The following is a 72,089-nucleotide window of genomic DNA, read 5'->3' as shown; positions in this document are numbered from 1 at the left end:
CACTAGGAACATCCGTTACATGATCTCGGCAATGAAAAATGTGTTACGCATTTCTGACATGAACCCAAGTACCACATAAAAGGGGTTTTATTTTTGGGGAGAAAAAGCAGCCAGTGTTTTGTTCCCCCATCAGATGAATGAATGAAGTGTGTAAAGTAGCGTGGGTTCCCCCGATAAGAAACTGGTAATTTCTAAAAAGTTACTGATGGCGTACCCTTTCCGGCCAGAGGATAGGTCACGTTGGGAGATATCCCTTAGGGTGGATAAGGCGCTCACACGTTTGTCAAAAAAGGTGGCACTGCCGTCTTAGGATACGGCCACCTTGAAGGAGCCTGCTGATAAAAAGCAGGAGGCTATCCTGAAGTCTGTATATACACACTCAGGTTATATACTGAGACCTGCAATTGCCTCAGCATAAATAGTGCTGCTGCAGCGTGGTCTGATACCCAGTCAGATAATATTAATACTCTAAGACAGGGATAATAGTTTGCTAACATAGAGCATATTAAAGACGTCGTCTTAGATATAAAGGATGCACAGAGGGATATTTGCCGGCTGGCATCCAGAATTAATGCAATGTCCATTCTGCCAGGAGGGTATTAGAAACCCGGCAGTGGACAGGTGATGCTGCCTATAAAAGGCACATGGAGATTCTGCCTTATAAGGGTGAGGAATTGTTTGGGGATGGTCTCTGGGACCTCGTATCCACAGCAACAGCTGGGAAGAAAAAATTTTACCTCAGGTTTCCTCACAGCCTAAGAAAGCACTGTATTTTCAGGTACAGTCCTTTCGGCTTCAGAAAAGCAAGCGGGTCAAAGGCGCTTCCTTTCTGCACAGAGACAAGGGAAGAAGGAAAAAGCTGCACCAGCAGCCAGTTCCCAGGATCAAAAATCTTCCCCCGCTTCCTCTGAGTCCACCGCATGACGTTGGGGCTCCACAGGTGGAGACAGGTGCGGTAGGGGCGCGTCTCGGGAACTTCAGGGACCAGTGGGCTTGCCCACAGGTGGATCCCTAGGTTCTGCAAATAGTATCACAGAGATACAGGCTGGAGTTCGAGGCGACTCCCCTCGCCGTTACCTCACATCAGCCTTGCCTGCTGCCCTCGGAGAAAGGTAGTACTGGCGGCAATTCACAAGCTGTACTTCCAGCAGGTGATATCAAGGTACCCCTCCTTCAACAAGGCCGGGGTTACTATTCCAAAATGTTGTGGTACCGAAACCAGACGGTTCGGTGAGACCCATTCTAAAATTGAAAGCCTTGAACACTTATATACGAAGGTTCAAGTTCAAAATGGAATCGCTCAGGGCGATTATTGCAAGCCTGGAGAATTTCATGGTATCACTGGACATCAAGGATGCTTACCTGCATGTCCCTATTTACCCTCTTCACCAGGAGTACCTCAAAATTGTGGTACAGGATTGTCATTACCAATTCCAGACGTTGCCGTTGGTCTGTCCCCGGCACCGAGGTATTTACCAAGGTAATGGCCGAAATAATTATCCCGTACTTGGACGATCTCCTTATAAAGGCGAGGTCCAGGGAGCAGTTGTTCGGCGGAGTAGCACTATCTCGGGAAGTGCTACAACAGCACGGCTGGATTCTGAATATTCCAAAGTCGCAGCTGGTTCCTACGACGCGTGTACTGTTCCTGGGTATGGTTCTGGACACAGAACAGGATAAAAAGGGTTTCTCCCGGAGGAGAAGTCCAAGGAGTTGTCGTCTCTAGACAGAGACCTCCTAATACGTATACAGGTGTCGGTGCATCAATGCACGCGAGCCCTGGGAAGGATGGTAGCTTCTTACGAAGAAATTCCATTCGCCAGGTCCCATGCAAGGATTTTCCAGTGGGATCTGTTGGACAAGTGGTCCGGGTCGCATCTTCAGATGCATCGGCGGATAACCCTGTCTCCAAGGGCCAGGGTGTCGCTGTTGTGGTGGCTGCAGAGTGCTCATCTTCTAGGGGGCAGCAGATTCGGCATACAGGACTGGGTCCTGGTGACCACGGATGCCAGCCTTCGAGGCTGGGGGGCAGTCACACAGGGAAGAAACTTCCAGGGCTATGGAAAAGTCAGGAGACTTCCCTACACATAAATATTCTGGAACTAAGGGCCATTTACAATGCCCTAAGTCAGGCTAGACCCCTGCTTCAACACCGGCCGGTGCTGATCCAGTCAGACAACATCATGGCGGTCGCTCATGTAAACCGACAGGGCGGCACAAGAAGCAGGATGGCGATGGCAGAAGCCACAAGGATTCTCCGATGGGCGGAAAATCATGTGTTAGCACTGCCAGCAGTGTTCATTCCCGGAGTGGACAACTGAGAAGCAGACTTTCTCAGAAGACACGACCTCCACCCGGGAGAGTGGGGACTTCATCCAGAAGTTTTCCAAATGATTGTACACCGTTGGGAAAGGCCACAGGTGGACATGATGGCGTCCCGCCTCAACAAAAAGCTACAAAGATATTGCGCCAGGTCAAGGGACCCTCAGGCGATAGCTGTGGACGCTCTGGTAACACCGTGGGTGTACCAGTCGGTGTATGTGTTCCCTTCTCTGCCTCTCTTACCCAGGGTAATGAGAATAATAAGAAGGAGAGGAGTAAGAACTATACTCATTGTTCTGGGTTGGCCAAGAAGAGCTTGGTAACCAGAACTCCAAGAAATGATCTCAGAGGACCCATGGCCTCTGCCGCTCAGACAGGACCTGCTGCAGCAGGGGGCCTGTCTGTTCCAAGACGTACCGCGGCTGCGTTTTGACGGCATGGCGGTTGAACGCCGGATCCTGAAGGAAAAGGGCATTCCGGAGGAAGTTATCCCTACGCTATTTAAAGCTAGGAAAGAAGTGAACGCAAACCATTATCACCGCATATGGTGGAAATATGTTGCGTGCTGTGAGGCCAGGAAGGCCCCAAAGGAGAAATTTCAGCTAGGTCGATTTCTGCACTTCCTACAGTCAGGAGTGACTATGGGCCTAAAATTGGGTTCCATGAAGGTCCAGATTTCGGCTCTATCGATTTTCTTCCAAAATAGAACTGGCTACACTGCCTGAAGTTCGGACTTTTGTTAAGGGAGTGCTGCATAGTCAGCCCCCGTTTGTGCCTCAAGTGGCAAAGTGGGATCTCAACGTGGTGTTGGATTTCCTGAAGTCGCATTGGGTTGAGCCACTTAAATCCGTGGAGCTACAATACCTCACGTGAAAAGTGGTCATGCTGTGGGCCGTGGCGGCGGCCAGGCGTGTATCAGAATTGGCGGTTTTGTCATACAAAAGCCCTTATCTGTATTTTATATGGATAAGGCGGAATTGAGGACTCGTTCCCAATTCCTTCCTAAGGTGGTATCAGTTGTTCATGTGAACCAACCTATTGTGGTGCCTGCGGCTACTTGGGACTTGGAGGATTCCAAGTTACTGGACGTAGTCAGGGCCCTGAAAAGTATATGTTTCCAGGACGGCTGGAGTCAGGAAAACTGACTCGCTATTTATCCTGTATGCACCCAACAAGCTGGGTGCTCCTGCTTCTAAGCAGACTATTGCTCGCTGGATCTGTAGCACGATTCAACTTGCACATTCTGCGGCTGGACTGCCGCACCCTAAATCTGTAAAAGCCCATTCCACGAGGAAAGTGGGCTCTTCTTGGGCGGCTTTGCCGAGCTGTTACTTGATCGGGTTTAAACATTTTTGCAACAGTCTAAAAGTTTGATACCCTGGCTGAGGAGGACCTAGAGTTTGTTCATTCGGTGCTGCAGAGTCATCCGCACTCTCCCGCCCGTTTGGGAGCTTTGGTATAATCCCCATGGTCCTTACGGAGTCCCAGCATCCACTTAGGACGTCAGAGAAAATAAGATTTTACTCACCGGTAAATCTATTTCTCGTAGTCCGTAGTGGATGCTGGGCGCCCATCCCAAGTGCGGATTGTCTGCAATACTTGTTTATAGTTATTGCCTAACTAAAGGGTTATTGTTGAGCCATCTGTTGAGAGGCTCAGTTATATTTCATACTGTTAACTGGGTATAGTATCACGAGTTATACGGTGTGATTGGTGTGGCTGGTATGAGTCTTACCCGGGATTCAAAATCCTTCCTATTTGTGTCAGCTCTTCCGGGCACAGTATCCTAACTGAGGTCTGGAGGAGGGTCTTAGTGGGAGGAGCCAGTGCACACCAGGTAGTCCTAAAGCTTTCTTTAGTTGTGCCCAGTCTCCTGCGGAGCCGCTAATCCCCATGGTCCTTACGGAGTCCCAGCATCCACTAAATTTATTTTTTTCTTCTGTGGGGAACTGATGGTGTGCCTTGAGAATTTTAAAATATTAGTTTTTTGTACAAAGAAGGAGTAGACCTTTACTTATCTTTAAAGGCCGGTAATTCTCTCACGTCCCACTTCCTTCTCAATAGTTTTCAATATGAATGATAATGGGCAGTATATATCCAATGTTCCAATGTCAAACCATGTAAAAGAATATATAAAACACAATCTAGTGTATTACCATTATAAAAATCTTTCAGTTATGGATAATAGATTCATTAATCTTAATTTCTAGTAAGTGTAGTCCACACATATATATAAAAACAATTTCTTTAATGCTAAAAAGTTGTTCCAATCATGGAATATAGTCCAATGGTCAGCACCCCGTCCTCTCCTCGTCTGGCATGTCTGCCACAAATCCTGGAAGAGGAGGCCATTATATTATGCCTTGACAAAGATCAACGATTTTGATCGAAACGCGTTGGATGACGGTGAGGATTTGTGGCAGACATACCAGACGAGGAGAGGATGGGGTGCTGACCATTGGAGCTGGTCTTCCCGGGACTGCTGAGACATCTGCACAGCTTTTATATAAGCGCCTCAAAATTTCCCAAATCTGGTAGGAAGCCACCCTCACAAATTATTGGATGTAAATGTGGATATATGCTATATCCCTATGCGACTGAACTATATTCCATGATTGGAACAACTTTTTAGCATTAAAGAAATTGTTTTTATATATATATGTGTGGACTACACTTACTAGAAATTAAGATTAATGAATCTATTATCCATAACTGAAAGATTTTTATAATGGTAATACACTAGATTGTGTTTTATATATTCTTTTACATGGTTTGACATTGGAACATTGGATATATACTGCCCATTATCATTCATATTGAAAACTATTGAGAAGGAAGTGGGACGTGAGAGAATTACCGGCCTTTAAAGATAAGTAAAGGTCTACTCCTTCTTTGTACAAAAAACTAAACTAGGAGAGCGCAGGAGATAAGATATCCAAATTTTACTAGTAACACGAGAGCTTCATTGGGGTTAAGGTAACACCCTTCATTGGATATCTATTCCCCTGCTGCTTGTGAGCGCATTTTCATGCAGGTGTAATCTTTTTACTATTTTACTGTTCAATTTTAAAATATATTGTCTGTGTGCCGCGAGTGAGAAAAAAATAAATAAATAAGAATTTACCTACCGATAATTCTATTTCTCGTAGTCCGTAGTGGATGCTGGGGACTCCGTAAGGACCATGGGGAATAGCGGCTCCGCAGGAGACTGGGCACATCTAAAGAAAGCTTTAGGACTATCTGGTGTGCACTGGCTCCTCCCCCCATGACCCTCCTCCAAGCCTCAGTTAGGATACTGTGCCCGGACGAGCGTACACAATAAGGAAGGATTTTGAATCCCGGGTAAGACTCATACCAGCCACACCAATCACACCGTACAACTTGTGATCTGAACCCAGTTAACAGCATGATAACAGAGGAGCCTCTAGAAAAGATGGCTCACTACAGCAATAACCCGATTTTTTTTTGGTAACAATAACTATGTACCAGTATTGCAGACAATCCGCACTTGGGATGGGCGCCCAGCATCCACTACGGACTACGAGAAATAGAATTATCGGTAAGTAAATTCTTATTTTCTCTAACGTCCTAAGTGGATGCTGGGGACTCCGTAAGGACCATGGGGATTATACCAAAGCTCCCAAACGGGCGGGAGAGTGCGGATGACTCTGCAGCACCAAATGAGAGAACTCCAGGTCCTCCTCAGCCAGGGTATCAATTTTGTAGAATTTTACAAACGTATTTGCTCCTGACCAAGTAGCTGCTCGGCAAAGTTGTAAAGCCGAGACCCCTCGGGCAGCCGCCCAAGATGAGCACACCTTCCTTGTGGAGTGGGCATTTACAGATTTTTGGCTGTGGCAGGCCTGCCACAGAATGTGCAAGCTGAATTGTACTACAAATCCAACGAGCAATAGTCTGCTTAGAAGCAGGAGCACCCAGCTTGTTGGGTGCATACAGGATAAACAGCGAGTCAGATTTCCTGACTCCAGCCGTCCTGGAAACATATATTTTCAGGGCCCTGACAACGTCTAGCAACTTGGGAGTCCTCCAAGTCCCTAGTAGCCGCAGGCACCACAATAGGTTGGTTCAGGTGAAACGCTGAAACCACCTTAGGGAGAAACTGAGGACGAGTCCTCAATTCCGCCCTGTCCGAATGGAAAATCAGATGAGGGCTTTTACAGGATAAAGCCGCCAATTCTGATACGCGCCTGACCCAGGCCAGGGCCAACAGCATGACCACTTTCCATGTGAGATATTTTAACTCCACAGATTTAAGTGGTTCAAACCAATGTGACTTTTGGAACCCAAAAACTACATTGAGATCCCAAAGTGCCACTGGAGGCACAAAAGGAGGCTGTATATGCAGTACCCCTTTTACAAACGTCTGAACTTCAGGGACTGAAGCTAGTTCTTTTTGGAAGAAAATTGACAGGGCCGAAATTTGAACCTTAATGGACCCCAATTTCAGGCCCATAGACACTCCTGTTTGCAGGAAATGTAGGAATCGACCCAGTTGAATTTCCTCCGTCGGGCCTTACTGGCCTCGCACCACGCAACATATTTTCGCCAAATGCGGTGATAATGTTTTGCGGTTACATCCTTTGATCAGGATAGGGATGACTTCATCCGGAATGCCTTTTTTCCTTCAGGATCCGGCGTTCAACCGCCATGCCGTCAAACGCAGCCGCGGTAAGTCTTGGAACAGACAGGGTCGTTGCTGGAGCAGGTCCCTTCTTAGAGGTAGATGCCACGGATCCTCCGTGAGCATCTCTTGAAGTTCCGGTTACCAAGTCCTTCTTGGCCAATCCGGAGCCACGAATATAGTGCTTACTCCTCTCCATCTTATCAATCTCAGTACCTTGGGTATGAGGCAGAGGAGGGAACACATACACTGACTGGTACACCCACAGTGTTACCAGAGCGTCTACAGCTATTGCCTGAGGGTCCCTTGACCTGGCGCAATACCTGTCGAGTTTTTCCCAACGGTTTATAATCATGTGGAAGACTTCTGGGTGAAGTCCCCACTCTCCCGGGTGGAGGTCGTGCTGAGGAAGTCTGCTTCCCAGTTGTCCACTACCGGAATGAATACTACTGACAGTGCTATCACATGATTTTCCGCCCAGCGAAGAATCCTTGCAGCTTCTGCCATTGCCCTCCTGCTTCTTGTGCCACCCTGTCTGTTTACGTGGGTGACTGCCGTGATGTTGTCCGACTGGATCAACACCGGCTGACCTTGAAGCAGAGGTCTTGCTAAGCTTAGAGCATTGTAAATGGCCCTTAGCTTCAGGATATTTATGTGAAGTGATGTCTCCAGGCTTGACCATAAGCCCTGGATATTCCTTCCCTGTGTGACTGCTCCCCAGCCTCGCAGGCTGGCATCCGTGGTCACCAGGACCCAGTCCTGAATGCCGAATCTGCGGCCCCTCTAGAAGATGAGCACTCTGCAACCACCACAGGAGGGACACCCTTGTCCTTGGTGACAGGGTTATCCGCTGATGCATCTGAAGATGCGACCCGGACCATTTGTCCAGCAGGTCCCACTGGAAAGTTCTTGCGTGGAATCTGCCGAATGGGATTGCTTCGTAGGAAGCCACCATTTTACCCAGAACCCTTGTGCATTGATGCACTGAGACTTGGCTCGGTTTTAGGAGGTTCCTGACTAGCTCGGATAACTCCCTGGCTTTCTCCCCCGGGAGAAACACCTTTTTCTGGACTGTGTCCAGGATCATCCCTAGGAACAGAAGACAAGTCGTCGGAACCAGCTGCGATTTTGGAATATTGAGAATCCAATCGTGCTGCCGCAACACTACCTGAGATAGTGCTACACCGACCTCCAACTGTTCCCTGGATCTTACCCTTATCAAGGAATCGTCCAAGTAAGGGATAACTAAAATTCCCTTCCTTCGAAGGAATATCATCATTTCGGCCATTACCTTGGTAAAGACCCGGGGTGCCGTGGACCATCCATATGGCAGCGTCTGAACTGATAGTGACAGTTCTGTACCATAAACCTGAGGTACCCTTGGTGAGAAGGGTAAATTTTGACATGAAGGTAAGCATCCTTGATGTCCCGAGACATCATGTAGTCCCCTTCTTCCAGGTTCGCAATCACTGCTCTGAGTGACTCAATCTTGAATTTGAACCTCTGTATGTAAGTGTTCAAAGATTTTAGATTTAGAATCGGTCTCACCGAGCCGTCCGGCTTCGGTACCACAGTGTGGAATAATACCCCGTTCCCTGTTGCAGGAGGGGTACCTTGATTATCACCTGCTGGGAATACAGCTTGTGAATGGCTTCCAAAACTGTCTCCCTGTCAGAAGGAGACATCGGTAAAGCCGACTTTAAGAAACGGCGAGGGGGAGACGTCTCGAATTCTAATTTGTACCCCTGAGATATCACCTGAAGGATCCAGGGGTCTACTTGCGAGTGAGCCCACTGCGCACTGAAATTCATTGAGACGGGCCCCCCACCGTGCCTGATTCTGCTTGTAAAGCCCCAGCGTCATACTGAGGGCTTGGCAGAGGCGGGAGAGGGTTTCTGTTCCTGGGAACTGGCTGATTTCTGCAGCCTTTTTCCTCTCCCTCTGTCACGGGGCAGAAATGAGGAACCTTTTGCCCGCTTGTCCACGAAAAGACTGCGCCTGATAATACGGCGTCTTCTCATGTTGAGAGGCGACCTGGGGTACAAACGTGGATTTCCCAGCTGTTGCCGTGGCCACCAGGTCTGAAAGACCGACCCCAAATAACTCCTCCCCTTACTAAGGCAATACTTCCAAATGCCGTTTGGAATACGCATCACCTGACCACTGACGTGTCCATAACCCTCTACTGGTAGAAATGGACAACGCACTTAGACTTGATGCCAGTCAGCAAATATTCCGCTGTGCATCACGCATATATAGAAATGCATCTTTTAAATGCTCTATAGGCAAAAATATACTGTCCCTATCTAGGGTATCAATATTTTCAGTCAGGGAATCCGACCACACCAACCTAGCACTGCACATCCAGGCTGAGGCGATTGCTGGTCGCAGTATAACACCAGTATGTGTGTAAATACATTTTAGGATACCCTCCTGCTTTCTATCAGCAGGATCCTTAAGGGCGGCCATCTCAGGAGAGGGTAGAGCCCTTACAAGCGTGTGAGCGCTTTATCCACCCTAGGGGGTGTTTCCCAACGCACCCTAACCTCTGGCGGGAAAGGATATAATGCCAATAACATTTTAGAAATTATCAGTTGTTATCGGGGGAAAACCACGCTTCATCACACACCTCATTTAATTTCTCAGATTCAGGAAAACTACAGGTAGTTTTTCCTCACCGAACATAATACCCCTTTTTGGTGGTACTCGTATTATCAGAAATGTGTAAAACATTTTTCATTGCCTCAATCATGTAACGTGTGGCCCTACTGGAAGTCACATTTGTCTCTTCACCGTCGACACTGGAGTCAGTATCCGTGTCGGCGTCTATATCTGCCATCTGAGGTAATGGGCGCTTTAGAGCCCCTGACGGCCTATGAGACGTCTGGACAGGCACAAGCTGAGTAGCCGGCTGTCTCATGTCAACCACTGTCTTTTATACAGAGCTGACACTGTCACGTAATTCCTTCCAACAGTTCATCCACTCAGGTGTCGACCCCCTAGGGGGTGACATCACTATTACAGGCAATCTGCTCCGTCTCCACATCATTTTTCTCCTCATACATGTCGACACAAATGTACCGACATACAGCACACACACAGGGAATGCTCTGATAGAGGACAGGACCCCACTAGCCCTTTGGGGAGACAGAGGGAGAGTTTGCCAGCACACACCAGAGCGCTATATATATACAGGGATAACCTTATATAAGTGTTTTTCCCCTTATACTGTAGCTGCTGTATCTTTAATACTGCGCGTAATTAGTGCCCCCCCTCTCTTTTTGAACCCTTTCTGTAGTGTAGTGACTGCAGGGGAGAGCCAGGGGAGCTTCCCTCCAACGGAGCTGTGAGGGAAAATGGCGCCAGTGTGCTGAGGAGATAGGCTCCGCCCCTTTTTCGCTGACTTTTCTCCTGCTTTTTTATGGATTCTGGCAGGGGTTAAAATTCATCCATATAGCCCTGGGGGCTATATGTGATGTATTTTCGCCAGCCAAGGTGTTTTTATTGCTGCTCAGGGCGCCCCCCCCTAGCGCCCTGCACCCTCAGTGACCGAAGTGTGAAGTGTGCTGAGGAGCAATGGCGCACAGCTGCAGTGCTGTGCGCTACCTTGTTGAAGACAGGACGTCTTCTGCCGCCGATTTTCCGGACCTCTTCTGCCTTCTGGCTCTGTAAGGGGGCCGGCGGCGCGGCTCTGGGACCCATCCATGGCTGGGCCTGTGATCGTCCCTCTGGAGCTAATGTCCAGTAGCCTAAGAAGCCCAATCCACTCTGCACGCAGGTGAGTTCGCTTCTTCTCCCCTTAGTCCAGGGGTGGCCAACCAGTCAAAGACAAAGAGCCAAAAAATCTTGATAGGTACGTCAAAGAGCCGACATCAAGCCGAAGGCGCGTGTGCAAAAATGGGGTGTGACCTTGTGCGTGCTAGACAACACCCCAGGTATAAAAGACAATGAAAATGCCAGATCCACATAAAATACATTTTAAAGCCAGAATCAACATAAAATACACTGAAAAAGACCCTTCCACATAAAATATTTGAAAAATCCAGATCCACATAAAATATATTAAAAAAGCCATATTCACATAATACACTTCAGCTCCTCCATGTGTCATTCCAACCAGCACCCTCCTGTATCACTCCAGCCAGCTCCCCCATGTGTCAATGTTTCACTCCAGCCAGCACCCTCCTGTGTCACTCCAGCCAGCTCCCCCATGTGTCACTCCAGTCAGCTCCCCATTGTGTCACTCCAGCCCACCCTCATATGTCACTCCAGCCAATACCCTCCTGTGTCACTCCAGTCAGCTCCCCATTGTGTCACTCCAGCCCACCCTCATATGTCACTACAGCTCAGTATCTGGCTCCCTCAGTTTTCAGTCAGCGTAGTGCTGCTGTGAGTCTGGTTGGTGTGCACCAGTTTCCAGGATCTGTTGTGGTCAGGTGACGGGAGCCACATTTGAATAAAGAAAGAGCCGCATGTGGCTCAAGAGCCACAGGTTGGCCACGGCTGCCTTAGTCCCTCGATGCAGTGAGCCTGTTGCCAGCAGGTCTCACTGAAAATAAAAAACCTAAACTAAAACTTTCACTAAGAAGCTCAGGAGAGCCCCTAGTGTGCACCCTTCTCGTTCGGGCACAAAGATCTAACTGAGGCTTGGAGGAAGGTCATGGGGGGAGGAGCCAGTGCACACCAGATAGTCCTAAAGCTTTCTTTAGATGTGCCCAGTCTCCTGCGGAGCCGCTATTCCCCATGGTCCTTACGGAGTCCCCAGCATCCACTTAGGACGTTAGAGAAAAAAAGGTTGAAAATCACTGAGTTATAGCTTCCAAAGTGCCCATCTGATAACACACTATGGTTGCCTAGATAATGGGGCAGATTTATTAAGCCTGGTGAAGTGATATGTGCAAGGTGATAACACACCAGCCAATCAGCTCCTGTCATTTTTCAAACCCAGCCAGGAACTTAGCAGGAGCTGATTAGCTGTGTGCTGTATCACCTTCCACTTTATCACTTCTCCAGGCTTAATAAATCTGCCCCAATGTGCTATATAATACACAATGGACATTCACCTGAAGGAAGCTCTAAGGCGAGTACGCAAGGACTTAGCAAACACAAGTCAACAATAATAAATAAAATGCGTATAGAACACATTGTAAATGAGGAGGTGCACACAGCAGGGGGGGGGGGGGGGGGGGGGGGGGGGGTGGAGGTTCTTTCTTGTGTCAATGCCCCTTGGCTATACTGTATGACTCTTTATAACTTCCCCATACAATACATGTGAACAGGTGCCTGCGTCTGACAATGGAGCTTTATTATAACCTCCCTGATCGACACTCCTCTGCAATGCCAAAAATAGCATTTGGATTGAAACCAAAACCTTTCTGGACAATTCCTTAACTGCTGTGTAGAAGTTCCAGTGTACCCGACCTCTGCAAAGCACTTCACAAGCTCCCTAATGGAAGTACAGAAGTGGAGATGACACCAGGTGCAGGGACGTGCAGTCAGGGGAGGCAGGAGAGGCAGTGCCTCCCCTGTCATTAATGATGAACATAATACAAAGAAGATACTTATGACACATATTATGTGTCAGAAGTATCTGCTTTATATTATGTTAATCATTTTAGGCATAAATACCTGTTTAAACTTCATTTCTGACATTGTCTGCGGCACCGAGAGCGGTGCCTCTCGCTCACCATTGTAAAGTCCGAAAGCAGGGGACGGTCGGGGGGCGGGGCCATGGTGAGGGCTGAAAAAGCCCATTAAAAAATGCACTGGAAGCGGCACCTATACGAGTGCCTCAGAGCAGCAGGGACGTGCTTTCAGCCATATGAAAGCACGCCCCTGTCACTGTGATTGGGCACTGGGCAGCAGCTGCAGCACTGACAGTGACCTGCATCCGTCTATCACTGTCAGTGCTGTACAGTGGGAGAGTAGGAGAGAGATCGTGTCTGCTGCAGTGTGTCAGTGCATGTAAGTGTTTAGTTACAGTACACTCACACACACTGTCACACAGTTTACTCTACATCTCCCTATATTGCTGTCCAGGTCTTTCATTAACTCAATAGCGCTGCACCCGCAGCGCTATTAAGTTAATGGATGGAAGCCCTGGACAGCAATATTATATTAACGTTCTCCCCCCCCCCCCCCCCCTCTCCTCCGTTCCACACAATAGAGGTTTAAATGTATTTTATAAAAAAGATCCACAGCACACACACAGATGGTTAATGCCTGCTCATCACGTTCGATGAGCAGGCACACTTTGCTGTGTGAGACCCGGCATAGAGGGCGGTAGCGGGCGGAGGCGGCTGCGGTGTCTGTTTTTTAAAATTGTTTTAAAATCCGTGTGCGGCTTGCGCTAATCGGGAGCCGGCTCCGGCCCCGGCCCCATCGTTCCCTCAGTAGTCATTCATTACACAGTCACAGTCAGAGAGGCTCGGAAGCCGGGAGGGTAAGCCCCGCCTCCTACCCGCACAGCTCAGTCTAATTGATGGTGGCTTCCTAAAGCCGGCGCTTGGCACTACACTGTCTATTCTCCTCTCAGCGAGCTGTACCGCACCGCACCGCACCACCAGCGTGAGGCAGTGATCCCTGGAGCACCTCACAAACACCAACCTGCCAGATCCCAGCAGCAGCCGGAGCGGAGGGGTGGCTCAGCAGGCTGCTGTGTAATAGTGCAGTGCAGTGCTGGAGCCAGTGTGCAGGGCCAGGCATTGACAGGAGCAGCAACCCGAGGTCAGTGCTCCCTGGCCAGTGTCCCCCACCATTTACTGCCCCCCCATCCCAGTGTCTCCCACCCTGCCCAGTGTCCCCCATCATTACTGACCCCCTCCCAGTGTCTCCCACCCTGAACAGTGTCCCCCATCATTACTGCCCCCCATCCCAGTGTCTCCCACCCTGCCCAGTGACCCCCACCATTACTGCCCCCATCTTAGTGTCTCCCACCCTGCCCAGTGTCCCCCATCATTACTGCCCCCCATCCCAGTGTCTCCCACCCTGCCCAGTGACCCCCACCATTACTGCCCCCCATCCCAGTGTCTCCCACCCTGCCCAGTGTCCCCCACCATTTACTGCCCCCCTCATCCCAGTGTCTCCCACCCTGCCCAGTGTCCCCCATCATTACTGCCCCCCATCCCAGTGTCTCCCACCCTGCCCAGTGTCCCCCATCATTACTGCCCCCCATCCCAGTGTCTCCCACCCTGCCCAGTGACCCCCACCATTACTGCCCCCATCTCAGTGTCTCCCACCCTGCCCAGTGTCCCCCATCATTACTGCCCCCCATCCCAGTGTCTCCCACCCTGCCCAGTGACCCCCACCATTACTGCCCCCCCATCCCAGTGTCTCCCACCCTGCCCAGTGTCCCCCACCAATACTGCCCCTCCATCCCAGTGTCTTCCACCTTGCCCAGTGTCCCCCACCATTACTGCCCCCCATCCCAGTGTCTCCCACCCTGCCCAGTTTCCCTCACCATTACTGATCCCCCCCCATCCCAGTGTCCCCCACCATTACTGACCCCCCATCCCAGTGTCTCCCACCCTGCCCAGTGACCCCCACCATTACTGCCCCATCTCAGTGTCTCCCACCCTGCCCAGTGTCCCCCATCATTACTGCCCCCCATCCCAGTGTCTCCCACCCTGCCCAGTGACCCCCACCATTACTGCCCCCCTATCCCAGTGTCTCCCACCCTGCCCAGTGACCCCCACCATTACTGCCCCCCCATCCCAGTGTCTCCCACCCTGCCCAGTGTCCCCCACCAATACTGCCCCTCCATCCCAGTGTCTTCCACCCTGCCCAGTGTCCCCCACCATTACTGCCCCCCCATCCCAGTGTCTCCCACCCTGCCCAGTTTCCCTCACCATTACTGCTCCCCCCCATCCCAGTGTCCCCCACCATTACTGACCCCCCATCCCAGTGTCTCCCACCCTGCCCAGTGTCCCCCACCATCACTGCCCCCCCATCCTAGTGTCTCCCACCCTGCCCAGTGTCCCCCACCATTACTGCCCCCCCCCATCCCAGTGTCTCCCACCCTGCCGGCCCAGTGTCTCCTCCTTTCCCTTCCCAACCAGCCCACTGCACTTCTCTCACTGCTCCTGCACCTAGAAAGCCCCCATCCAGTATAGTCACAGTGTCCACACTCTATCTCTCCACATATCTTGCTCTCTCTCTCTCTTCTTAAACGTCTATCGGCAGCTCCCATCTCGCTTCTTGCACCTGTCTACGGTCTCTCTCTCCCCTTTGTTGTTGGCCCCCTTTGGCTTTCTTCTATCTCTGAACTGCAACACAAACCTATCACAGCGGGGGGATGTCCACTGCCAGCTCCCACTAAAAGAAAAGTATAGGTCTGTCCCTGCTGGCGCTGCATTTTGGGGGACGATTCTGCTAATCTCCAGCCTCCACTGCCAGTAGCAGCTCTCTCAGAAGCAGTGTGTCTGCTGGGAAACCTGCTGCTGGTGGCGGAGGCTGGAGACTAGCAAAATCGATCCCCACGCTGCCCGAGAGGAGGCTCCAGTATCTGCCCCCACTGCAGAAGTGAAGGTAGGACCTGCACTTCTGCTGCCACTTCATGGGCGTGCGAGGGAAGGAGGCACAAACACAGCAGGCACAACCAGGGGCAGTGATGACAGGATATAGTGCTATGGATTGTTTGAGGAAGGGGGGCCCCAAATTGGTGCCTTGCTTAGGGCCCCATGAGATCTAAATCCGCCCCTGCCTGGGCGGCGGCGGGCATCGACAGTGGCGGGAGGCGGCAGGCCTGGATCATGGATCCAGTCCCTGTCAGGCGCTTATATTGTCTGTGTACCTTTCTGTGCATTCTCATTGTGTGTCATTATTATTATTTTAAGTACAGTGACTTTTTATTCTTTAAATTCAATATACAGTACATGTAATTTTTGTTCGGTGTTTTGTGTATATATATATATATATATATATATATATATATTCACATTCATTTACAACAGTGCCTCCCCAGTCATTGACCTCACCGCACGTCACTGACCAGGTGTGCAGCCTAAACCTGGTCCAGAGTCTCCACACCATAAAACTCCCACTCTGCAAGGTACTGACTCTCTGATCCGTTGGCAGCTATAGCATTGGCACGTCTGCCTATTGAGCGTCAAGGTCTCGCAGCATCGGACCAGGGTAGTCCAAGGGCAATTCACCTTCCACAGTAATGTGAGAAGCCAAGTGACACTAACCCAGGTACACAGCTTTGATGTGGGAGTCTAGCTTTGATCAGGCAGCCCCATCGGCTCCTCTTAGTCATGGTCCTGGAGGTACTAATTAGAAACCCATTCAATATTTTACCCACCTCCCCAAATATAGTATCAGTGCCCAATAAAAACACACCACCAATTTACTGCACCCCAGTTGCTGTGAATTGCTTCCATTTTTAACAGTCTACCCACAATGCTTCCATGATGCCTTGGGTGTGTGGGGTGCACTGGGTCACAGTCAGAGAAGGGACTATAGCTGCTGCTGGGAGACTCTTCATAATCCACTAGTTGCCTGTCATGTATCACACACCGCCCTCTGCTGGCGATGCTAGAAGCAGTCGGGAGGGCAGTACAGTGGTCATGTGGGGTACTGTACAGGTTGGGGAACAAGGGACAACAACTGTACAACTTTTACAGAGTTCTTAGTTGAAGATAGAACAATTTAAATGACAAATGACCGGCACATACTGCTTCTACCAATCGGCACCGTAATGGTGGAATTCTCCCAAAGGAATAACAGGAAGTAGATTTATGATTTAAAGCAGTGAATCCCAACCTCAGTCCTCAAGTACCCCCAAAAGTTCATGTTTCTCCTTCATCCACTAGGGGACACTGGAGAGCAGTTGCAGTGGGGATACAGTAGGCAGTAAGCGGGAGCTGGCACTTTCAATTTTATCAATGTGACTAACTCCTCCCCTACTATGTCCCCCCTCCAAGCCAGTCTTTTTATTGTGCCCAAGGGAGCTGGAACACTCTTGGGCTTCTCCTGAAGCATTATTATTTTTTATTTTTTTTGCAAAAACAGACTGGCAACTTCTGTCTCCATCGTTGGAGCTGCCAGCGAGGCTTCTATCGCAGCAGCTTGGGCTGGATCCCTGGCTGTAGAGATGCTGGCTCTCTGGAGGTCTGACCGGACACCGCTGCTCGGGTCGGGGTCGCTCCTTCAGCCTCACGGGAAGCAGCGCGGCAGTGGTAAGTATGTACCCCGGCTAGCAGACGGCGGGGTATTTACACTCTGCTCACTCCGTTAGCGAATACTGCTAGCGCTGCTATGTTTGAAATAGACACCATAGCAGGGGGCGGAGCTTACTCCCGGCTTGGACTCTCAGCGGCCCTGGCGTCTCAGGCAGCGTGCACTGGCGGCCATTTTACAGGCTCGCTACAGGAGAAGCATCAAGAGTTTACTGCACAACATCCCAGGCACTGTGAGCATTTCAGTGGGGTGTTTGTTGGACAGTTTGGGGAGTGTGTGAGGCACCTGTAGATTACAGTAAGAACGTGCCTGGTGCTGTACCATAGAGTGCAGGGCTTACAGGGTGGGTGTAACTACACTCCCTTACTATCCTCCCTTCTGTCTGTTATTCTTACTTTTCTTTTCCTAACAGTGTGTGTGTCTGTGGGAAAGTGCTGACATTGCAGGAAAAGGGTCTAAAGCAGCACAAAGTTTTCACATGTGAAAAATGTGCTGCAAAGTTCACACAGGGTCAGTCAGAAAATTCCCTGTTATGTGAGGATTGTGAGTCTGAGCCATCTGGTCAACCCTCACAGCAGCTGCAGGACGCTCCTGTTTGGACTACTCAGTTTACGGAGGTAATGTCTCTGTTAACCAAGGAACTGGAGGCTTCTTGTCAAGATAGAGAAGCTTTCAGCAGCTTGTTCCGATTCATGAGCCTGAACCAGCATGGGCTCGGTCCCTGGCAAGATCAGTTGAGGGGCTCTCTAAGCAATGATCCTTTCCCAAACCCCGTCCTTAATTTCACCTTCCTAGGTTTCAAAAAAGAGCTGTTGCTAACCTCTGTGTTACACTACTCTGACGATGATATGCCTCTATTGGAGGAGGCGGAAGATGTACAGGATTCAGATGACGAACAGGGTTATGAGGTATCTGAACCAGTGGCTCAGGGTATCGAGGCTCTTATTACAGCCATTTGTTTGGTGTTAAAGGTTGAAGAGCTGGAACAGGACACTTCACGTCTTTCGAGGTTCGGCACCAACCAAAAATTGACAGCGACCTATCCAGTTTCGGATGAACTGGATGCTCTCCTGAGGGCAGCCTGGAAACACCCGGATGCAAAATTTCAGGTATCAAAAAAAAATTGTCTTCCTATCCTTTTCCCGCAGATAGCAGTAAACGATACAAGACCCCTCGTGTCTCGTCTGTCCAAAAAGACTGTTCTGACGGTTCCAGGAACAACCTCGCTAAAGGAACAGTCAGATAGAAAGTTGGAGACTACCTTGAAGATGATTTACTTGGCAGCAGGGGTTTTACATCGCCCGGCGCAGGTAGGTTGTTGGGTCAACAAGGCTATGGAAGCCTGGGCAGAACATCTGTCCTCAGGTTTGCGTGACGATTTGCCTCCTGATCAGCTGATACCTTTGGCAGAACATATTCGCGAATAAGCGTTATATCTTTGTGAGGCCTCCAAGGACATCTGTATCCTCGGAGCCAGAATTTCAGCTTTTCCATCTTGGCCTGCAGAGCTCTCTGGCTACGGCAGTGGCAGGCGGATACTGAATCCAAGAGGACAGCAAAGGTGATGCCATTTACGGGAGAGGTTATGTTCGGTAAGGATCTTGATACCTGGATTTCTCAAGCCACTGGAGGTAAGTCGACTTATCTTCCCACTGCTGCTCCAGCTCCTCGACTGAACTATACGGGTCCTTTTGTGCCCCTTCCAGGTTTCGAGGACAGGGAAGGAGCTTCCGTCACCTGTGGCTCTCAAGGTAGAGGCAGAGGTTCAATGGCCTCAGCCTAGCCAGATGGTAACTTTTCTACCACACCCACTGCATAACGGGCTTCCTTCTCACCTGGGGGACCCCATAGTGGGAGCTCCTCTGTGGGATTTCAAGGAGGTCTGCGTACAATCTTGTCCAGATGCTTGGTCAGGGATCTCATCACTTACGGTTACAAACTCTATTTTCAAATACAACCACCTCAACGTTCCTTCACCACAGGTTTACAGAAGGGTCGTCTTGCAGGCGGCGGTACAAAAACTCTTGTCTGCAAGAGTGCTGCTCCCTGTTCACTCACATCAACGGAAACAGGGCTATTACTCAAGCCTGTTTATCGTACCAAAGCCGGACGGCTTGGCCAGGCCAATTCTGAACTTAAAGGATCTCAATCCTTTTTTGAGAATGTTCAGATTCAAAATGGAGTCCCTTCAGTCTGTTATTGCCGGTTTGGAACTGAACGAGTTCATGGCGTCCTTGGACATCAATGATGCCTACTTACATGTTCCCATTAGGCCTCCACCCAGGCTTTTCTCCGGTTCGCTATACAGGACGTTTATTTCTAATTCCAGGCCTTTCCGTTCGGTCTCTCTTCAGCCCCCAGAGTGTTCACAAAAAATAAGAATTTACTTACCGATAATTCTATTTCTCATAGTCCGTAGTGGATGCTGGGAACTCCGTAAGGACCATGGGGAATAGCGGCTCCGCAGGAGACTGGGCACAAATAGAAAGCTTTAGTACTACCTGGTGTGCACTGGCTCCTCCCCCTATGACCCTCCTCCAAGCCTCAGTTAGGATACTGTGCCCGGACGAGCGTACACAATAAGGAAGGATTTTGAATCCCGGGTAAGACTCCTACCAGCCACACCAATCACACCGTATAACTTGTGATCTGAACCCAGTTAACAGTATGATAAACAGAGGAGCCTCTAGAAAAGATGGCTCACTACAACAATAACCCGATTTAGTTAACAATAACTATGTACAAGTATTGCAGACAATCCGCACTTGGGATGGGCGCCCAGCATCCACTACGGACTATGAGAAATAGAATTATCGGTAAGTAAATTCTTATTTTCTCTGACGTCCTAGTGGATGCTGGGAACTCCGTAAGGACCATGGGGATTATACCAAAGCTCCCAAACGGGCGGGAGAGTGCGGATGACTCTGCAGCACCGAATGAGAGAACTCCAGGTCCTCCTCAGCCAGGGTATCAAATTTGTATAATTTAGCAAACGTGTTTGCCCCTGACCAAGTAGCTGCTCGGCAAAGTTGTAAAGCCGAGACCCCTCGGGCAGCCGCCCAAGATGAGCCCACCTTCCTTGTGGAATGGGCTTTTACAGATTTAGGCTGTGGCAGGCCTGCCACAGAATGTGCAAGCTGAATTGTACTACAAATCCAACGAGCAATAGTCTGCTTAGAAGCAGGAGCACCCAGCTTGTTGGGTGCATACAGGATAAACAGCGAGTCAGATTTTCTGACTCCAGCCGTCCTGGAAACGTATATTTTCAGGGCCCTGACTACGTCCAGCAACTTGGAGTCCTCCAAGTCCCTAGTAGCCGCAGGTACCACAATAGGTTGGTTCACATGAAAAACTGCTACCACCTTAGGAAGGAATTGGGAACGAGTCCTCAATTCCGCCTTATCCATATAAAATACAGATAAGAGCTTTTGACAAAGCCGCCAATTCTGATACACGCCTGGCCGACGCCAAGGCCCACAGCATGAACACTTTCCCCGTGAGGTATTATAGCTCCACGGATTTAAGTGGCTCAACTCAATGCGACTTCAGGAAATCCAACACTACGTTGAGATCCCACGGTGCCACTGGAGGCACAAACGGGGGCTGACTATGCAGCACTCCCTTAACAAAAATCTGAACTTCAGGCAGTGAAGCCAGTTCTATTTTGGAAGAAATTCGATAGAGCCGAAATCAGGACCTTAATGGAACCCAATTTTAGGCCCATAGTCACCTCTGACTTGTAGGAAGTGCAGAAATTGACCTAGCTGAAATTCCTCCTTTGGGGCCGTACTGGGCTCACAGCACGCAACATATTTCCGCCATATGCGGTGATAATGGTTTGCGTTCACTTCTTTCCCAGCTTTAAAAAGCGTAGGGATAACTTCCTCCGGAATGCCTTTTTCCTTCATGATCCGGCGTTCAACCGCCATGCCGTCAAATGCAGCCGCGGTAAGTCTTGGAACAGACAGGGCCCCTGCTGCAGCAGGTCCTGTCTGAGCTGCAGAGGCCATGGGTCCTCTGAGATCATTTCTTGGAGTTCTGGGTACCAAGCTCTTCTTGGCCCCCCGGAACAATGAGTATAGTTCTTATTCCTCTCCTTCTTATTATTCTCATTACCCTGGGTATGAGAGGCAGAGAAGGGAACACATACACCTACTGGTACACCCACGGTGTTACCAGAGCGTCCACAGCTATCGCCTGAGGGTCCCTTGACCTGGCGCAATATCTTTGTAGCTTTTTGTTGAGGCGGGACGCCCTCCTGTCCACCTGTGGCCTTTCCCCACGGTGTACAATCATTTGGAAAACTTCTGGATGAAGTCCCCACTCTCCCGGGTGGAGGTTATATCTGCTGAGAAAGTCTGCTTCTCAGTTGTCCACTCCAGGAATGAACACTGCTGACAGTGCTAACACAAGATTTTCCGCCCATCGGCGAATACTTGTGGCTTCTGTCATCGCCATCCTGCTTCTTGTGCCGCCCTGTCGGTTTACATGAGCGACCGCCGTGATGTTGTCTGACTGGATCAGCACCGGCCGGTGTTGAAGCAGGGGTCTAGCCTGACTTAGGGCATTGTAAATGGCCCATAGTTCCAGAACATTTATGTGTAGGGAAGTCTCCTGACTTTTCCATAGGCCTTGGAAGTTTCTTCCCTGTGTGACTGCCCCTCAGCCTATGAGCACTCTGCAGTCACCACCACAGCGATACCCTGGCCCTTGGAGACAGGGTTATCTGCCGATGCATCTGAGGATGCGACCCGGACCACTTGTCCAACAGATCCCTTGCATGGGAATTGACGAATGGAAATTCTTCGTAAGAAGCTACCATCTTTTCCAAGGCTCGCGTGCATTGATGCACCGATACCTGTATTTGTATTCGGAGGTCTCCGTCTAGAGACGCCAACTCCTTGGACTTCTTCTCCGGGAGAAACCCATTTTAACCTGTTCTGTGTGCAGAACGATATCCAGGAACAGTAGACGCGTCGTAGGAACCAGCTGCGACTTTGGAATATTCAGAATCCAGCCGTGCTGTCGTAGCACTTCCCGAGATAGTGCTACTCCGACGAACAACTGCTCCCTGGACCTCGCCTTTATAAGGAGATCGTCCAAGTACGGGATAAGTACTTCGGCCATTACCTTGGTAAATACCCTCAGTGCCGGGGACAGACCAACGGCAACGTCTGGAATTGGTAATGACAATCCTGTACCACAATTTTGAGGTACACCTGGTGAGGAGGGTAAATAGGGACATGCAGGTAAGTATCCTTGATGTCCAGTGATACCCTGAAATTTTCCAGGCTTGCAATAATCGCCCTGAGCGATTCCATTTTGAACTTGAACCTTCGTATATAAGTGTTCAAGGATTTCAATTTTAGAATGGGTCTCACCGAACCGTCTGGTTTCGGTACCACAACATTTTGGAATAGTAACCCCGGCCTTGTTGAAGGAGGGGTACCTTGATTTCACCTGCTGGAAGTACAGCTTGTGAATTTTCGCCAGTACTACCTTTCCGAGGGCAGCAGGCAAGGCTGATGTGAAGGCAACGGAGAGGGGGAGTCGTCTCGAACTCCAGCCTGTATCCCTGTGATACTACTTGCAGAACCTAGGGATCCATCTGTGGGCAAGCCCACTGGTCCCTGCAGTTCCCGAGACGCGCCCCCACCGCACCTGTCTCCACCTGTGGAGCCCCAGCGTCATGCGGTGGACTCAGAGGAAGCGAGGGAAGAGATTTGATCCTGGGAACTGGCTGACTGGTGCAGCTTTTTCCTTCTTCCCTTGTCTCTGTGTAGAAAGGAAGCGCCTTTGACCCGCTTGCTTTTCTGAAGCCGAAAGGACTGTACCTGAAAATACGGTGCTTTCTTAGGCTTTTGTGAGGAAACCTGAGCTAAAAAAATTTCTTCCCAGCTGTTGCTGTGGATACGAGGTCCCAGAGACCATCCCCAAACAATTCCTCACCCTTATAAGGCAGAATCTCCATGTGCCTTTTAAATGCAGCATCACCTGTCCACTGCCGGGTTTCTAATACCCTCCTGGCAGAATGGACATTGCATTAATTCTGGATGCCAGCCGGCAAATATCCCTCTGTGCATCCTTTATATATATGACAACGTCTTAAATATGCTCAATGTTAGCAAAACATTATCCCTGTCTTAGCGTATTAATATTATCTGACAGGGTATCAGACCACGCTGCAGCAGCACTATTTATGCTGAGGTAATAGCAGGCTTCAGTGTATAACCTGAGTGTGTAATTACAGACTTCAGGATCGCCTCCTGCTTTTTATCAGCAGGTTCCTTCAAGGTGACCGTATCCTAAGACGGTAGTGTCACCCTTTGACAAACGTGTGAGCGCCTTATCCACCCCAAGGGATATCTCCCAACGTGACCTATCCTCTGGCGGGAAAGGGTACGCCATCAGTAACTTTTTAGAAATCACCAGTTTCTTATCGGGGGAAACCACGCTTCTTTTCACACTTCATTCATTCATCTGATGGGGGAACAAAACACTGGCTGCTTTTTCTCCCCAAAAATAAAACCCTTTTTATGTGGTACTTGGGTTCATGTCAGAAAATGCGTAACACATTTTTAATTGCCGAAATCATGTAACGGATGTTCCTAGTGGATTGTGTATATGTCTCAACCTCGTCGACACTGGAGTCAGACTCCGTGTCGACATCTGTGTCTGCCATCTGAGGTAACGGGCGTTGTTTGAGCCCCTGATGGCCTTTGAGACGCCTGGGCAGGCGCGGACAGAGCAGCCGGCTGTCCCACAGCTGTTACGTCATCCAGCCTTTTATGTAAGGAGTTGACACTGTCGGTTAATATCTTCCACCTATCCATCCACTCTGGTGTCGGCCCCACAGGGGGCGACATCCCATTTATCGGCCTCCGCTCCGCCTCCACGTATCCAACATGTCGACACAGCCGTACCGACACACAGCACACACACAGGGAATGCTCTGATAGAGGACAGGACCCCACTAGCCCTTTGGGGAGACAGAGGGAGAGTATGCCAGCACACACCAGAGCGCTATATATATATATATATATATATATATATATATATATACAGGGATAACCTTATATAAGTGTTTTTCCCTTTATAGCTGCTGTATTGTTATACTGCGCCTAATTAGTGCCCCCCTCTCTTTTTTAACCCCTTTCTGTAGTGTAGTAACTGCAGGGGAGAGCCAGGGAGCTTCCCTCCAACGGAGCTGTGAAAGAAAATGGCGCCTGTGTGCTGAGGAGATAGGCTCCGCCCCCTTCTCGGCGGCCTTTCTCCCGCTTTTTGTGAAAATCTGGCAGGGGTTAAAATTCATCCATATAGCCCAGGAGCTATATGTGATGTATTTTTAGCCAGCCAAGGTGTTTCTATTGCTGCTCAGGGCGCCCCCCCCTAGCGCCCTGCACCCTCAGTGACCGGAGTGTGAAGTGTGCTGAGAAGCAATGACGCACAGCTGCAGTGCTGTGCGCTACCTTGTGGAAGACAGGATGTCTTCTGCCGCCGATTTGCCGGACTCTTCTTGCTTCTGGCTCTGTAAGGGGGCCGGCGGCGCGGCTCTGGGACCGAGCTCCAAGGCTGGGCCTGTGAGCGGTCCCTCTGGAGCTAATGGTGTCCAGTAGCCAAGAAGCCCAATCCACTCTGCACGCAGGTGAGTTCGCTTCTTCTCCCCTTAGTCCCTCGATGCAGTGAGCCTGTTGCCAGCAGGTCTCACTGAAAATAAAAAACCTAAACTAAAACTTTCACTAAGAAGCTCAGGAGAGCCCCTAGTGTGCACCCTTCTCGTTCGGGCACAAAAATCTAACTGAGGCTTGGAGGAGGGTCATAGGGGGAGGAGCCAGTGCACACCAGGTAGTACTAAAGCTTTCTATTTGTGCCCAGTCTCCTGCGGAGCCGCTATTCCCCATGGTCCTTACGGAGTTCCCAGCATTCACTAGGACGTCAGAGAAATCATGGCAGTCATGATGGCCCTACTTCGAGTGCAGGGAGTGACGATTGTCCCCGATGTGGACGATCTGCTGCTGAAGGCCCACTCTGCAGACCAGTTGCTTCAAAATATCCGGATAACCCAAGACCACCTGATTCGGCATGGGTGGATCCTGAACTTCCCGAAGTCTCATTTATGCCCCTCGCAACGGTTACTGTTCTTGGGGATGATCCACGACACGGTCCGTCAGAAGGTTTTTCTTCCTCAGGACAAGATCCCCTCTCCTCAGATGTTGGTGAGGTTGGTCCTTCGACCCCATCGGGTATCTGTGTACCCACGTCGAGGCCCTTCCATACAGACGGTTCCACTCCAGGCCCTTCCAGCTGTGTCTCCTACATCAGTGGTCCGGGACTCATCTATTTCTTCATCAGTGGGTGACGTTGTCTCCAAAGGCACGGTTGTCTCTCCTCTGGTAGCTAAATTCAACTCATCTGTTAGAAGGAAAATGGTTCGGCGTTTGGGATTGGACTCTCCTCACCACAGACGCAAGCCTGGGAGGGTGGGGGGCTGTGATCCTGGACCACCGGTTTCAGGGGCGCTGGTCATCCCACGAATCTGCTCTCCCGATAAACATACTCGAATTGCAGGCTGTGTACAACGCCCTACTTCAGGCAGATCACCTGCTTCGCGGTCGGGCAGTCAGAGTTCAGTCCGACAATGTCACGACGGTGGCATACATCAACCGTCAGGGCGGCACTCGCAGCCGTGCGGCGATGAGAGAGGTCACAAACATCCTCCTCTGGGCAGAGGAATACGCTCTGGTCTTGTTGGCAATCTTCATTACTGGGGTAGAAAATTGGGAAGCCAATTATCTCATCCGCCAGGACATGCACCCAGGAGAGTGGACACTCAATCCCCAGGTGTTTCGTCAGCTGGTCCGCCGGTGGGGCAGACCCCAGATCGACCTCATGGCGTCACGTCTGAACCATCAACTGCCTCTTAACTACTCTCGGACAAGAGACCCGGCGGCAGCAGCCGTGGATGCCCTCACAGCTCCTTCGAACTTCCAGTTCGTTTATCTCTTTCCTCCTTTTCCGTTACTACCTCGGGTTCTGCAAGGCATTAAGAGAGAAAATGCGCTGGTCCTCCTACTGGCTCAGGATTGGCCGCGCAGGACTTGGTACGTGGCCCTACACCTGTTGTCCGTAGCGGAGCCTTGGCCCCTGCCACTACAGGACGATCTACTATAACAGGGTTCTTCTCTTTATCCAGATTTAAGGGCCCCATGCACTAACGCAACATGTCTGACTGTCATGTCGCAGGTGGTCACCCCAGGCAGCCTCCCGGGCGGCAGAATCACCCAAGATACATCGTATGCTGTCCTTTTGCATACAATGTATTTTGGCAGATCCCAGCCATGCCTGCGGGGTCAGACATGATCGTTAGTGCAGCATGGTAAATCTGGAGGATCCGATGCTCACGGGAAGGCGCATCGGATCGGAAACACCTCCAAAATGCCCGATTTCATCCGATATATCGGGCCAAATGCCTGAAAGCGGATTAAATTGGGCACTATCGTTCTAGTGTATGTGGCCCTTTACGCAGAATACGTTTGATGGTGTGGCTGTTGAGAAGGCCATCTTGAGGAGGAAGGGGATTACTCGTATAGTTGTACCTACTATACTCCGAGCTCAGAAATTAGTCACATCGTCTCACTATTACCGCATTTGAAAAGCTTATGTGGCCTGGTGTGAACGACGAGAGTTTTTCACCTTTGTTTTCTGCAGGGCTGAGACTGGTTTCGCTTAAGGTTCAGGTCTATGCTCTTTCTGTTTTCTTCCAGAAGAAATTAGCCTTGCTGGCGGAAGTTTAGACCTTCCTTCAAGGAGTTCTCTGAATACAACCTCCCTTTTGCCCTCAGACGGCTCCATGGGACCCTCAACCTGGTCCTCTCTTTTCTACAGTCTCCGTTATTTGAGCCTCTGGAGTCGGTGGAGATTAAATATCTCACCTAGAAAGTGGTCCTTCTCCTGGTTCTGGCTTCGGCCAGACGGGTGTCGGAACTTGGGGCTCTCTTGCTGACTGCCTTACCTGGTGTTCCAGGAGGATAGAGCTGAGCTTTGTACTCGCATGTCGTTTCTCCCAAAGGTGGTGTCCGATTTTTACATCAATCAGCCGCTTGTGGTTCCAGCCCTCTCGGCGGATTCACCGGATTCCAAGTCTTTGGATGTTGTCAGGACGCACAGGATCTATGTAGACAGGACTTCTGCTATTCGGAAGTCTGATTCCTTATTTGTTCTGTACGATGCTGCCTGTCCCGGATGGCTGGCTTCCAAGCAGACGTTAGCCCGTTGGATTCGTCTGACCAACAGACAAGCTTATTTGGCAGTTTCTCGAGAACCTCCGTCTTCCATTTCGGTGCACTGTACCCGCTCTGTGGGACCCTCATGGGCGGCTACCCGCGGGGTTTCCATTACTATTTTATGTTGCGCTGCCACTTGGTCGGGCCGACATACATTTATCAGGTTTTACAGGTTTGATACTTTTACGGCCTCTGCATCGGTTTGGCCGGGCAGTTCTGCAGGACTCTCAGCGCTCTCCTTCCCGTCATGGGAGCTCTGGGATGTCCCCACTATAACTGCTCTCCAGTGTTCCCTAGTAGATGAAGGAGAAATCAGGATTTTGGTACTTACCGATAAATCCCTTACTCAGATTCCACAGGGGACATTGGACGCCCACCCAGCGCTGTTTTCCTGCCTACTTCAATTCTCTGTTTGCTTGCCACTGAGTGACTGCTCATTTTATTCATGTTCACCTTCACTAGAGTTGTTTGTTCACAAGTTTCCTTGGAGTTATCTTGTTTTAGGTGACTTAATTAACCTCCTCTGCTTTAACATTGGTTTCTTCCAGCTCTCCTCGGGCACAGTTTTAGTAGATTGGCTTGGATGGGGATATAGTAGGGGAGGAGTTAGTCACACTGATAAAATTGAATTCAAGTCCCAGCTCCCGGTTACTGCCTACTATATCCCCACTGTAACTGCTCTCCAGTGTCCCCTGTGGAATCGGAGAAAGGGATTTATCGGTAAGTACCAAAATCCTGATTTTCCAGGTCACCTAGCAGTCGAACAGGTGTAGTCATTACTCACGGACACATTTTAAAAGACCCACAGGTGGAGCAAATTATTTCACTTGCAGTCCTGTCAGAAGACCTGGAGAACATGAACTGTTGGAGGTACTTGAGGACCACGGTTGGGAACCACTGATTTAAAGAAAACAAAACCCTGTAAAGAATCCCTTCCTCTTCCATCTGCAACTGATGACCCCATGTCCTCTGCAGGGTCCTTCATTGCCAAATAAACCTCTCACCCTCCATTCCCTTTATTAATAAAGTTACCCAGCTCTGAGCGGTATCTGGTTGATAGATATAACTAAAGGGTCTAGAGACGGTCAATATAGTCAAAAAGTTGACAATACTTAAGGTTGACAGGTACAAATGGTCAACATGTTAATGGTGGACAAGTTTTGAGGGTTTTTTTTCCATATATTTCTCAACTTTTACTGGATTTACCATCCAGGTGGACTACAATTGCAAATAGTAAGTTGTGCTGAGCGTCAACAGTTGCTATAATTGTGGTCACATATAATAAAACATAAAAAAATCCCCCCCCCCCCCCCCCCCAATTCAAGCTGCCCTTTAGCACCTGTCAACCTTTTGACCGTTGACCTAATGACTGTATCTAATTAGTGTAGGTCTTCTATATCACACCCAATTCTTTTTTCTCTTACGTCCTAGAGGATGCTGGGGACTCCGTAAGGACCATGGGGTATAGATGGGCTCCGCAGGAGACATGGGCACTATAAAGAACTTTTAGTATGGGTGTGCACTGGCTACTCCCTCTATGCCCCTCCTCCAGACCTCAGTTAGATTTTGTGCCCAGAGGAGATAGGGTGCATTACAGGGAGCTCTCCTGAGTTTCTCTGTTTAAAGAATTTTGTTAGGTTTTTTATTTTCAGGGAGCACTGCTGGCAACAGGCTCCCTGCATCGTGGGACTGAGGAGAGCGAAGCAGACCTACTTAAGTGATAGGCTCTGCTTCTTAGGCTACTGGAAACCATTAGCTTCAGAGGGAGTCGGAACGCAGATCTCACCCTGCCGTTCGTCCCAGAGCCGCACCGCCGTCCTCGCAGAGCTGGAAGAGAGAAGCCGGGTGAGTATGAGAAGAAAGAATACTTTAAAGGCGGCAGAAGACTTCAGATCTTCACAGCGGTAACGATGCGCGCCATTGCTCCCGGGACACACACACACAGCAGGCACAGATGGGTGCAGGGGGGGCGCCCTAGGCAGCAATGAACCTCAGAACTGGCATATTGGGAGATATTAGTAGAGATGAGCGGGTTCGGTTCCTCGGAATCCGAACCCGCCCGAACTTCAGCTTTTTTTACACGGGACCGAGCAGGCTCAGATCCTCCTGCCTTGCTCGGTTAACCCGAGCGCGCCCGAACGTCATCATCCCGCTGTCGGATTCTCGCGAGGCTCGGATTCTATCGCGAGACTCGGATTCTATATAAGGAGCCGCGCGTCGCCGCCGCCATTTTCACACGTGCATTGAGATTGATAGGGAGAGGACGTGGCTGGCGTCCTCTCCGTTTAGATTAGAGTACTAGAGAGAGACACAAATTTTGGGGAGCATATTATTAGGAGGAGTACTACTTGCTGCTGATAGTGTGACCAGTGACCACCAGTTTAATTAATCCGTTCTCTGCCTGATAAAAAACGATACACAGTGTGACACAGTCACATACCATATCTGTGCTCAGCCCAGTGTGCTGCATCATATGTAATACTGTATATCATTATCTGACTGTGCTGAGTGCTCACTGCTCACACAGCTTAATTGTGGGGGAGACTGGGGAGCAGTTATAGCAGGAGTACATATTTTAAGTACAGTGCACACTTTTGCTGCCAGAGTGCCACTGCCAGTGTGACTGACCAGTGACCACTGACCACCAGTATTGTGATTGTCTGCTGACCACCAGTATATTGTGATTGCCTGAAAAAGTTAAACACTCGTCGTGTGGTGTTTTTATAAACGCATTCTGCAGACAGTGTCCAGCAGGTCCGTCATTACATAATATATACCTGTCCGGCTGCAGTACTAGTGTGATATATATATATATTTTAATTTTATCTCATTATCATCCAGTCTATATTAGCAGCAGACACAGTACGGTAGTCCACGGCTGTAGCTACCTCTGTGTCGGCAGTCGCTCGTCATCCATAAGTATACTAGTATCCATCCATCTCCATTGTTTACCTGAGGTGCCTTTTAGTTGTGCCTATTAAATTATGGAGAACAAAAATGTTGAGGTTCCAAAAATAGGGAAAGATCAAGATCGACTTCCACCTCGTGCTGAAGCTGCTGCCACTAGTCATGGCCGAGACGATGAAATGCCAGCAACGTCGTCTGCCAAGGCCGATGCCCAATGTCATAGTACAGAGCATGTAAAATCCAAAACACCAAATATCAGTAAAAAAAGGACTCAAAAATCTAAAATAAAATCGTCGGAGGAGAAGCGTAAACTTGCCAATATGCCATTTACCACACGGAGTGGCAAGGAACGGCTGAGGCCCTGGCCTATGTTCATGGCTAGTGGTTCAGCTTCACATGAGGATGGAAGCACTCAGCCTCTCGCTAGAAAAATGAAAAGACTCAAGCTGGCAAAAGCACAGCAAAGAACTGTGCGTTCTTCGAAATCCCAAATCCACAAGGAGAGTCCAATTGTGTCGGTTGCGATGCCTGACCTTCCCAACACTGGACGTGAAGAGCATGCGCCTTCCACCATTTGCACGCCCCCTGCAAGTGCTGGAAGGAGCACCCGCAGTCCAGTTCCTGATAGTCAGATTGAAGATGTCAGTGTTGAAGTACACCAGGATGAGGAGGATATGGGTGTTGCTGGCGCTGGGGAGGAAATTGACAAGGAGGATTCTGATGGTGAGGTGGTTTGTTTAAGTCAGGCACCCGGGGAGACACCTGTTGTCCGTGGGAGGAATATGGCCATTGACATGCCTGGTGAAAATACCAAAAAAATCAGCTCTTCGGTGTGGAAGTATTTCAACAGAAATGCGGACAACAGGTGTCAAGCCGTGTGTTGCCTTTGTCAAGCTGTAATAAGTAGGGGTAAGGACGTTAACCACCTCGGAACATCCTCCCTTATACGTCACCTGCAGCGCATTCATAATAAGTCAGTGACAAGTTCAAAAACTTTGGGCGACAGCGGAAGCAGTCCACTGACCAGTAAATCCCTTCCTCTTGTAACCAAGCTCACGCAAACCACCCCACCAACTCCCTCAGTGTCAATTTCCTCCTTCCCCAGGAATGCCAATAGTCCTGCAGGCCATGTCACTGGCAATTCTGACGAGTCCTCTCCTGCCTGGGATTCCCCCGATGCATCCTTGCGTGTAACGCATACTGCTGCTGGCGCTGCTGTTGTTGCTGCTGGGAGTCGATGGTCATCCCAGAGGGGAAGTCGGAAGACCACTTGTACTACTTCCAGTAAGCAATTGACTGTCCAACAGTCCTTTGCGAGGAAGATGAAATATCACAGCAGTCATCCTGTTGCAAAGCGGATAACTGAGGCCTTGACAACTATGTTGGTGTTAGACGTGCGTCCGGTATCCGCCGTTAGTTCACAGGGAACTACACAATTTCTTGAGGTAGTGTGCCCCCGTTACCAAATACCATCTAGGTTCCACTTCTCTAGGCAGGCGATACCGAGAATGTACACGGACGTCAGAAAAAGACTCACCAGTGTCCTAAAAAATGCAGTTGTACCCAATGTCCACTTAACCACGGACATGTGGACAAGTGGAGCAGGGCAGGGTCAGGACTATATGACTGTGACAGCCCACTGGGTAGATGTATGGACTCCCGCCGCAAGAACAGCAGCGGCGGCACCAGTAGCAGCATCTCGCAAACGCCAACTCTTTCCTAGGCAGGCTACGCTTTGTATCACCGGTTTCCAGAATACGCACACAGTTGAAAACCTCTTACGGCAACTGAGGAAGATCATCGCGGAATGGCTTACCCCAATTGGACTCTCCTGTGGATTTGTGGCATCGGACAACGCCAGCAATATTGTGTGTGCATTAAATATGGGCAAATTCCAGCACGTCCCATGTTTTGCACATACCTTGAATTTGGTGGTGCAGAATTATTTAAAAAACGAGAGGGGCGTGCAAGAGATGCTGTCGGTGGCCAGAAGAATTGTGGGACACTTTCGGCGTACAGGCACCACGTACAGAAGACTGGAGCACCACCAAAAACTCCTGAACCTGCCCTGCCATCATCTGAAGCAAGAAGTGGTAACGAGGTGGAATTCAACCCTATATATGCTTCAGAGGTTGGAGGAGCAGCAAAAGGCCATTCAAGCCTATACAATTGAGCACGATATAGGAGGTGGAATGCACCTGTCTCAAGCGCAGTGGAAAATGATTTCAACGTTGTGCAAGGTTCTGCTGCCCTTTGAACTTGCCACACGTGAAGTCAGTTCAGACACTGCCAGCCTGAGTCAGGTCATTCCCCTCATCAGGCTTTTGCAGAAGAAGCTGGAGACATTGAAGGAGGAGCTAACACAGAGCGATTCCGCTAGGCATGTGGGACTTGTGGATGGAGCCCTTAATTCGCTTAACAAGGATTCACGGGTGGTCAATCTGTTGAAATCAGAGCACTACATTTTGGCCACCGTGCTCGATCCTAGATTTAAAACCTACCTTGGATCTCTCTTTCCGGCAGACACAAGTCTGCTGGGGTTCAAAGACCTGCTGGTGAGAAAATTGTCAAGTCAAGCGGAACGCGACCTGTCAACATCTCCTCCTTTACATTCTCCCGCAACTGGGGGTGCGAGGAAAAGGCTCAGAATTCCGAGCCCACCCGCTGGCGGTGATGCAGGGCAGTCTGGAGCGACTGCTGACGCTGACATCTGGTCCGGACTGAAGGACCTGCCAACGATTACGGATACGGACATGTCGTCTACTGGCACTGCATATGATTCCCCATTGAAAGAATGGTGGAGGATTATATGAGTGACCGCATCCAAGTAGGCACGTCAGAAAGTCCGTACTTACTGTATACTTGCAGGAAAAAGAGGCAATTTGGAGGCCCTTGCACAAACTGGCTTTATTCTACCTAAGTTCCCTCCCACAAGTGTGTACTCCGAAAGAGTGTTTAGTGCCGCCGCTCACCTTGTCAGCAATCGGCGTACGAGGTTACTTCCAGAAAATGTGGAGAAGATGATGTTCATTAAAATGAATTATAATCAACTCCTCCGTGGAGACATTGACCAGCAGCAATTGCCTCCACAAAGTACATAGGGAGCTGAGATGGTGGATTCCAGTGGGGACGAATTGAGGATGATGATGAGGTGGACATCTTGCCTCTGTAGAGCCAGTTTGTGCAAGGAGAGATTAATTGCTTCTTTTTCGGTGGGGGTCCAAACCAACCCGTCATTTCAGTCACAGTCGTGTGGCAGACCCTGTCACTGAAATGATGGGTTGGTTAAAGTGTGCATGTCCTGTTTATACAACATAAGGGTGGGTGGGAGGGCCCAAGGACAATTCCATCTAGCACCTCTTTTTTCTTTCATTTTTCTTTGCGTCATGTGCTGTTTGGGGAGTGTTTTTTGGAAGGGCCATCCTGCGTGACACTGCAGTGCCACTCCTAGATGGGCCAGGTGTTTGTGTCGGCCACTAGGGTCGCTTAGCTTACTCACACAGCTACCTCATTGCGCCTCTTTTTTTCTTTGCGTCATGTGCTGTTTGGGGAGTGTTTTTTGGAAGGGCCATCCTGCGTGACACTGCAGTGCCACTCCTAGATGGGCCAGGTGTTTGTGTCGGCCACTAGGGTCGCTTACCTTACTCACACAGCTACCTAATTGCGCTTCTTTTTTTCTTTGCGTCATGTGCTGTTTGGGGAGTGTTTTTTGGAAGGGCCATCCTGCGTGACACTGCAGTGCCACTCCTAGATGGGCCAGGTGTTTGTGTCGGCCACTAGGGTCGCTTAGCTTACTCACACAGCTACCTCATTGCGCCTCTTTTTTTTCTTCTTTGCGTCATGTGCTGTTTGGGGAGTGTTTTTTGGAAGGGCCATCCTGCGTGACACTGCAGTGCCACTCCTAGATGGGCCAGGTGTTTGTGTCGGCCACTAGGGTCGCTTAGCTTACTCACACAGCTACCTCATTGCGCCTCTTTTTTTCTTTGCGTCATGTGCTGTTTGGGGAGTGTTTTTTGGAAGGGCCATCCTGCGTGACACTGCAGTGCCACTCCTAGATGGGCCAGGTGTTTGTGTCGGCCACTAGGGTCGCTTAGCTTACTCACACAGCTACCTCATTGCGCCTCTTTTTTTCTTTGCGTCATGTGCTGTTTGGGGAGTGTTTTTTGGAAGGGCCACCCTGCGTGACACTGCAGTGCCACTCCTAGATGGGCCAGGTGTTTGTGTCGGCCACTAGGGTCGCTTAGCTTACTCACACAGCTACCTCATTGCGCCTCTTTTTTTCTTTGCGTCATGTGCTGTTTGGGGAGTGTTTTTTGGAAGGGCCATCCTGCGTGACACTGCAGTGCCACTCCTAGATGGGCCAGGTGTTTGTGTCGGCCACTAGGGTCGCTTAGCTTACTCACACAGCTACCTCATTGCGCCTCTTTTTTTTCTTCTTTGCGTCATGTGCTGTTTGGGGAGTGTTTTTTGGAAGGGCCATCCTGCGTGACACTGCAGTGCCACTCCTAGATGGGCCAGGTGTTTGTGTCGGCCACTAGGGTCGCTTAGCTTACTCACACAGCTACCTCATTGCGCCTCTTTTTTTCTTTGCGTCATGTGCTGTTTGGGGAGTGTTTTTTGGAAGGGCCATCCTGCGTGACACTGCAGTGCCACTCCTAGATGGGCCAGGTGTTTGTGTCGGCCACTAGGGTCGCTTAGCTTAGTCATCCAGCGACCTCGGTGCAAATTTTAGGACTAAAAATAATATTGTGAGGTGTTCAGAATAGACTGAAAATGAGTGGAAATTATGGTTTTTGAGGTTAATAATACTTTGGGGTCAAAATGACCCCCAAATTCTATGATTTAAGCTGTTTTTTAGTGTTTTTTGAAAAAAACACCCGAATCCAAAACACACCCGAATCCGACAAAAAAAATTCGGTGAGGTTTTGCCAATACGCGGTCGAACCCAAAACACGGCCGCGGAACCGAACCCAAAACCAAAACACAAAACCCGAAAAATTTCAAGTGCACATCTCTAGATATTAGGCAGCAGAGGCAGTATATATGTGAACCCCCGCAATTTATTGTTATTTCTAGCGGGACCGAAGCCCACTGCTGAAGGGGGCGGAGCTTGTTCCTCAGCACTAACCAGCGCCATTTTCTCCACAGAAGCTGCAGAGACGCTGGCTCCCCGGACTCTCCCCTGCTGAACTCAGGACAGAGGGCTTAAAAAGAGGAGGGGGGGGCACAATTCTTGGCGCAGTGAGTTATATGATATCAAAAAAGCGCTGTCTGGTATTTCTCCAGTGTCAGTGAGTGCTGAGTGTGTGCTGGCATACTCTCTCTCTGTCTCTCCAAAGGGCCTTATTAGGGAATTGTCCCCTTATAGCTATATCCCGATGTGTGGGGTGTCGGTACGTGCGTGTCAGCAATGTTTGAAGTGGAAGGCTCGTCCAAGGAGGAGGTGGAGCAGATGAGTGGTGAGTCCCCGTCGGCTGTGCCGACGCATGAGTGGATGGATATGTGGCATATGTTAAATGCAAGTGTGGCATCATTACATAGAAGACTGGACAAAGCAGAGTCCAGGGAAACAACAGGGGGTCAATCCACGGATTGGACCGACTCACAGGGCCCTTCTGGGTCTCAGAAGCGTCCCTTGTCACAAACAATTGACACGGATACCGACACAGAGTCCGACTCCAGTGTCGAGTATGATGAAGTAAGATTGCACCCTAGGGTGACTGAAAGTATTCAGTGTATGATTATTGCAATAAAAGATGTTTTACATATCACTGATGAATCCTCTGTTCCCGACACGAGGGTACACATGTTTAAGGGGAAGAAGCAAGTAGTAACCTTTCCCCCATCCCATGAGAATAACGAATTATTTGAAAAAGCTTGGGAAACTCCGGATAAGAAACTGCAGATTCCTAAAAGGGTTCTTATGGCGCATCCTTTCCCTACACAGGACAGGGTACGTTGGGAATCATCTCCCACAGTGGACAAGGCTTTAACACGCCTGTCCAAGAAGGTGGCGCTACCGTCTCCGGACACAGCGGCCCTCAAGGATCCTGCAGACCGCAGGCAGGAGACTACGTTAAAGTCTATTTATACACATACAGATGTTTTGCTCAGGCCGGCAATTGCGTCGGCATGGGTATGTAGCGCAGTTGCAGCTTGGACAGATACCTTGTCAGCTGACTTGGATACCCTAGATAGGGATACCATTTTATTAACTTTAGCCCATATTAAGGAAGCAGTCTTATATATGAGAGACGCTCAGAGAGACATTGGACTGCTGGGTTCCAGAGCCAATGCCATGGCTATTTCTGCGAGACGAGCCTTATGGACCAGTTAATGGACAGGTGATGCGGACTCAAAAAAGCATATGGAGGTTTTACCTTACAAGGGTAAAGTGTTGTTCGGGGACGGTCTTGCGGACCTGGTTTCCACAGCTACCGTGGGTAAATCTACCTTTTTACCTTTTGCTCCCCAACAGCAAAAGAAAACTCCACAGTATCAGATGCAGTCCTTTCGGTCGCAAAAGTCCAGAAGAGGTCGGGGCTCTTCCTTCCTTGCCAGAGGTAAAGGTAGGAGAAAAAGAACACCTGCTTCGGCTAGTTCCCAGGAGCAGAAGTCCTCTCCGGCTTCTACAAAATCCACCGCATGACGCTGGGGCTCCCCTAAGGGAGTCCGCACCGGTGGGGGCACGCCTTCGATTCTTCAGCCAGGTCTGGGTTCGGTCAGACGTGGATCCTTGGGCGATGGAAATTGTTTCCCAAGGCTACAAGCTGGAACTCGAAGAGGTGCCCCCTCGCCGATTTTTCAAGTCGGCCTTACCAGCTTCTCCCCAAGGGAGGGAAGTAGTGTTAGCTGCAATTCAAACGCTGTGCCAGCAGCAAGTGATTGTCAAGGTTCCCCTGGCCCAACAGGGAAAAGGGTATTATTCGACCCTGTTTGTGGTCCCGAAACCGGATGGTTTGGTCAGGCCCATTTTGAATCTAAAATCCCTGAACCTATACTTGAAAAATTCAAATTCAAGATGGAATCGCTCCGAGCTGTAATATCCAGCCTGGAAGGGGGGGGATTTTATGGTGTCGCTAGACATAAAGGATGCTTACCTTCATGTCCCAATATATCCCTCTCATCAAGAGTACCTGAGATTCGCTGTACAGGACTGTCATTACCAGCTTCAGACGTTGCCGTTTGGGCTTTCCGCAGCCCCGAGGATTTTCACCAAGGTGATGGCGGAAATGATGGTGCTCCTACGCAAACAAGGAGTCACAATATCCCATACTTGGACGATCTCCTGATAAAGGCGAGATCAAGAGATCAATTTCTGAAGAACGTGGCGCTCTCCCTGAGAGTGCTCCAACAGCACGGTTGGATTCTCAATCTGCCAAAGTCACAATTGGTTCCAACGACTCGACTATCGTTCCTAGGCATGATTCTGGACACGGAACGAAAGAAGGTTTTTCTCCCGTCGGAAAAAGCCCAGGATCTCCAGAACATGGTCAGAGACCTGCTAAAGCCAAAAAGAGTGTCAGTTCATCAATGCACTCGAGTTCTGGGGAAAATGGTGGCAGCCTACGAGGCCATCCCCTTCGGCAGGTTTCATGCGAGGACTTTTTAGCGGGACCTTCTGGACAAGTAGTCCGGGTCCCATCTACAAATACATCAGACAATTACACTGTCCCCCAGGGCCAGAGTATCTCTCCTGTGGTGGCTGCACGGTGCTCACCTTCTAGAGGGTCGCAGGTTCGGCATTCAGGACTGGGTTCTGGTAACCACGGACGCGAGCCTCCGAGGATGGGGAGCAGTCACGCAAGGAAGAAATTTTCAGGGAATATGGTCAAGCCAGGAGGCTTGTCTGCACATAAACGTGCTGGAATTAAGGGCCATATACAACGGCCTTCGACAAGCGGAGAATCTTCTTCGCAGCCTACCGGTTCTGATTCAATCAGACAATGTCACAGCCGTGGCTCATGTAAACCGCCAAGGCGGGACAAGGAGCAGAGTCGCGATGGCGGAGGCCACCAGGATTCTTCGCTGGGCGGAAAATCACGTAAGCGCTCTGTCAGCTGTCTTCATTCCGGGAGTGGACAACTGGGAAGCAGACTTCCTCAGCAGACACGATCTCCATCCAGGAGAGTGGGGTCTGCATCAAAAGTCTTTGCAGAGATAACAGGTCTCTGGGGAATTCCTCAAATAGACATGATAACGTCACGTCTCAACAAGAAGCTTTGGAGGTACTGTGCCAGGTCCCGGGACCCTCAGGCAGTAGCAGTAGACGCCCTGGTGACACCATGGGTGTTTCAGTCGATGTGTTCCCTCCTCTTCCTCTCATTGCAAAAGTTTTGAGGATCATAAGACAAAAAAAAAAGTACAGACAATACTCATTGTTTCAGACTGGCCTCGAAGGGCCTGGTACTCAGATTTTCAGGAAATGATCACGGAAGATCCTTGGCCCCTTCCTCTCAGGGAGGACCTGTTGCAGCAGGGGCCCTGCGTGTTCCAAGACTTACCGCGGTTACGTTTGCCGGCATGGCGGTTGAACGCCAAATCCTAGCTGGGAAAGGTATTCCGGAGGAGATCATACCTACTCTGATAAAGGCTAGGAAGGAGGTGACGGCAAAACATTATCACCGTATCTGGCGGAAATATGTCTCTTGGTGTGAAACAAAGAATGTTCCTACGGAAGATTTCCATCTGGGCCGTTTTCTCCACTTCCTACAGACAGGAGTGAATATGGGCCTGAAGTTAGGCTCTATTAAGGTACAGATTTCGACCCTATCTATATTCTTTCAGAAGGAATTGGCTTCTCTACCAGAAGTCCAGACTTTTGTAAAGGGAGTGCTACACATCCAGCCTCCTTTTGTGCCCCCAGTGGCACCCTGGAACCTTAACATGGTGTTACAGTTCCTTAAATCTTACTGGTTTGAGCCCCTTCAAACGGTTGAATTGAAATTTCTCACCTGGAAGGTGGTCATGTTATTAGCCTTGGCATCTGCAAGGCGTGTCAGAATTGGCAGCCTTGTCTCACAAGAGCCCCTACTTGATTTTTCATGTGGATAGAGCGGAATTGAGGACTCTTCCTCAATTTCTGCCTAAGGTGGTGTCTTCATTTCATATGAACCAAACTATCGTGGTGCCTGTAGCTACGAGTGACTTGGAGGACTCCAAGTCCTTGGATGTAGTCAGGGCCTTAAAAATTTATGTAGCTAGGACAGCTAGAGTGAGGAAAACAGAGGCCCTGTTTGTCCTGTATGCGGCCAACAAGGTTGGCGCTCCTGCTTCTAAGCAGACTATTGCTCGCTGGATCTGTAACACGATTCAGCAGGCTCATTCTACGGCTGGATTGCCGTTACCAAATTCGGTAAAGGCCCATTCCAATAGGAAGGTGGGCTCTTCTTGGGCGGCTGCCCGAGGTGCCTTTGCATTACAGCTTTGCCGAGCAGCTACTTGGTCGGGTTCAAACACTTCTGCTAAATTCTACAAGTTTGATGCGTTTGCTCAGTCGGTGCTGCAGAGTCATCCGCACTCTACCGCCCGGTCTGGAGCTTTGGTATAAACCCCATGGTCCTTACGGAGTCCCCAGCATCCTCTAGGACGTAAGAGAAAATAAGATTTTAAACCTACCGGTAAATCTTTTTCTCCTAGTCCGTAGAGGATGCTGGGCGCCAGTCCCAGTGCGGACTACATCTGCAAGACTTGTATATAGTTGTTGCTTACATAAGGGTTATGTTACTGTTGGAATCGGTCTTTGACTGATCCTGTTGTTTGTTCATACTGTTAACTGGTTATGTGTACTCCAGGTTATATGGTATGATTGGTGTGGGCTGGTATGAATCTTGCCCTTGGATTAACAAAATCCTTTCCTCAAATTGTCCATCTCCTCTGGGCACAGTTCTCTAACTGAGGTCTGGAGGAGGGGCATAGAGGGAGGAGCCTGTGCACACCCATACTAAAAATTGTTTATAGGTGCCCATGTCTCCTGCGGAGCCCGTCTAAACCCCATGGTCCTTACGGAGTCCCCAGCATCCTCTACGGACTAGGAGAAAAAGATTTACCGGTAGGTTTAAAATCTTATTTTTTTTCACAACAATTAATAGTGATTAAAGTAAGCTGATGAAGAAATAAGTGAAAAGGAGGATCACAGCATGTGATGCAAACATTACTTTGATGGTCACTACACAGTTTTGGGAACTTCAGTGTAAGGACAGAATCAGTATGATCTACTGACAGATGACGGCTGTCAGTATACAGATAGCGGAATTCCAGCAGCGAGGCATAGAGTCCCCTCGTGGGATCACTGCACTCGCCACACTTTGGGCATGATGGCTCACTTCACTCGGCGCAGGTTATATTCCCACTCGGTTGGTGGCGTGGACCCACCAACCAAGTGGGAATACCTGGCAGAGGTCGGGATTCCGTCCGGCCGTTTTTCATCAACTATTGGGATTCCGGCAGAGGTCTCCTGTATGTTGGGATCCTGACAGACGGTATTTTAACTGCATCCCGTAAGGACATAGGAGAAGATAAAGATGTAATAAATAAATCTTAAAAAATAAAATATTTAGCCCCAAGTGCTTCTATCAAAGAGTAAATGTTGGTAGTCTCACAGCTGCAATGCTTCTCTGACTGTCTTCTATTGTTGGCACAAAAACCCCTGAACCTGTTGCTGGACTTATAGAAGATCTGTCCAAACATGCAGTGCTAAAAGAAATCTAATACCACGATGGACTGCAGAAGTGTTTCCTAAACTCGGTCAAGGAACCCGAACAGTCCAAGCTTTTAGGAAACCATGGTTGAGCACAGATGCTTATATAAAAATGAGGTAGACATTACATCATCTGTGCTCATGCAATGGATATCTTTAAAACCTAGACCTGTAGGGTGCCCTGAGGACTAGACTATAGGTTGAGGTAGTCCAATGCTTCGATTGATTATGGCTGTTCTAGCCCTACAATTATTCCAAATACCCTGATTGGCTAAGAGTTGGTCTAGCCTTAAATTCAAAAGCTCCAATTGGCTAAGAGTCTGTCTAGCCCTGCAAACACACCACTGGCCATGGGGTGAATCTAGCACTATCAATATTCTAAAACACTCAGTTGGTTAAATTTGTAGTGAATACCAAGAAGTAGACGAGGATCACCTAGTAAAAACAAGTCCTCACTCTCCAGAAGAAAGCACGAGATTTTACACAGTCTTTATTTACACAGTTAGCTCCGTATGTACACAGGCGTAACACCCGCGGCTCCTTATAGAAAAGGATGGAGCCCGGTGTTACAGAAGTCCACGGTTGTCCTATTCCGCTTCTCAAGAGCTTGACCCTGTTCTGGTTTCCTACACACAATAAATAGAATAAATAGTGCTAGGACCTCTGGTGTCACGTGTGCGACGACAGCTGTCCGTCTGCGCCGAACACATGGCAGTCTGCGCTGAGTAACTCTTCCTCCTCCTCAGAGTCCTCCTCTTCCTCATCCTGGTCTGTCAGAGGCGCAGTGCTGGGACCTTTGCAGATCTTCAGGTGGCGGGTGAGGTGGTACTTGGTGAGGAAAGCCTTGGAGCACTTCTCGCACACAAAGTCCCTCTTTCCTTCGTGGGAGTTGAGGTGTTTTTTGAGATGGTTGGTTCTGCAGAACTGTTTGTCGCATTTCGGGCACTTTATCTGTCGTTCTCTGATGGGAGGATAAAACGTGCTTAATATACGCAGCGGAACGTGGGACAAGCGAACATGAAAACAGGTGAAATGTCTATACGTTTACCGATCTGTCCTCACCAGATGGCAACAGCTTACATCCCAGGTAGGCTTCATCCTTGCCACAATAGACTGCGAGCATCTTTAGGCTCAGTGATTAAATACCCCTGCTTTCAAAGCTATAGTGATGATTAGGATTAATGTATCCCCTACTGTGATATAATATCTTCTATTATACCTCAGGGTTAACTAACATATAAACCACGCTGGTGACAGGTGCTATATACGAGTTTGACAATCAATTTGTCGGCACAAAAATATCAGTTGCTGTTCTGCCCTCTAGTGGTGACAGCTATGAACCGCGGTTGGTCTGGAATCGGCTCAGCTACCTTTAATCTCATTAAGGAGTTTATTTACAAACTCGGCACTTCTGTTCTTATTTATGTCCGAAATGTAAAAGGGCAATGATTTTAATAGCCAGGTTCTGCTAGTAAAATCATTGCCTTTTTAAATTCCGGACATAAACACGAACAGAAGCCTCAGGTTGCTTAGTAAATACGCTGCTAAAATGTCTGCCTCCGCTATATAGCCATCAATACCAGCCTTGTATATTAGTTTATGCCTTATTGGTACTCTGTAGTTGGGATGACACACGCCTGTGGGAACATTATGTACGGTGCAAGCCAGAGGCCACTGCTGTGGTGAAGGCACTGGCAAATTGGCACAATTTATAGGTGGCAATATGTGTGGATATCCCTAGCCAAATTAAGTCTCTGCTACACGGGCCTATAGCTGTCCACCAAATTATGAAACGGACAGGTGACGGTGGTGTCACATAAGCTGGTTTCGCAAATAAAGCTCTTTAATATTTAAAGAAAAACTCTTCTGCTGTTTTTTGGCAGCTATTGAATTGCACATCAGGAAAAGAAAGAATAACATGTATCTGAAGCACTCGCCCTTGCTAAGCTTGAGCTATTGTACAGCTGGCCCCGAAGCTACACCTGCAAGTTTTCAAATGTTGTTATAACCGCTCATGTGACACCATCCAGGCAAAATTCATTCATGTCAACAAAACAGCACACGCGTTTTCTCTAATAACTACTTTTCCCTAAATGCGGCCAAAGTAACGACAGCTGGGAAGAAATATGCGCAAAAGATCAGACACTGGCTCATGAGCTCTCACGCTGTCCCCGGGACCAGCTGACCGGACATGTGGCTACTCACCGCGTGTGAGTGAGAATGTGCTGCTTCAGGTCCTGCCTCCTCATGAACATCTTCTCACAGAAGTCACATTTTAAATTCTTCTCGCCGGTGTGGATCACCATGTGGGAGGCCAGGTGTGCTTTCTGCGTGAAGGATTTGTCACAGAGTCCGCAGCGGTGATTCTTCTGCCCTGTGTTAGGGACAAATAAGCAGCATGTAAGGACAATTGAGGTTTCATCAGAGTGTATCAAGTGCTACCTGCCGCTGAGGGGTCATACGCCGACCCACAACCCCACCTCACCTCGCTTTGCAGGTGGTAACATTAACAGCAGACATAATTATTTGCAAAAGTGATTTGAAGACCTCAGACATTGAGCAGATGACTACGGCGAGCTCAGGGGGGACAAAAACCTCCCATAGAGCGGAAGTGCTAATCTGTTCTGCCTGCACATGGTATATAGAGGTCAGTATTTGTGAGTGAAATACAGACAGAGATCCAATGGGGGAAAGCTGCATGGTCCAGTGGGTTAGTGGGGGAAGGGGTCTGGATGCAATGGCACTGAAGACTGGACCTTTCCCATTAATGGCACTGAAGACTGGACCTTTCCCATTAATGGCACTGAAGACTGGACTTTTCCCATTAATGGCACTGAAGACTGGACTTTTCCCATTAATGGCACTGAAGACTGGACTTTTCCCATTAATGGCACTGAAGACTGGACTTTTCCCATTAATGGCACTGAAGACTGGACCTTTCCCATTAATGGCACTGAAGACTGGACTTTTCCCATTAATGGCACTGAAGACTGGACCTTTGCCATTAATGGCACTGAATACTGGACCTTTGCCATTAATGGCACTGAAGACTGGACCTTTCCCATTAATGGCACTGAAGACTGGACTTTCCCATTAAATATTACAATGATGCTATAATGGACAAATCTCTCTAATGGACATACTTTCACAAAAAAAACCCACAAAAATAGTTGAATGCTTTCTTGTATTTTAAACTAGTCCTCTCGAAGATGAGAGTAACTTTGTTTTACTTAGTAAGAAACGTACCTGGAGGGAAAACACAACCAGTACGTTATACAAGAGACAGAACATGAAGATTGGATTGAATCTACAGATGCACTGGAAGCGCAGTGGGCGGAGCTTACCCGTGTGTATCCGGAGATGCGTGCGCAGGTTGCTGGGGTCGCTGAAGGCTTTGCTGCAGAACTCGCATTTGTGGGGCTTCATGCCCATGTGCCCCATGTAGTGTACATTGAGTTTAGAGGAGGAGGAAAAGCAGCGGGCGCACACGGTACATTTCCACTTGCGCTCCTTGCTGGGGGTCAGTCCCGGGCTGGTGTCCTCGCTGCTCAGGGACTCGCTGGGGAGGTGGCTGTTAACGTGGCTGCTCAGGTGAGACTTGAACTCCACGTAGGACGAGCATTCCTTTCCACAGTGACACAGCAGCAGCTCGGGCTGCTCAGGTAATCCTACGGACACAGATGTAATACACATGAGATACTCTGTATACCCGGCTACACAGCAGAAATGCCGACACAGAGGTAATACACATGAGATATTCTGTATACCCCGCTACACAGCAGAAATGCCTACACAGATGTAATACACATGAGATACTCTGTATACCCGCCTACACAGCAGAAATGCCGACACAGATGTAATACACGAGATACTCTGTATACCCGGCTACACAGTAGAAATGCTGACACAGATGTGATACACATGAGATACTCTGTATACCCGGCTACACAGCAGAAATGCTGACACAGATGTGATACACATGATACTCTGTATACCCGGCTACACAGCAGACACAGATGTAATACACATGAGATACTCTGTATACCCCGCTACACAGCAGAAATGCTGACACAGATGTAATACACATGAGATACTCTGTATACCCGGCTAGACAGCAGAAATGGCGACACAGATGTAATACACATGAGATACTCTGCATACCCGGCTATACAGCAGAAATGCTGACACAGATGTAATACACATGCGATACTCTGTATACCCCGCTACACAGCAGAAATGCTGACACAGATGTAATACACGAGATACTCTGCATACCCGGCTATACAGCAGAAATGCTGACACAGATGTAATACACATGAGATACTCTGTATACCCGGCTACACAGCAGAAATGCTGACACAGATGTAATACACATGAGATACTCTGTATACCCGGCTAGACAGCAGAAATGCTGACACAGATGTAATACACATGAGATACTCTGTATACCCCGCTACACAGCAGAAATGCTGACACAGATGCGATACACATGAGATACTCTGTATACCCGGCTAGACAGCAGAAATGCGGACACAGATGCAATACACATGAGATACTCTGTATACCTGGCTACACAGCAGAAATGCCGACACAGAGGTAATACACATGAGATACTCTGTATACCCGGCTAGACAGCAGAAATGCTGACACAGATGTAATACACATGAGATACTCTGTATACCCGGCTAGACAGCAGAAATGCTGACACAGATGTAATACACATGAGATACTCTGTATACCCGGCTAGACAGCAGAAATGGCGACACAGATGTAATACACATGAGATACTCTGCATACCCGGCTATACAGCAGAAATGCTGACACAGATGTAATACACATGCGATACTCTGTATACCCCGCTACACAGCAGAAATGCTGACACAGATGTAATAAACATGAGATACTCTGCATACCCGGCTAGACAGCAGAAATGTTGACACAGATGTAATACACATGCGATACTCTGTATACCCCGCTACACAGCAGAAATGCCGACACAGAGGTAATACACATGAGATACTCTGTATACCCGGCTAGACAGCAGAAATGCGGACACAGATGCAATACACATGAGATACTCTGTATACCCGGCTACACAGCAGAAATGCCGACACAGAGGTAATACACATGAGATACTCTGTATACCCGGCTACACAGCAGAAATGCTGACACAGATGTAATACACATGAGATACTCTGTATACCCGGCTAGACAGCAGAAATGCTGACACAGATGTAATACACATGAGATACTCTGTATACCCCGCTACACAGCAGAAATGCTGACACAGATGTGATACACATGAGATACTCTGTATACCCGGCTAGACAGCAGAAATGTTGACACAGATGTAATACACATGCGATACTCTGTATACCCGGCTAGACAGCAGAAATGCTGACACAGATGTAATACACATGAGATACTCTGTATACCCCGCTACACAGCAGAAATGCCGACACAGAGGTAATACACATGAGATACTCTGTATACCCGGCTAGACAGCAGAAATGCGGACACAGATGCATGGTAACAGGGATGCTTGGGGCATGAGATACTCTATATACCCCGCTACACAGCAGAAATGTGTACAGGTAGTTTAGACATGCAGGGGGGGGTGCTCTAAATGTTGTTATAACCCAATAACTAAACTGCTCAATGTTTAAGAAAGAAAAATCTGCTGGCTATTTTATAATATAACCTCTGTGTGATCCTGTCCTATTGTATTTTAAAAATGCACTGATTAAATGGAACTGACAGTATACACCCCACACACACACACACACACAAAAAACAACAACAATATAACAACCTAAAAACGAAATAAAACCTAAATTACTTCAGGGCTAGACGAACCCCTGGATAACCGATCTGCTACCTCCCTAATGGGTCCTCATTTCACTTTATACCAAAGCGCTTCCTGGTTCATTTAGGGCACAGACCCCTCTAGTGTGCATTTTCACTAGGGTCTTAGAGATCACTGTAGGATTCATGATGCATGTCAACGTGGCAAATGCAAAAAATGGACCAAGTACAGTTCTGAAAAACACTACCCCAAAGAAAAGCAGTGCAAGTAAAACGGTCCCTTGGCCCCACACATTTTATAACGTTAACACACATGGAAACCGCATGGTCCCTGAGGGATCAGTGATCCTGCTGGCTCTAAGATTTGGCAGTCTGAATTTTGTCCACCCCTGAAGTACATCAGAAACATGCAAATAGGGACAGAGGGCTGTACACCATTATCAACTGCTTTATTAAAGTCCTAACCACCCTGGGTGGCATGCATATCCAAGATCCGGCAATCTGGCTGTGCAGGCCGGGCCGACCAATTAATTTCAAAGCCTCGCACTAGTGTCTGCACTTGTAAGTCAAATTGTCCTCCGTTGTCCGCACATGGTAATAGGGGAATGTGGTTAAGCACAAAAGAATATGCTGGCGCTATATAAAGAAATAATGTTCAGCATTCCTGATAATACAAGATCCAATCACTGAGCTGCTCAACCCACCTTCCAGCAGAAGCAACCACTTCCCCATTGGTGCAGGGCTCTGATCTGGTCCTGATAAGGCAAGATTCAATCAATGAGCTGCTCCCGGCGACCAGCATACCGGCGCCGGAATCCCAACAGCTGGGCGAGCGCAAATGAGCCCCTTGCGGGCTATCTGCGGGCACGGTGGCGCGCCACGCTATCTACTCTCCCTCCAGGGGGGTCGTGGACCCCCAAGAGGGAGAAAAAGTGTCGGTATGCCGGCTGTCGGGATTCTGGCGCCAGTATACTGTGCGCCAGGATCCCGACAGCCGGCAAACTGAAGACCACCCGAGCTGCTCAACCCACCTCCCAGCTGAAGCAAGCACTTCCCCAATGGTGCAGGGCTCTGATCTGGTCTTAGCAATATAAAATAAAGCTGCAATGACCTATGCACAGAGCGGTAATCACTGGCAATAGCAGATGCCACTGGATTCATTTAATAACATCCATTGTGCACTAACCCATAGCAACCAGAATATATATATATTTTTTTTTTAACAGTTTACAAAATTAAATCAAAGCGTTTGCTATAAGTTACAACACATTTAAGGCCTCATTCAGGAGGTGGATGCAGAAGCACCAGTAGCACCATCTAGTGGCAGTCTGCAATTTCATGCAAATGGAGCTACAAACCACTTTCCCTGCGTATACATGCGTCTGAACGTGCAAGGACTGAAACGCCGACAACGGAATACAGCAACAACAACATCCCAAAAAATCGCTACACTATGTCGGAAATCGGCCGTGCGTCAACCTGTGAATCCAGCCCTTAGGATCATTGTACTGTAATAATAAGAATTTACTCACCGGTAATTCTATTTCTCGTAGTCCGTAGTGGATGCTGGGACTCCGTAAGGACCATGGGGAATAGCGGCTCCGCAGGAGACTGGGCACAACTAAAAGAAAGCTTTAGTCTAACTGGTGTGCACTGGCTCCTCCCACTATGACCCTCCTCCAGACCTCAGTTAGGATACTGTGCCCGGAAGAGCTGACACAATAAGGAAGGATTTTGAATCCCGGGTAAGACTCATACCAGCCACACCAATCACACCGTATAACTCGTGATACAATACCCAGTTAACAGTATGATAACAACTGAGCCTCTCAACAGATGGCTCAACAATAACCCTTTAGTTAAACAATAACTATATACAAGTATTGCAGACAATCCGCACTTGGGATGGGCGCCCAGCATCCACTACGGACTACGAGAAATAGAATTACCGGTGAGTAAATTCTTATTTTCTCTGACGTCCTAAGTGGATGCTGGGACTCCGTAAGGACCATGGGGATTATACCAAAGCTCCCAAACGGGCGGGAGAGTGCGGATGACTCTGCAGCACCGAATGAGCAAACTCTAGGTCCTCCTCAGCCAAGGTGTCAAACTTGTAGAATTTAGCAAATGTGTTTGACCCCGACCAAGTAGCTGCTCGGCAAAGTTGTAAAGCAGAGACCCCTCGGGCAGCCGCCCAAGAAGAGCCCACCTTCCTCGTGGAATGGGCTTTCACTGATTTAGGATGCGGCAGTCCAGCCGCAGAATGTGCAAGCTGAATCGTACTACAGATCCAGCGAGCAATAGTCTGCTTTGAAGCAGGTGCACCCAACTTGTTGGGCGCATGCAGGATAAATAGCGAGTCAGTCTTTCTGACGCCAGCTGTCCTGGAAACATAAATTTTTAGGGCCCTGACTACATCCAACAACTTGGAAGCCTCCAAGTCTTTAGTAGCCGCAGGCACCACAATAGGTTGGTTCAAATGAAAAGCTGATACCACCTTAGGGAGAAACTGGGGACAAGTCCTCAATTCTGCCCTATCCATATGGAAAATCAGATAAGGGCTTTTACATGACAAAGCCGCCAATTCTGATACACGCCTGGCCGAAGCCAACAACATGACCACTTTCCACGTGATATATTTCAATTCCACGGTTTTAAGTGGCTCAAACCAATGAGACTTTAGGAAATCCAACACCACGTTGAGATCCCAAGGTGCCACTGGAGGCACAAAAGGGGGCTGAATATGCAGCACTCCCTTAACAAAAGTCTGAACTTCAGGCAGTGAAGCCAGTTCTCTTTGAAAGAAAATCGATAGAGCCGAAATCTGGACTTTAATGGAACCCAATTTTAGGCCCATAGTCACCCCTGACTGTAGGAAGTGCAGGAAACGGCCCAGCTGAAATTCTTCCGTTGGGGCCTTCCTGGCCTCACACCACGCAACATATTTTCGCCAAATGCGGTGATAATGGTTCGCGGTCACTTCTTTCCTAGCTTTAATCAGCGTAGGAATGACTTCCTCCGGAATGCCCTTTTCCTTCAGGATCCGGCGTTCAACCGCCATGCCGTCAAACGCAGCCGCGGTAAGTCTTGGAACAGACAGGGCCCCTGCTGCAGCAGGTCCTGTCTGAGCGGCAGAGGCCATGGGTCCTCTGAGGTCATTTCTTGAAGTTCCGGGTACCAAGCTCTTCTTGGCCAATCCGGAACAATGAGTATAGTTCTTACTCCTCTTCTCCTTATTATCCTCAGTACCTTTGGTATGAGAGGAAGAGGAGGGAACACACAAACCGACCGGTACACCCACGGTGTCACTAGAGCGTCCACAGCTATCGCCTGAGGGTCTCTTGACCTGGCGCAATATCTTTCTAGCTTTTTGTTTAGGCGGGACGCCATCATGTCCACCTGTGGCCTTTCCCAACGGTTTACAATCAGTTGGAAGACTTCTGGATGAAGTCCCCACTCTCCCGGGTGGAGGTCGTGCCTGCTGAGGAAGTCTGCTTCCCAGTTGTCCACTCCCGGAATGAACACTGCTGACAGTGCTAACACGTGATTTTCCGCCCATCGGAGAATCCTTGTGGCTTCTGCCATCGCCGTCCTGCTTCTTGTGCCGCCCTGTCGGTTTACATGGGCGACTGCCGTGATGTTGTCTGACTGGATCAGTACCGGCTGGTTTTGAAGCAGGGGTTTTGCCTGACTGAGGGCATTGAAAATGGGCCTCAGTTCCAGAATATTTATGTGTAGGGAAGCTTCCTGACTTGACCATAGCCCTTGGAAGTTTCTTCCCTGTGTGACTGCCCCCCAGCCTCGAAGGCTGGCATCCGTGGTCACCAGGACCCAGTCCTGTATGCCGAATCTGCGGCCCTCTTGAAGATGAGCACTTTGCAGCCACCACAGCAGAGACACCCTGGTCCTTGGAGACAGGGTTATCAGCCAATGCATCTGAAGATGCGATCCGGACCACTTGTCCAGCAGGTCCCACTGAAAAGTTCTTGCATGGAACCTGCCGAATGGAATTGCTTCGTAGGAAGCTACCATCTTTCCCAGGATCCGCGTGCAGTGATGCACCGACACCTGTTTTGGTTTTAGGAGGCCTCTGACTGGAGGTGACAGCTCCTTGGCCTTCTCCTCCGGGAGAAACACTTTTTTCTGTTCTGTGTCCAGAACCATCCCCAGGAACAGTAGACGTGTCGTAGGGACCAGCTGTGACTTTGGAATATTTAGAATCCAGCCGTGCTGTTGTAGCACCTCCCGAGATAGTGCTACCCCGACCAACAACTGCTCCCTGGACCTTGCCTTTATCAGGAGATCGTCCAAGTACGGGATAATTAAAACTCCCTTCTTTCGAAGGAGTATCATCATTTCGGCCATTACCTTGGTAAATACCCTCGGAGCCGTGGATAGACCAAACGGCAACGTCTGGAATTGGTAATGACAATCCTGTACCACAAATCTGAGGTACTCCTGGTGAGGATGGTAAATGGGGACATGCAGGTAAGCATCCTTGATGTCCAGTGATACCATGTAATCCCCCTCGTCCAGGCTTGCAATAACCGCCCTGAGCGATTCCATCTTGAACTTGAATTTTTTTATATATGTGTTCAAGGATTTCAAATTTAAAATGGGTCTCACCGAACCGTCCGGTTTCGGTACCACAAACATTGTGGAATAGTAACCCCGTCCTTGTTGAAGTAGGGGCACCTTGACTATCACCTGCTGGGAATACAGCTTGTGAATTGCCTCTAGCACTGCCTCCCTGCCTGAGGGAGTTGTTGGCAAGGCAGATTTGAGGAAACGGCGGGGGGAAGACGTCTCGAATTCCAGCTTGTACCCCTGAGATACTACTTGAAAGATCCAGGGATCCACCCGTGAGCGAGCCCACTGATTGCTGAAATTTTTGAGACGGGCCCCCACCGTACCCGGCTCCGCCTGTGGAGCCCCAGCGTCATGCGGTGGACTTAGAGAAAGCGGGGGAGGACTTTTGCTCCTGGGAACTGGCTGTATGCTGCAGCTTTTTCCCTCTACCTCTGCCTCTGGGCAGAAAGGACGCGCCTTTAACCCGCTTGCCCTTATGGGGCCGAAAGGACTGTACCTGATAATACGGTGCTTTCTTTGGCTGTGAGGGAACATGGGGTAAAAATGCAGACTTCCCAGCTGTTGCTGTGGAAACTAGGTCCGAGAGACCATCCCCGAACAACTCCTCACCTTTATAAGGCAAAACTTCCATGTGCCTTTTAGAGTCTGCATCACCTGTCCACTGCCGAGTCCATAACCCTCTCCTGGCAGAAATGGACATTGCACTTATTTTAGATGCCAGCCGGCAAATATCCCTCTGTGCATCTCTCATATATAAGACTGCGTCTTTAATATGCTCTACGGTTAGCAATATAGTGTCCCTGTCTAGGGTATCAATATTTTCCGACAGGGAATCTGACCACGCAGCTGCAGCACTGCACATCCATGCTGAAGCAATAGCTGGTCTCAGTATAATACCTGTGTGTGTATATACAGACTTCAGGATAGCCTCCTGCTTTCTATCAGCAGGTTCCTTTAGGGCGGCCGTATCCGGAGACGGTAGTGCCACCTTCTTTGACAAGCGTGTGAGCGCTTTATCCACCCTAGGGGATGTTTCCCAACGTGACCAATCCTCTGGCGGGAAAGGGTACGTCATTAGTAACCTTTTAGAAATTACTAGTTTCTTATTGGGGGAAGCCCACGCTTCTTCACACACTTCGTTTAACTCCTCAGATGGAGGAAAAACTACTGGTAGTTTTTTCTCTCCAAACATAATACCCTTTTTTGTGGTACCTGGGGTAACATCAGAAATGTGCAACACATTTTTCATAGCCTCAATCATGTAACGTGTGGCCCTATTGGAAGTTACATTAGTCTCATCGTCGTCGACACTGGAGTCAGTATCCGTGTCGACATCTGTGTCTGCCATCTGAGGTAGCGGGCGTTTTAGAGCCCCTGATGGCTTTTGAGACGCCTGGGCAGGCACAGGCTGAGAAGCCGGCTGTCCCATATTCGGAATGTCGTCAAACCTTTTATGTAAGGAGTCGACACTGTCACGTAATTCCTTCCACATACCATCCACTCAGGTGTCGGCCCCGCAGGGGGTGACATCACATTTATAGGCATCTGCTCCGCCTCCACATAAGCCTCCTCATCAAACATGTCGACACAGCCGTACCGACACACTGCACACACACAGGGAATGCTCTGACAGAGGACAGGACCCCACAAAGCCCTTTGGGGAGACAGAGAGAGAGTATGCCAGCACACACCAGAGCGCTATATAACACAGGGATTAACTGAATTATTTCCCCTTATAGCTGCTATATAAGTTATACTGCGCCTAAATTTAGTGCCCCCCCTCTCTTTTTTACCCTTCTGTAGCTTGAAACTGCAGGGGAGAGCCAGGGAGCAATCCTTCCAGCGGAGCTGTGAGGGAAAAATGGCGCCAGTATGCTGAGGGAGATAACCCCGCCCCTTTTTCGGCTGACTTTTCTCCCGCTTTTTTTATGGATTCTGGCAGGGGTATTTATCACATATATAGCCTCTGGGACTATATATTGTGATTTTTAGCCAGCCAAGGTATTTATATTGCTGCTCAGGGCGCCCCGCCCAAGCGCCCTGCACCCATCAGTGACCGGAGTGTCAGGTGTGCATGAGGAGCAATGGCGCACAGCTGCAGTGCTGTGCGCTACCTTGTTGAAGACCGAAGTCTTCTGCCGCCGATTTCCAGGACCATCTTCATGCTTCTGGCTCTGTAAGGGGGACGGCGGCGCGGCTCCGGGACCGAACGATCGAGGTCGGGTCCTGTGTTCGATCCCTCTGGAGCTAATGGTGTCCAGTAGCCTAAGAAGCCCAAACTATCTCCAGTCAGGTAGGTTCGCTTCTTCTCCCCTTAGTCCCTCGTCGCAGTGAGTCTGTTGCCAGCAGATCTCACTGAAAATAAAAACCCTAAAATATACTTTCTTTCTAGGAGCTCAGGAGAGCCCCTAGTGTGCAACCAGCTCAGCCGGGCACAAGATTCTAACTGAAGTCTGGAGGAGGGTCATAGTGGGAGGAGCCAGTGCACACCAGTTAGACTAAAGCTTTCTTTTAGTTGTGCCCAGTCTCCTGCGGAGCCGCTATTCCCCATGGTCCTTACGGAGTCCCAGCATCCACTTAGGACGTCAGAGAAATTCTATATGTGCATGTCAGGTTTTGCAGCTGGCAGTGTGAGATTCTCATCTCTCTATACACAACATAAAAGCTCCCCGGTGCCATGCGATATAGCGGTTATTACCCATCTGCACGGCATAGTCCCGGCTGTAATAGAACAACAGCTCTTCCTGTGCCGGAATGTCCTGTGTGGTGTAGAAATAGATCTTCCCGTCATGAGGGTAAGCCACCAGATTCTGTTCCTCCGGGTTCCTGAAAGAGGCAGGCCAGTCACTGGATTGGACGTGCAGGATTAAAGTACTTTGCTCCTCTCTCGTGAAAGCACTGAAGGTGAGAGGGTAACCGCCCACACAGTGCGAGGGCTACAAACACTAGTGTCTGCTTTCACATTATAAACTGGCAAATAAAAACGACAGTAAGTAAACGGTTCTGTAGGAGCAGATCTGTTTATTTCCTTTTAATACAACAGCAATGGTCCTGACTCCCTAGCACCCCTCACCCCAATTGTGGACGACCCCTTTCAATACTCAGAAATCAAAACCTAAAAACATCTAACAGATCATTTTGTTTCCCGTTATATCTACCTACCTCGCCTTACGGACAAACATCATCCAGTTACATTCGTTCTCGTCCGTGGTTATGATGCAGAATTCCATCACGTTGTTGTTGTAAATCTGGGACAATCACAAAACTCATTAAAACCCTTCCATACCTAATATAGCAAATCAGAAATAGTAACAAAAGGGGGTCATTCAGAGTTGATCGTAGCTGTGCTATATTTAGCACAGCTACGATCATGAACTCAGACATGCGGGGGGGGACGCCCAGCACAGGGCTAGCCCGCCCCGCATGTCAGTGGCGCCCCCAGCAGAAGTGCAAAGGCATCGCACAGCGGCGATGCCTTTGCACTTCAAGAGTAGCTCCCGACAAGCGCAGCTTTAGCGTGCTGGCCGGGAGCTACTCATCGCTCCCCGGCCCGCAGAGGCTGCGTGTGACGTCATGCAGCCGCTGCAGGCCACTCCCCGCATTGGTCCGGCCACGCCTGCGTTGGCCGGACGGCGCCCACAAAACGGCGACCAAACGCTGCCATTTTGCGTTTATCGCAGTATACTACATATAGACCCCTTCTGACTATAACAAAGTACTGTATATAAGACACGTCAAACTACAGTGCATCGTTTGTACAATGCTGCGATGAAATGTCCACTTCATTAGTCAGGGACAGAGATCCGGGTATCTCCTTTCCGGAGATAGGGTCAGACGTTACGGACCGCAATGACATCGCCGTTCAATGCGACCAAAGAACTGCAATACTACAACCATATAATGTAGAAGGATTGTCAGGGATATTTGGAGGAGAGTGGGTGCAAGTTCGGCCATTTAGCTCATACTGCTGACTATAAAAAGGAAACACCTGCTTACCAATGTACTGGTCACATGGGTCTGTACAATAAATCTCTCTCAATACCTTATAGGCGCAGTATGTGATAGTGACGAGGGACAGTTACAAAGCACTACACAATTCCTGCCAGCGGTCTGCGGAGATTTATAGGCAACGAGGCAGCCTGAGGGTGTATGTAAAGCGCCGACTTGTCATCAAATGGGACAGACATCGGGTTCTGCTCTAGAGCAGAGAGTATTATGGGGGCAGATGTATGAACCTGGAGAAGGCATAAGGAAGTGATAAACCAGTGATAAGTGCAAGGTGATAAAGGCACCAGCCAATCAGTTCCAATATGTAAATTAACAGTTAGGATCTGATTGGCTGGTGCCTTTATCACCTTGTACTTATCACAGGTTTATCACTTCCTTATGCCTTCTCCAGGTTAATACATCTGCCCGTATGTACTATACAGAATACCAACTCACATTGGCTCCAGTTTATTCTAAATTAAAGGGCAAATGCAGGGAAGTTCCTGTCCTATATTAAATAAGATTTTACTTACCGATAAATCTATTTCTCGGAGTCCGTAGTGGATGCTGGGGTTCCTGAAAGGACCATGGGGAATAGCGGCTCCGCAGGAGACAGGGCACAAAAAGTAAAGCTTTTTCCGATCAGGTGGTGTGCACTGGCTCCTCCCCCTATGACCCTCCTCCAGACTCCAGTTAGGTACTGTGCCCGGACGAGCGTACACAATAAGGGAGGATTTTGAATCCCGGGTAAGACTCATACCAGCCACACCAATCACACCGTACAACTTGTGATCTAAACCCAGTTAACAGTATGATAACAGCGGAGCCTCTGAAAGATGGCTTCCTACAACAATAACCCGAATAAGTTAACAATAACTATGTACAATTTATGCAGATAATCCGCACTTGGGATGGGCGCCCAGCATCCACTACGGACTCCGAGAAATAGATTTATCGGTAAGTAAAATCTTATTTTCTCTATCGTCCTAGTGGATGCTGGGGTTCCTGAAAGGACCATGGGGATTATACCAAAGCTCCCAAACGGGCGGGAGAGTGCGGATGACTCTGCAGCACCGAATGAGAGAACTCCAGGTCCTCCTTAGCCAGAGTATCAAATTTGTAAAATTTTACAAACGTGTTCTCCCCTGACCACGTAGCTGCTCGGCAAAGTTGTAATGCCGAGACCCCTCGGGCAGCCGCCCAAGATGAGCCCACCTTCCTTGTGGAGTGGGCCTTTACAGATTTAGGCTGTGGCAGGCCTGCCACAGAATGTGCCAGTTGGATTGTGCTACAGATCCAACGAGCAATCGTCTGCTTAGACGCAGGAGCACCCATCTTGTTGGGTGCATACAATATAAACAACGAGTCAGATTTTCTGACTCCAGCTGTTCTTGCAATATATATTTTTAATGCTCTGACAACGTCCAGTAACTTGGAGTCCTCCAAGTCACTTGTAGCCGCAGGCACTACAATAGGCTGGTTCAGATGAAATGCTGACACCACCTTAGGGAGAAAATGCGGACGAGTCCGCAGTTCTGCCCTGTCCGAATGGAAAATCAGATATGGGCTTTTGTAAGATAAAGCTGCCAATTCTGACACTCTCCTGGCAGAAGCCAGGGCTAGAAGCATGGTCACTTTCCAAGTGAGATATTTCAAATCCACCTTATTTAGTGGTTCAAACCAATGAGATTTTAGAAAATCCAAAACTACATTGAGATCCCACGGTGCCACTGGAGGCACCACAGGGGGCTGTATATGCAGCACTCCCTTAACAAAGGTCTGGACTTCAGGGACTGAAGCCAATTCTTTTTGAAAGAAAATCGACAGAGCCGAAATTTGAACCTTAATAGATCCCAATTTGAGACCCATAGACAATCCTGATTGCAGGAAATGTAGGAATCGACCCAGTTGAAATTCCTCCGTCGGAGCACTCCGATCTTCGCACCACGCAACATATTTTCGCCAAATTCGGTGATAATGTTGCACGGTTACTTCTTTCCTTGCTTTAATCAAAGTAGGAATGACTTCTTCCGGCATGCCTTTTTCCATTAGGATCCGGCGTTCAACCGCCATGCCGTCAAACGCAGCCGCGGTAAGTCTTGAAACAGACAGGGACCCTGCTGAAGCAAGTCCCTCCTTAGAGGTAGAGGCCACGGATCTTCCGTGATCATCTCTTGAAGTTCCGGGTACCAAGTCCTTCTTGGCCAATCCGGAACCACTAGTATCGTTCTTACGCCTCTTTGCCGTATAATTCTCAATACTTTTGGTATGAGAGGCAGAGGAGGAAACACATACACCGACTGGTACACCCAAGGCGTTACCAGCGCGTCCACAGCTATTGCCTGCGGATCTCTTGACCTGGCGCAATACCTGTCCAGTTTTTTGTTGAGGCGAGACGCCATCATGTCCACCATTGGTCTTTCCCAACGGGTTACCAGCATGTGGAAGACTTCTGGATGAAGTCCCCACTCTCCCGGGTGAAGATCGTGTCTGCTGAGGAAGTCTGCTTCCCAGTTGTCCACTCCCGGGATGAACACTGCTGACAGTGCTATCACATGATTCTCTGCCCAGCGAAGAATCCTTGCAGCTTCTGCCATTGCACTCCTGCTTCTTGTGCCGCCCTGTCTGTTCACATGGGCGACTGCCGTGATGTTGTCCGACTGGATCAACACCGGTTTTCCCTGAAGCAGAGGTTCTGCCTGGCTTAGAGCATTGTATATTGCTCTTAGTTCCAGAATGTTTATGTGAAGAGACGTTTCCAGGCTCGTCCATACTCCCTGGAAGTTTGACTGCTCCCCAGCCTCTCAGGCTGGCGTCCGTGGTCACCAGGATCCAATCCTGTATGCCGAATCTGCGGCCCTCCAATAGATGAGGACTCTGCAACCACCACAGAAGAGACACCCTTGTCCTTGGAGACAGGGTTATCCGTAGGTGCATCTGAAGATGCGACCCTGACCATTTGTCCAACAGATCCCTTTGGAAAATTCTTGCGTGGAATCTGCCGAATGGAATTGCTTCGTAAGAAGCCACCATTTTTCCCAGGACTCTTGTGCATTGATGTACAGACACCTTTCCTGGTTTTAGGAGGTTCCTGACAAGCTCGGATAACTCCTTGGCTTTTTCCTCCGGGAGAAAAACCTTTTTCTGAACCGTGTCCAGAATCATCCCTAGGAACAGCAGACGAGTTGTCGGCATTAACTGGGATTTTGGAATATTCAGAATCCACCCGTGCTGTTTTAGCACTTCTTGAGACAGTGCTAAGCCCATCTCTAGCTGTTCTCTGGACCTCGCCCTTATTAGGAGATCGTCCAAGTATGGGATAATTAATACGCCTTTTCTTCGAAGAAGAATCATCATCTCGGCCATTACCTTTGTAAAGATCCGAGGTGCCGTGGACAATCCGAACGGCAGCGTCTGAAACTGATAGTGACAGTTTTGTACAACGAACCTGAGGTACCCCTGGTGTGAGGGGTAAATTGGAACGTGGAGATACGCATCCTTGATGTCCAAGGATACCATAAAGTCCCCCTCTTCCAGGTTCGCTATCACTGCTCTGAGTGACTCCATTTTGAACTTGAACTTCTTTATGTACAGGTTCAAGGACTTCAGATTTAGAATAGGCCTTACCGAGCCATCCGGCTTCGGTACCACAAAAAGAGTGGAATAATACCCCTTCCCTTGTTGTAGAAGAGGTACCTTGACTATCACCTGCTGAGAGTACAGCTTGTGAATGGCTTCCAAAACCGTCTCCCTTTCGGAGGGGGACGTTGGTAAAGCAGACTTCAGGAAACGGCGAGGTGGATCCGTCTCTAATTCCAACCTGTACCCTTGAGATATTATCTGCAGGATCCAGGGATTTACCTGCGAGTGAGCCCACTGCGCGCTGTAATTTTTGAGACGACCGCCCACCGTCCCCGAGTCCGCTTGAGAAGCCCCAGCGTCATGCTGAGGCTTTTGTAGAAGCCGGGGAGGGCTTCTGTTCCTGGGAAGGAGCTGCGTGTTGCTGTCTCTTCCCTCGACCTTTGCCTCGTGGCAGATATGAATAGCCCTTTGCTCTCTTATTTTTAAAGGAACGAAAGGGCTGCGGTTGAAAAGTCGGTGCCTTTTTCTGTGGGGGAGTGACTTGAGGTAGAAAGGTGGATTTCCCGGCTGTAGCCGTGGCCACCAAATCTGATAGACCGACTCCAAATAACTCCTCCCCTTTATACGGCAAAACTTCCATATGCCGTTTTGAATCCGCATCGCCTGTCCACTGTCGCGTCCATAAAGCTCTTCTGGCCGAAATGGACATAGCACTTACCCGTGATGCCAGTGTGCAGATATCCCTCTGTGCATCACGCATATAAAGAAATGCATCCTTTATTTGTTCTAACGACAGTAAAATATTGTCCCTGTCCAGGGTATCAATATTTTCAATCAGGGACTCTGACCAAACTACCCCAGCACTGCCCATCCAGGCAGTCGCTACAGCTGGTCGTAGTATAACACCTGCATGTGTGTATATACTTTTTTGGATATTTTCCATCCTCCTATCTGATGGATCTTTAAGTGCGGCCGTCTCAGGAGAGGGTAACGCCACTTGTTTAGATAAGCGTGTTAGCGCCTTGTCCACCCTAGGAGGTGTTTCCCAGCGCTCCCTAACCTCTGGCGGGAAAGGGTATAATGCCAATAATTTCTTTGAAATTATCAGCTTTTTATCAGGGGCAACCCACGCTTCATTACACACGTCATTTAATTCTTCTGATTCAGGAAAAACTATAGGTAGTTTTTTCATACCCCACATAATACCCTGTTTAGTGGTACCTGTAGTATCAGCTAAATGTAACGCCTCCTTCATTGCCAAAATCATATAACGTGTGGCCCTACTGGAAAATACGGTTGATTCGTCACCGTCACCACTGGAGTCATCGCCTGTGTCTGGGTCTGTGTCGACCGACTGAGGCAAAGGGCGTTTCACAGCCCCTGACGGTGTTTGAGTCGCCTGGACAGGCACTAATTGATTGTCCGGCCGTCTCATGTCGTCAAACGACTGCTTTAGCGTGTTGACACTATCCCGTAGTTCCATAAATAAAGGCATCCATTCCGGTGTCGACTCCCTAGGGGGTGACATCCTCATATTTGGCAATTGCTCCGCCTCCACACCAATATCGTCCTCATACATGTCGACACACACGTACCGACACACAGCAGACACACAGGGAATGCTCCTAACGAAGACAGGACCCACTAGCCCTTTGGGGAGACAGAGGGAGAGTTTGCCAGCACACACCAAAAGCGCTATATATATATCAGGGATAGCCTTATAATAAGTGCTCCCTTATAGCTGCTTTGTTATATCAAAATATCGCCATAAATGTGCCCCCCCCTCTCTGTTTTACCCTGTTTCTGTAGTGCAGTGCAGGGGAGAGACTTGGGAGCCGTCCTGACCAGCGGAGCTGTGAGAGGAAATGGCGCCGTGTGCTGAGGAGATAGGCCCCGCCCCTTTTCTGGCGGGCTCGTCTCCCGCTATTTAGAAAAATTAGGCAGGGGTTAAATATCTCCATATAGCCTCTAGGGCTATATGTGAGGTATTTTTAGCCTTTATAGGTAATCATTTTGCCTCCCAGGGCGCCCCCCTCCCAGCGCCCTGCACCCTCAGTGACTGCCGTGTGAAGTGTGCTGAGAGGAAAATGGCGCACAGCTGCAGTGCTGTGCGCTACCTTTTGAAGACTGCAGGAGTCTTCAGCCGCCGATTCTGGACCTCTTCTGTCTTCAGCATCTGCAAGGGGGCCGGCGGCGTGGCTCCGGTGACCATCCAGGCTGTACCTGTGATCGTCCCTCTGGAGCTTGATGTCCAGTAGCCAAGAAGCCAATCCATCCTGCACGCAGGTGAGTTGACTCCTTCTCCCCTCAGTCCCTCGCTGCAGTGATCCTGTTGCCAGCAGGAATCACTGTAAAATAAAAAAACCTAGCTAAACTTTTTCTAAGCAGCTCTTTAGGAGAGCCACCTAGATTGCACCCTTCTCGGCCGGGCACAAAAATCTAACTGGAGTCTGGAGGAGGGTCATAGGGGGAGGAGCCAGTGCACACCACCTGATCGGAAAAAGCTTTACTTTTTGTGCCCTGTCTCCTGCGGAGCCGCTATTCCCCATGGTCCTTTCAGGAACCCCAGCATCCACTAGGACGATAGAGAAATGCTGATTACAGACAGCATAATTCTTCTATCTATAAAGGGAATAACAGCACAGTACAGAGGCACTAATAGAAATTCAGGCTGCAATGGAATAAGTTTTATACGACACCATGGTGGTCATTCCGAGTTGATCGCTAGCTGCATTCGTTCGCTGTGCAGCGATGAGGCAAAAAAACTGCACTTCTGTGCATGCGTATGCAGCGCAATGTGCATGTGCGACGTACTAGTACAACTAACAATGTAGTTTTACACAGGGTCTAGCGAAGCTTTTCAGTCGCACTGCTGGCCGCAGAGTGATTGACAGCAAGAGGGCGTTTTTGGGTGGCAACTGACCGTTTTCAGGGAGTGTTCGGAAAAACGCAGGTGTGCCAGAAAAAACGCAGGCATGGCTGGCCGAACGCAGGGCGTGTTCGTGACGTTAAAACAGGAACTGAATGGTCTGAAGTGCTCGCAAGCGCTGAGTAGGTTTGATGCTACTCAAACTGCACAAAATTATTTTGTAGCCGCTCTGCGATCCTTCCATACGCACTTCTGCTAAGCTAAAATACACTCCCCAGTGGGAGGCGGCATAGCGTTTTCACGGCTGCTAAAAACTGCTAGCGAGCGATCAACTCGGAATGACCCCCCATGTGCAATAATTTAACAGAGGGAATCCCATAACACAGAGGTTTGCCCAGAAAAGGCCCCTCCCTCACAACAACAGGCACACGCAGCGCTGTGTAGCAGGACACACCTTCCAGATGTGATTGGCAGATTTGTCCGTCCAGCCGGCAACCTCCAGGGTCTGGCTCTCTTGTCCTATCAATGGTCCAAAGCAGGTCCTGACGGCAATATCCTCCTGGGCACACACACCTGGAATAATGACACACAGGTGGGACTGTGCTCTGAGAGGAACCTTACCGGCCACACCTCATGGCACTAAAGGGTTTCTCAGTGGCTGTACATATACACAAGGGTACCATGGAGAAATCAGTGATCGTTCCTGTATTATACCCTTACATCAGCGCACACAATCAGAGCTGGAAGCACACACGGAGAGTGGTGCGAGCTCTACACACAGATGCTCTCAGAGTAACGCACTTATGAATTGTTATAAGACCAACATCTGGGTACTGATAGCGGAGGAGAGGCTGGACGTATATAGGGGGCGGTGTAGGATTCACCGTCCACTGTACAGAGAAGACACTTCCCATCCAGGGGCTGTTAGATAAGCTCTTGCCGAGTGTATCTAACCAACAGAAGATTTCAGCAGGGAACTTGGGGCCTAATTCGGATTGGATCACTGCAGCGGCAGTGGTCGCAGTCTGAAGCCCTTTGGGGAGTGTGCATGTAAAAGCATCTCAGGGCTGCGATCGACTCTGCCTGCTTAACATGCAGAGGCTGTTGCGAGGAAGGAGGGGGCGTACCGATGGCGCAGATGTGTCCGCTCCGTTGCGGGGGCAGTCCGCGGTAGCTGCGTGACGTCAAGCGCAGCGACCCGGGACGCGGCGGGTAGCCGCCTGCCAGCGCAGACAGGGAGCTACTCAGCGGGTGCAAAAGCATCACCGCCGTACAATGGAGGGGAGGGGCCTGACATGTGGGGCGGACTAACCCTGTGCTGGGCGTACCCCCACATGTCTGAGTAACTGATCGTAGATGTGCTAAATTTAGCACATCTACGATCACATCTGAATCACCCCCTTGGCCGGTGAGATTAATCTGTGATTGTACATGACTGTTCCCCAAGCACCGCCTGCATCTCTCCTCTATGGTCCCCGATAAAACACTTCTGTTTCTTCGCACACCCCTTCTAATTACGTTTAGCCAGGTCACTAATATGACGGTATTTTGCCATAACCAATGTGTCACAGAACAAACACACGTCATAGGCTGCTACTCTATTAGCCATAACTAGATGTTTTTATAGATCACAATTATTATTCAATTAGTGTCAGAATTTCCGCCAAAAACTGCAGTTTTCGACTTTTATAGGTCAAATCTGGATTTGACCTATTCAATTCCAGTGCCGTTATTCTGACTTGTCGGAAAACATGTGGATTGGCGGATTAGCCGCGGATCCGCGGGTGTTTCCGACAATATTTTGGTCCATTTTCGACAATGGCGAAACCTTTCGAACACGCCCGCAATTGAATAGGGGGTGTCGGATTAGAGCCGTATTTACGACTTGTCAGAAATTCCGACTGTAATTGAATAGACCCCCAAAGAAGCCAAGAAGAGTCTGGAGCAGTAAAAGCAGACACCCTGGTTCATCTTACCCACATCAGCCCCGGTCACAGACTGCCGCAGCGCCAGCTGCTTGGGAAGGGACAGACGGGCCCTGCTCTCGATGGGTCTGTCTGGAATGAAGGTAACGGGCCCGTGCTCTGGGCAGTCAGATGGATACGCCTGGTTACACAGCGTACACCCTGCAAGATAGGAGGTGACATGGTCAGATACCGGAGACTCTACACAGTCCCCCATCACTGATCCTGCTGAACAGACAAATATTTCCAACCATCCTAAATGACAATCATCTGTATAGTTTATAGATATCTGTGTGCTACAATTGTATATTTTTAGACATGAAAACAGCTGTTCATTCAGGTGCTCGCTGCACACTGCCATATTTCTGTGAAATTCCAAACTCTCTTATCCATATCTACAGTAGGAGCATTACACAGACTAAGCTGTTAGAAGTAAGAGGGGATCCAGTCTCTAGCTCGACAGTAACTAGGTCGACCACTATTGGCCGACAGTAACTAGGTCGATAGGTCAAAGGGTCGACATGAGTTTTTCACGATTTTTTTTCTTTCTTTTTTTGAGCCTTTTTATATTTAACGATCCACGTGGACTACGATTGGAACGGTAATCTGCGAAGCGAGCCATGCGAGGGGAGACGGTGCAATAATTGGGGTTCCCGGTCACTACCAAGAAAACGGCACAAAACCCACCATAAAAAACTAATGTCGACCTTTTGACCTGTCGACCTAGAGACCCTGTCGATCTAGTTACTATCTACCTTCCATACCACACCCAAGTAAGAGATGCGAAAGCAGAATGCGTATTTCTGACAGAACTCACCCTGTCAGCAATGGCTAGGACTGCGGTACTAATATAAACCAGTATAAAACTACCATACAGCTACAGGAGAGGACCACGTGCAGCCGCCAAACACCGGCCTAACCTCCCTGGTGTAAAAGACCTGCACGCTGAACATCCATTAGAACTGTGTTAAGGCAGAAGGAACTAATTATAAAAAGCATTTAGGGGCAGATGAACTAAGCCTTGGAGAGTGGCAACGTGGAGAGAGCTAAAGCAGCAAGGAGCTGAGTGGTGGGTAGTTTATCTCTCTCCAAGGCTTAGTACAGATGTGTCTTCATACATCCAGCCTCAATACACCATGCCGCATTAGATGCCTGGCGTGAGTGATCCGCTAGATCACATGCAACCCGGCTAACATCGAACGCCATTTCTGCCGGAAATGCAACGCAACTAGGGCGCACCAGGAGACTGCGCTGATCAATTTGATATATTGTGTGTGGCTGAGTCTGTATACGGAGCACAACAGAACTTGTATTGGAAAAGAACTGCGGATGCTGCATTGTATCACTTCGTGCACAGATTCAGAGACTAACACAATTATACAGGTATCACATCACATTAATCAGCTCAGCTCCTGGTGTATCCTAGCCCTATTGTGTTGCAACTAAGACGCATTTTCAGGGGGAAAAAAAAAAAAAGACGCCCGGCACTAGAAGATTCTCGCACGGCATGGCGTGCCAGCAAACACATCACTAAAATGAGCAGGTCACATGGGAAACGCACTCACAGATTGTAAAGAGAGTGGCCATGTTTTCCTTATCGGAATTGGAATCTATCTGCAGCGAGGACGGAACAAAGGTCAGATTCCCGTCATCCACGTGCCCGCCTGCCAGCGACACCTCCTGGGTAATGGAAGACACCGTGACTGGCTCCAAGCTGATCCCAGCCGCGTGCAGGGACACCGAGGTCAGCGATGAGAGCTGGTGGGAAGTAGAGAGCGCCACGCTAACGGGGTTACTGCTCAAAGACACCGTGTGGATGGCGTCGCTGAGGGAGCTCTCCGAGATGCCGGACCGAGCGACCATGTGATGCTCCGTTTCCATGACAACGGGAAGCTCCAGTGATCCGCTGTGCAGGGGGAGGCCGACAGCGTCGGGAGGTAGGTTGGCATCCACGGTCAGGGACTCGTGGGAATGTGAAACACTGGAGATCTGAGCGTGCTCCCCGGTCACCCCTTCTATCGTCAGCTCCTCTGTAATGCGGTCTGTTGTTATAGGGCTGGTAACCCGGGACACATTATCCATGCTCATCCCTGCTTCCAGCACCACCTCATGGGCATCACTGGGGTGTAAGCGCTGGCCACCATGTCCGCCTACTGAGCCAGAGTCCAGGGACACTATTCCAGCCTCCAGTCCCACCGAGCCCCCCGACTGGTAATGGTCCAGAGACGAGGTATTGCTGGAAACAGGAAGGCCACCGTTAGCGTCCACATTCAGAGAACTGGGGTGTATGTACTGGGGGGGCGGCCGGTCCGCTAAATAGGATAAGATTCCTGGAACAAAGAGAAATAAGACGATCAGTTCCATCAGAGCAACGCCTACTGCAGTTTCGCCAGTGCTATAATACATTGGGGCATATTTACTAAAGCTTCTAAAATGAGAAGTGGTAATACTGCCCATAGCAACCAGATTAATCATTTTCTAAAACGCAACAGAGAAATGACAGAAAGACTGATTAGTTGCTATAGCCAACAGCATTGCTTCTTATGTTTAGATGCTTTCATAAATCTACCCCATTATATGGGTTGAACCCCTTTTGCAGGCGTAAGGCACAAAATGTGACACAGTAACGATTAAGGCCACAAAATAGCTAGGTAGGTGTGGTAGGGAAAGTCGACGTTCAGAATGTTGACACACAGGTTAGGTCGACATGTTCGTAAAATCAACCCCAGGATGTGGACACACAGTTTTTTGTTTGTTTTAGCCTAACACTAAATCCAAAAAGGACACAAAAATGTACTGTGAACATTCTGGTGTTGACATTTTGACCATGTCGACCGAACGTCATTGTTGAAATTCTGACTGCAACCCGTAAAAAAATCCCCTTTAGCGGCAAAAAGGGAAGAAAAAAAAAATCCATTCAATTAGAAGAAAAGGAGAATAGCCAATAACTTCAGAATGTTAAAAGCAAACTCCATGAACCACTTGCCGGCCACAAGGTCCCCTCTTCGCTGTAAGTGGTTACAATATAATGTAGGGCACGTCGGGTGACAGAATAAAAGCTAAGACATCCTACTGCTAACAGGGCCGGGAACAAATGATTCCAATTCTAACCCACCCGGCGGTGCCTTGGCTGCAAGATGTAATTCAATTCAAATCAAATAATAAATGATAGAACGCCCCCTTAGTCAGAATACAGTACCAGGCAGTATGTGCCGGAAGTAGCTACTCTCCAGGTGCGGGTACGGTGGCGGTGGCAGCGTGTAATTCCTCTCCGGGAGGCCACACATTACACCCCGATCCCCAATTCCCATTGGAAGCATGACGGAGAGGGCAGAAGGAAGCGAACTCAAAGACGGGCCGAGGTTAGGGATAGCCACTGGCAGACCTATGGAGACAGAGATGGGGGGGGAATAAACAGTACATCAGATATAATGACAAAGGTGGTCATTCCGAGTTGATCGCTCGCTAGCAGTTTTTAGCAGCCGTGCAAATGCTATGCCGCCTCCCACTGGGAGTGTATTTTAGCTTAGCAGAAGTGCAAACAAAAGGATCGCGGAGCGGCGGCAAAATTTTTTTGTGCACTTTTAGAGTAGCTCAATAGAGCTCACCCAGCCACGCCTGCGTTTCTTCGAGCACTCCCTGAAAACGGTCAGTTGACACCCAGAAACGCCCACTTCCTGTCAATCACTCTGCGGCCAGCAGTGCGACTGAAAATCTTCGCTAGACCCTGTGTGAAACTACATCGGCCATTGTGAAAGTACATTGCGCCGCATACGCAGAAGTGCCTTTTTTTGCATAATCGCTGCGCAGTGAACATTTTCAGCTAGCGATCAACTCGGAATGACCCCCAAAGCTTGATGCAGAGTTCCCTTCTATAATGGTGATTATTCCGGCTTATCCGGTTCCCTGTGATCAGCACAGACAAGTCCGAACAGGGATGTCTCATGTTTATGTTACTCTTGCAGAGCCTGCACTGTATGCAGTAGGCAATGCTTACCTGGCGCGGTGAGGGCATTGTGAGGCGGTGATGACGTGAGCCCCAGGTGGCTCGCCGTGACCGGGAGAGCGTTGGCAACGGAGGAAGCAGTCAGCTGGTCCATACCCACAGCGCTAAGATTCAACTCATTCATCCTGCAAGGCGAAAACAGGTGCAATACTTCTGTACACAACCGCAAGCTCACATGCACTAATCAGGTGGGACCCTTAACGATCAACAGTATCTCATCTCCTCGTATATGTATAAGTGGGAATATCTTCTTGTTATTAAATCGTTATACATCTTACTTTTCTGTGATTGTAACCAGAGGAGCAAATAAACGGAGATTAAATGGGGAATTTAATTGCAAGCGAAGGGTGCGAGTTGACATGGCGTTTAAACGCCGCAATGTTGCTGCACCCCTCGCCCGCCGGAATCCTGTATTTGCACAAAACTGCTTGGAATCCGATGGTTGGTGGCCACTACTCACCCAGGGGGCAAGCAAAGCACCAACACCAGGGTACACTTACCCCAAACTCACAATAATGGTGCACAAACTGCAACACCAAGTCTCAGTATGTATGAATGAAATAAGAGATCATAGAAATTGCACAGCTCACATGATAAATGACAAATACAATGAAAACACAATTTAGCACTGAGGGACTGACTTTAGAATGATTCCGTCAATCTGAATAGGTAATGATCTCCGATGTATGAGACTAGCACCATGGCTCCACGGACATAAAGAGCAATCGGAGATGTGGATGAAGCACCCATAGGTCCAGTAATGTAGGTAATGTTCTCATCTCTGGGGTATTTATTCCTGTATCCACATTGTATTGTACCTGCGTCACTTTGTTGTTGCTGCCGGTTTCGTTCCTAGATAAATCTCGCTCCTGGATGGACAGACAGACCCCGCGGGTGACAAGCTTCCATTTTATGTGCTGGAGAACAGATTGGCGACAGCGCAGCTGCTGCAAGATAAACATCAGAGCATGGCGGTATCACTGTCAGACATACAGGTACTCCCAGTGTCAGGAGTACTCACATTGCCAGCCCTGGGTATAGTCCATCACATACAGAACATGGCGGTATCACTGTCAGACATACAGGTACTCCCAGTGTCAGAGTACTCCCAGTGCCAGCCCTGGGTATAGTCCCACCCCTCACATACAGAGTATGGATGTATCACTGTCAGACATACAGGTACTCCCAGTGTCAGAGTACTCACATTGCCAGCCCTGGGTATAGTCTCTCACATATAGAGCATGGATATCTCATACAGACGAGGAGGATAGAATGAGGCAGTATATAATGTAGGGGGCAGAGGCGCTAAGCAACCCCCCGCAGCACAAGGTACTCCCAATGTCAGTGCCAGCCCTGGGTATAGATGAATCACCTGTCAGACATACAGGTCTTGTACAGATAGAATAAGCCAATATATAATGTAGGGGGCAGAGGAGCTGAGCAGCAGCAGGTACTCCCAGTGTCAGAGTACTCCCAGTACCAGCAATGGGTATAGTCCCTCACATACAGAACATGGATGTATGACTGTCAGACACAGATGTCTCATACATACAGACGGAGAGGATAGAATGAGGCAGTATATAATGTAGGGTGCTGAGCATCCCCCGGCAGCAGCAGCAGGTACTCTCAGTGTCAGAGTACTCACAGTACCAGCAATGGGTATAGTCCCTCACATAATGAACACGGGCACACCACAGTCCTATATACACAGCCACCTACCTACTTCTCACTGACCTGCCGCAGGCCTCCTATACCCCGCCTCTGGCCGGCAACTAAGGCATGCTGGGACTTGTGGTTCTAGAGGAGCCGTGGCGCCGCACCCACAGCCCAGGTGCTCCCAGTGAGGCACACACACGAGAGGGGAGCCATGGCTGCAGGCACGGTGCCCCTCACTCACACCCCTCTCCAGCAGAGCCGCTCTCTATCTCCCTCTCTCCGCCTCCACTCCCAAGATGGCGCGCACGGAAGCGACGTCACGCCAGGGGGAACGGGACCAATCGCGTCGCGGCCAGCAGGTCAGAGATCACTGGTAGCCCAGGCGTTACCATAGTGACGGGAGGCTGCGGCTCGTCTCACGGGTCCTGCTCATCCTGTGGCTCCTCCGCCCGGTCCCTTATCCTCCTTATCCGGTGCCTCCCATGCCTCTTCCTGTGCCTCTGCCCACCCCCTCACCCTGGCCAGCACGGTTGGTGTAACGGTTAGCATTACTGCCTCACAGCACTGAGGTCTTGGATCAATTCCCACCAATGGGAATGTGTGGAGTTTGTATGTACTCTCAGGTACTACGGTTTCCGCCTGCAATCTAAAAATATACTGATAGGTTCATTGGCTCCTGAGAAATATTAGAGAACGATGTAACGAAGGACGTAACGATCACTGCAGCACGGCCGACCGGAAGATATCGCATGCGGCTGCAGGAACGCGCGGACTGGCCATACACATTAAATGACCCAGCAGATATATCATTCTGATTTGGGCGTAAACGAGATTGTTCTAGTGTGTACCCAGCTTAAGTTCCACCGGGGCAGGGACTGATGTGAATGGGCAAATATGCATCATAAAGCGCCGCGGAATATGTGTGCGCTATATAACTGAGAATATTAATGCGCACCCATCCCCCCACCTCGTCCACCTGAAGCATGGGTAGGAGGCATGGTTTCGCAGGAAACTACCCCCCTCCCCCCCACAGGCCACACCCCCATATTCCATCACTTTGAGTTAAACAAAGATATAGGCCCTCATTCCGAGTTGATCGGTCGCAAGGCGAATTTAGCAGAGTTACACACGCTAAGCCGCCGCCTACTGGGAGTGAATCTTAGCTTCTTAAAATTGCGACCGATGTATTCGCAATATTGCGATTACTAACTACTTAGCAGTTTCAGAGTAGCTACAGACTTACTCTGCCTGTGCGATCAGTTCAGTGCTTGTCGTTCCTGGTTGACGTCACAAACACACCCAGCGTTCGCCCAGGCACTCCTACCGTTTCCCCGGCCACTCCTGCGTTTTTTCCGGAAACGGTAGCGTTTTCAGCCACACGCCCCAGAAACGCCGTGTTTCCGCCCAGTAACACCCATTTCCTGTCAATCACATTACGATCGCCGGAGCGAAGAAAAAGCCGTGAGTAAAATTACTTTCTTCATAGTAAAGTTACTTGGCGCAGTCGCAGTGCGAACATTGCGCATGCGTACTAAGCGGATTTTCACTGCGATGCGATGAAAAATACCGAGCGAACAACTCGGAATGAGGGCCATAGTTCCTAATTCAGACCTGATCGCTCGCTAGGTTTTTTTTGCAGCCCTGCGTTGGCATACTCGCCGCCCATAGGGGAGTGTATTTTCACTTTGCAAGTGTGCGATCACATGTGTAGCAGAGCTGTACAAACAGAACTTGTGCAGTCTCTGCGCAGCCCAGGACTTACTCAGCCGCTGCGATCACATCAGCCTGTCCGGGACCGGAATTGACGTCAGGAACCCTCCCTACAAACGCTTGGGCACGCCAGCGTTTTTCCAAACATTCCCTGAAAATGGTCAGTTGACACCCACAAATGCCCTCTTCCTGTCAATCTCCTTGCGATCGCCTGTGCAAATGGATTCTTCACACAAACCCATCGCTCAGCGGCGATCCGCTTTGTACCTGTGCAACGCGCCTGCGCATTGTGGTGCATGCGCAGTTTAGACCTGATCGCCCGCTGCACAAAAATACAGCCTAGCGATCGGGTCTGAATTAGGCCCATAGTTTTAGAAAGTGCAACCATCTTCAGCCACAGTCCCTGAGTTCAGGGGATCAAATGGAACTAGAAAAAGTAATGAAATCATAAATGAAATGTTCATTTCTCTGACGTCCTAGTGGATGCTGGGGACTCCGTAAGGACCATGGGGAATAGCGGCTCCACAGGAGACTGGGCACAAAAGTAAAGCTTTAGAACTACCTGGTGTGCACTGGCTCCTCCCCCTATGACCCCCCTCCAAACCTCAGTTAGATTTTTGTGCCCGAACGAGAAGGGTGCACACTAGGTGGCTCTCCTGAGCTGCTTAGTGAAAAGTTTAGTTTTAGGTTTTTTATGTTCAGTGAGACCTGCTGGCAACAGGCTCACTGCATCGAGGGACTAAGGGGAGAAGAAGCGAACTCACCTGCGTGCAGAGTGGATTGGGCTTCTTAGGCTACTGGACATTAGCTCCAGAGGGACCGATCACAGGCCCAGCCATGGATAGGTCCCAGAGCCGCGCCGCCGGCCCCCTTACAGAGCCAGAAGAC

The 72,089-nt window shown here is 49.3% G+C and overlaps 1 protein-coding gene across 5 annotated transcripts; it reads right to left on the bottom strand.

Annotated features, from left to right (window-relative positions):
• Positions 1 to 41,488: 41,488 nt before the first annotated feature.
• On the bottom strand, positions 41,489 to 69,982 carry PRDM4 (PR/SET domain 4). Of its 5 annotated transcripts, none has more exons than XM_063929064.1 (12): positions 69,881 to 69,982; positions 68,654 to 68,782; positions 67,827 to 67,960; positions 67,029 to 67,214; positions 65,395 to 66,159; positions 63,842 to 63,991; positions 62,320 to 62,438; positions 54,590 to 54,675; positions 54,126 to 54,253; positions 44,377 to 44,700; positions 43,238 to 43,406; positions 41,489 to 41,993 (listed from the first exon to the last, which is right to left on the bottom strand). In XM_063929064.1, exons 3-12 carry the CDS (start codon positions 67,957 to 67,959, stop codon positions 41,702 to 41,704), a joined length of 2,352 nt encoding a protein of 783 aa, XP_063785134.1. In that variant the 5' UTR covers position 67,960; positions 68,654 to 68,782; positions 69,881 to 69,982; the 3' UTR covers positions 41,489 to 41,701. The 5 variants fall into 5 exon arrangements, with proteins under 5 accessions (XP_063785134.1, XP_063785131.1, XP_063785133.1 ...); XM_063929061.1 differs by lacking the exon at positions 69,881 to 69,982 and adding an exon at positions 69,555 to 69,786; XM_063929063.1 differs by lacking the exon at positions 69,881 to 69,982 and adding an exon at positions 69,559 to 69,786.
• Positions 69,983 to 72,089: the final 2,107 nt, after the last annotated feature.

Source organism: Pseudophryne corroboree, chromosome 6 (assembly GCF_028390025.1).
Source record: "Pseudophryne corroboree isolate aPseCor3 chromosome 6, aPseCor3.hap2, whole genome shotgun sequence".
Classification (NCBI taxonomy): Eukaryota; Metazoa; Chordata; class Amphibia; order Anura; family Myobatrachidae; genus Pseudophryne; species Pseudophryne corroboree.
Note: the sequence above shows the minus strand (reverse complement) of the source record. Positions and strands in the feature narration are given on the sequence as shown.

Coding starts and splice junctions, on each gene's coding strand:
- PRDM4 (XM_063929064.1), bottom strand. CDS start 67,959: ATGAATGAGTTGAATCTTAGCGCTGTGGGTATGGACCAGCTGACTGCT. Junction 66,160..67,028: donor CTTCCGGCACATACTGCCTG/GTACTGTATTCT, acceptor TCTTTGTTCCAG/GAATCTTATCCTATTTAGCG. Junction 62,439..63,841: donor TGTGACCGGGGCTGATGTGG/GTAAGATGAACC, acceptor TCATTATTCCAG/GTGTGTGTGCCCAGGAGGAT.